The sequence below is a fragment of the Ascaphus truei genome, unplaced genomic scaffold (genome assembly GCF_040206685.1).
Source record: "Ascaphus truei isolate aAscTru1 unplaced genomic scaffold, aAscTru1.hap1 HAP1_SCAFFOLD_682, whole genome shotgun sequence".
NCBI lineage: Eukaryota > Metazoa > Chordata > Amphibia > Anura > Ascaphidae > Ascaphus > Ascaphus truei.
The window spans coordinates 879-72,967 of NW_027457015.1; the positions used below are offsets into that span (position 1 = coordinate 879).

The following is a 72,089-nucleotide window of genomic DNA, read 5'->3' on the forward strand; positions in this document are numbered from 1 at the left end:
GAGAGAGAGAGGAGAGAGAAGGCGAGAGAGGAGAGAGGAGAGAGAAGGGCGAGAGAGAGAGAGGAGAGAGAAGGGCGAGAGAGAGAGAGAGGAGAGAGAAGGGCGAGAGAGAGAGAGGAGAGAGAAGGGCGAGAGAGAGAGAGAGAGAGGAGAGAGAAGGGCGAGAGAGAGAGAGAGAGAGAGGAGAGAGAGAGAGAGGGCGAGAGAGAGAGAGAGAGAGGAGAGAGAAGGGCGAGAGAGAGAGAGAGAGGAGAGAGAAGGGCGAGAGAGAGAGAGAAGAGAAGAGTGAGAGAGAAGGAAGATGGAGAGAGAAGGAAGATGGAGAGAGAAGGAAGATGGAGAGAGAAGGAAGAGGGGAGAGAGAAGGAAGAGGGAGAGAGAAGGAAGAGGGAGAGAGAAGGAAGAGGGAGAGAGAATGGAGAGACAAGGGAGAGGTAGAAACAAGGGAGAGGGAGTGACAAGGATAGGGAGAGAGAGGAAGAGGGAGAGAGAGAAGGGAGAGAGATAGAGAAGTTAGAGAAAGAGAGTGATGAGGGAGTGACAAGGAAAAGGGAGAGAGGAGGGAGAGGGAGAGAGAAGGAAGAGGGAGAGAGGAGAGAGAGAAGGGAGAGAGAGAGAGAAGGGAGAGGGATAGACAGAGAGAAGGAAGAGGGTGAGAGAGAAGGGAAAGGGAGAGAGAGGAGGGAGAGGGAGAGAGAGTAGAGGGAATGATTGAGGGAGTTATAAGGAGAGGGAGAGAGAAGGGAGGGGGAGAGAGAGAGAGAGAGGGGAGTAGAGAGAGAGAGAAGGGAGAGGGAGAGCGAAGGAAAGGGGAGGGGAAAGGAAAAGGGAGAGAATGGAGAGACAAGGAAAAGGGAGAGAGATTGGAAAGGGAGAGAGATTGGAAAGGGAGAGAGAAGGAAGAGGAGAGAGAAGGGATAGGGAGAGAGAAGGGAGAGAGAAGACAGAGGGATAGAGAAGGGAGTGAGAAAAGGGAGAGAGAAGGGAGAGAGAAAGAAAAGGGAGAGAGAAGGGAAAGGGAGAGAGAAGGAAAAGGGAGAGAGAAGGAAAGGGAGAGAGAATGGAGAGACAAGGGAGAGGGAGAGACAAGGAAAGGGAGAGAGAAGGGATAGGGAGAGAGAAGGGAGAGGGAGAGAGAAGGGGCTGACAAGGGAGAGAGGAGGGAGAGAGAAGGGCGAGAGAGAGAGAGGAGAGAGAAGGGCGAGAGAGAGAGAGGAGAGAGAAGGGCGAGAGAGAGAGAGGAGAGAGAAGGGCGAGAGAGAGAGAGGAGAGAGAAGGGCGAGAGAGAGAGAGGAGAGAGAAGGGCGAGAGAGAGAGAGGAGAGAGAAGGGCGAGAGAGAGAGAGGAGAGAGAAGGGCGAGAGAGAGAGAGGAGAGAGAAGGGCGAGAGAGAGAGAGGAGAGAGAAGGCGAGAGAGAGAGAGGAGAGAGAAGGGCGAGAGAGAGAGAGGAGAGAGAAGGGCGAGAGAGAGAGAGGAGAGAGAAGGGCGAGAGAGAGAGAGGAGAGAGAAGGGCGAGAGAGAGAGAGGAGAGAGAAGGGCGAGAGAGAGAGGAGAGAGAAGGGCGAGAGAGAGAGAGGAGGAGAGAAGGGCGAGAGAGAGAGAGGAGAGAGAAGGGCGAGAGAGAGAGAGGAGAGAGAGAAGGGCGAGAGAGAGAGGAGAGAGAGAAGGGCGAGGAGAGAGGAGAGAGAAGGGCGAGAGAGAGAGAGGAGAGAGAAGGGCGAGAGAGAGAGAGAGAGAGAAGGGCGAGAGAGAGAGAGAGAGAGAAGGGCGAGAGAGAGAGAGGAGAGAGAAGGGCGAGAGAGAGAGAGGAGAGAGAAGGGCGAGAGAGAGAGAGAGAGGAGAGAGAAGGGCGAGAGAGAGAGAGAGAGGAGAGAGAAGGGCGAGAGAGAGAGAGAGAGAGGAGAGAGAAGGGCGAGAGAGAGAGGAGAGAGAAGGGCGAGAGAGAGAGAGAGGAGAGAGAAGGGCGAGAGAGAGAGAGAGAGGAGAGAGAAGGGCGAGAGAGAGAGAGAGAGGAGAGAGAAGGGCGAGAGAGAGAGAGAGGAGAGAGAAGGGCGAGAGAGAGAGAGAGGAGAGAGAAGGGCGAGAGAGAGAGAGAGAGGAGAGAGAAGGGCGAGAGAGAGAGAGAGAGAGAGAGGAGAGAGAAGGGCGAGAGAGAGAGAGAGAGAGAGAGGAGAGAGAAGGGCGAGAGAGAGAGAGGAGAGAGAAGGGCGAGAGAGAGAGAGGAGAGAGAAGGCGAGAGAGAGAGAGGAGAGAGAAGGGCGAGAGAGAGAGAGGAGAGAGAAGGGCGAGAGAGAGAGAGGAGAGAGAAGGGCGAGAGAGAGGAGAGAGAAGGGCGAGAGAGAGGAGAGAGAAGGGCGAGAGAGAGAGAGGAGAGAGAAGGGCGAGAGAGAGAGAGGAGAGAGAAGGGCGAGAGAGAGAGAGGAGAGAGAAGGGCGAGAGAGAGAGAGGAGAGAGAAGGGCGAGAGAGAGAGAGGAGAGAGAAGGGCGAGAGAGAGAGAGGAGAGAGAAGGGCGAGAGAGAGAGAGGAGAGAGAAGGGCGAGAGAGAGAGAGGAGAGAGAAGGGCGAGAGAGAGAGAGGAGAGAGAAGGGCGAGAGAGAGAGAGAGGAGAGAGAAGGGCGAGAGAGAGAGAGAGGAGAGAGAAGGGCGAGAGAGAGAGAGAGAGGAGAGAGAAGGGCGAGAGAGAGAGAGGAGAGAGAAGGGCGAGAGAGAGAGAGAGAGAGAGAGAGAGAGAGGAGAGAGAAGGGCGAGAGAGAGAGAGAGAGGAGAGAGAAGGGCGAGAGAGAGAGGAGAGAGAAGGGCGAGAGAGAGAGAGAGAGGAGAGAGAAGGGCGAGAGAGAGAGAGGAGAGAGAAGGGCGAGAGAGAGAGAGGAGAGAGAAGGGCGAGAGAGAGAGAGGAGAGAGAAGGGCGAGAGAGAGAGAGGAGAGAGAAGGCGAGAGAGAGAGAGAGGAGAGAGAAGGGCGAGAGAGAGAGAGGAGAGAGAAGGGCGAGAGAGAGAGAGGAGAGAGAAGGGCGAGAGAGAGAGAGGAGAGAGAAGGGCGAGAGAGAGAGAGGAGAGAGAAGGGCGAGAGAGAGAGAGGAGAGAGAAGGGCGAGAGAGAGAGAGGAGAGAGAAGGGCGAGAGAGAGAGGAGAGAGAAGGGCGAGAGAGAGAGAGAGAGGAGAGAGAAGGGCGAGAGAGAGAGAGGAGAGAGAAGGGCGAGAGAGAGAGAGAGAGGAGAGAGAAGGGCGAGAGAGAGAGAGAGAGAGGAGAGAGAAGGGCGAGAGAGAGAGAGAGAGGAGAGAGAAGGGCGAGAGAGAGAGAGAGAGGAGAGAGAAGGGCGAGAGAGAGAGAGAAGGAAGATGGAGAGAGAAGGAAGATGGAGAGAGAAGGAAGATGGAGAGAGAAGGAAGATGGAGAGAGAAGGAAGAGGGAGAGAGAAGGAAGAGGGAGAGAGAAGGAAGAGGGAGAGAGAAGGAAGAGGGAGAGAGAATGGAGAGACAAGGGAGAGGTAGAAACAAGGGAGAGGGAGTGACAAGGGATAGGGAGAGAGAAGGAAGAGGGAGAGAGAGAAGGGAGAGAGATAGAGAAGTTAGAGAAAGAGAGTGATGAGGGAGTGACAAGGAAAGGGAGAGAGGAGGGAGAGGGAGAGAGAAGGAAGAGGGAGAGAGGAGAGAGAGAAGGGAGAGAGAGAGAGAAGGGAGAGGGATAGACAGAGAGAAGGAAGAGGGTGAGAGAGAAGGGAAAGGGAGAGAGAGGAGGGAGAGGGAGAGAGAGTAGAGGGAATGATGAGGGAGTTATAAGGGAGAGGGAGAGAGAAGGGAGGGGGAGAGAGAGAGAGAGAGGGGAGTAGAGAGAGAGAGAAGGGAGAGGGAGAGCGAAGGAAAGGGGAGGGGAAAGGAAAAGGGAGAGAATGGAGAGACAAGGAAAAGGGAGAGAGATTGGAAAGGGAGAGAGATTGGAAAGGGAGAGAGAAGGAAGAGGGAGAGAGAAGGGATAGGGAGAGAGAAGGGAGAGAGAAGACAGAGGGATAGAGAAGGGAGTGAGAAAAGGGAGAGAGAAGGGAGAGAGAAAGAAAAGGGAGAGAGAAGGGAAAGGGAGAGAGAAGGAAAAGGGAGAGAGAAGGAAAGGGAGAGAGAATGGAGAGACAAGGGAGAGGGAGAGACAAGGAAAGGGAGAGAGAAGGGATAGGGAGAGAGAAGGGAGAGGGAGAGAGAAGGGGCTGACAAGGGAGAGAGGAGGGAGAGAGAAGGGCGAGAGAGAGAGAGGAGAGAGAAGGGCGAGAGAGAGAGAGGAGAGAGAAGGGCGAGAGAGAGAGAGGAGAGAGAAGGGCGAGAGAGAGAGAGGAGAGAGAAGGGCGAGAGAGAGAGAGGAGAGAGAAGGGCGAGAGAGAGAGAGGAGAGAGAAGGGCGAGAGAGAGAGAGGAGAGAGAAGGGCGAGAGAGAGAGAGGAGAGAGAAGGGCGAGAGAGAGAGAGGAGAGAGAAGGGCGAGAGAGAGAGAGGAGAGAGAAGGGCGAGAGAGAGAGAGGAGAGAGAAGGGCGAGAGAGAGAGAGGAGAGAGAAGGGCGAGAGAGAGAGAGGAGAGAGAAGGGCGAGAGAGAGAGAGGAGAGAGAAGGGCGAGAGAGAGAGGAGAGAGAAGGGCGAGAGAGAGAGAGGAGAGAGAAGGGCGAGAGAGAGAGAGGAGAGAGAAGGGCGAGAGAGAGAGAGGAGAGAGAGAAGGGCGAGAGAGAGAGGAGAGAGAGAAGGGCGAGAGAGAGAGGAGAGAGAAGGGCGAGAGAGAGAGAGGAGAGAGAAGGGCGAGAGAGAGAGAGGAGAGAGAAGGGCGAGAGAGAGAGAGGAGAGAGAAGGGCGAGAGAGAGAGAGGAGAGAGAAGGGCGAGAGAGAGAGAGGAGAGAGAAGGGCGAGAGAGAGAGAGAGAGGAGAGAGAAGGGCGAGAGAGAGAGAGAGAGGAGAGAGAAGGGCGAGAGAGAGAGAGAGAGAGGAGAGAGAAGGGCGAGAGAGAGAGGAGAGAGAAGGGCGAGAGAGAGAGAGAGGAGAGAGAAGGGCGAGAGAGAGAGAGAGAGGAGAGAGAAGGGCGAGAGAGAGAGAGAGAGGAGAGAGAAGGGCGAGAGAGAGAGAGAGGAGAGAGAAGGGCGAGAGAGAGAGAGAGGAGAGAGAAGGGCGAGAGAGAGAGAGAGAGGAGAGAGAAGGGCGAGAGAGAGAGAGAGAGGAGAGAGAAGGGCGAGAGAGAGAGAGAGAGAGAGAGGAGAGAGAAGGGCGAGAGAGAGAGAGGAGAGAGAAGGGCGAGAGAGAGAGAGGAGAGAGAAGGGCGAGAGAGAGAGAGGAGAGAGAAGGGCGAGAGAGAGAGAGGAGAGAGAAGGGCGAGAGAGAGAGAGGAGAGAGAAGGGCGAGAGAGAGAGAGGAGAGAGAAGGGCGAGAGAGAGAGAGGAGAGAGAAGGGCGAGAGAGAGAGAGGAGAGAGAAGGGCGAGAGAGAGAGAGGAGAGAGAAGGGCGAGAGAGAGAGAGGAGAGAGAAGGGCGAGAGAGAGAGAGGAGAGAGAAGGGCGAGAGAGAGAGAGGAGAGAGAAGGGCGAGAGAGAGAGAGGAGAGAGAAGGGCGAGAGAGAGAGAGGAGAGAGAAGGGCGAGAGAGAGAGAGGAGAGAGAAGGGCGAGAGAGAGAGAGGAGAGAGAAGGGCGAGAGAGAGAGAGGAGAGAGAAGGGCGAGAGAGAGAGAGAGGAGAGAGAAGGGCGAGAGAGAGAGAGAGGAGAGAGAAGGGCGAGAGAGAGAGAGAGAGGAGAGAGAAGGGCGAGAGAGAGAGAGAGGAGAGAGAAGGGCGAGAGAGAGAGAGAGAGAGAGAGAGAGAGAGAGGAGAGAGAAGGGCGAGAGAGAGAGAGAGAGGAGAGAGAAGGGCGAGAGAGAGAGGAGAGAGAAGGGCGAGAGAGAGAGAGAGAGAGGAGAGAGAAGGGCGAGAGAGAGAGAGGAGAGAGAAGGGCGAGAGAGAGAGAGGAGAGAGAAGGGCGAGAGAGAGAGAGGAGAGAGAAGGGCGAGAGAGAGAGAGGAGAGAGAAGGGCGAGAGAGAGAGAGAGGAGAGAGAAGGGCGAGAGAGAGAGAGGAGAGAGAAGGGCGAGAGAGAGAGAGGAGAGAGAAGGGCGAGAGAGAGAGAGGAGAGAGAAGGGCGAGAGAGAGAGAGGAGAGAGAAGCGCGAGAGAGAGAGAGGAGAGAGAAGGGCGAGAGAGAGAGAGGAGAGAGAAGGGCGAGAGAGAGAGAGGAGAGAGAAGGGCGAGAGAGAGAGAGAGGAGAGAGAAGGGCGAGAGGAGAGAGAAGGGAGAGGGAGAGAGGAGAGAGAAGGGAGAGGGAGAGAGGAGAGAGAAGGGAGAGGTTGAGAATGGAAAGAGAGAGAAGGGAAAGGGAGAGAGAGAAGGGAGGTCAGGTGTTCAGGATATCCAAGCTTCAACACAGATGCTTTAATCAGTCCCTGCTTCAGCACAGGTGGCTCAATCAGGGTCTCTGTCTTCAAACAAGCCTCTGTTTGAGCCACTTGTGCTGAAGCTGGAAAATCCTGAAATTCAGACATGTTTCGTGGCTTAAGGACTTGAGTTGAGCAGCCATGTGTTCAAATTCTATTATACTTTTTATTTACATTTGCATCTAGAGTACTCTTTAGAAGCGGTTTGTCTCACTTCAGAGTGGCTAGGATAGGCCGCAAAAGCCATTGAGATTTACAGGGAAAAAAAGAGGCATAACAAACTAAGGCTGCCATCTCTTTATATCACAAGGTTACTCAGCAAACTTAACAGAAAAAACACAGAGAATACACAGAACTATGCAAAGAGCCTCCCACAAACAGGGCTGGTTGATGATAAACCAATGAATACCATATTTCAAACCAAAGAAAAATTAACATGTACAGTATTTAAAGTACGTGAATGTGACCGCAATCACCGTTATGAATAGGTATATAGGATCAAACGACAGGTGCTCAAGGGGTATAGATATAATGTTTATCAGAGTTGATCAAAAAAGATTTGATCAGAAGAGTTCCCCTTATATACAGCACTCTATTGTCATTCGTATGGTAAAGGTAGACAACAATTGGTCTTGCAGTATATTACTGCAGATCTGTCAGGTTGGCCAGAATCACTGCGGATATCAGAAAATAATAAAATTTTATTAATTCTACATAGATAATTAAAAACACATATACATGATTAAAAATCCCTTTTTGTGGCTGATATGTAAATAGGATGAGGATTATTTGGATCTATTGCCATATATCATCATATCATGACTCTCAGAGTAATAACAGCAGGTCTGTAATTGATTTGTACAGCACCGACATTGTTTATTGCACTAAATCACGACGGCACGCCGAGATCTACCCCAGCTGCCGCCAGTAACAACCGCGCGCCGCCGCGTTTCCCCCACGCACCCCCCCTCCACTTCGCGCGCAATTTACCTCCCTTCCCGACACCGTACCCGGCTCCTGCTCTGCCTCTCTGCTTCCCCGCACCCCCGCTTACCTTCATTTGATCTCCAGGGGTGTCGGGGAAGCCTGGGGAAGCCGGGGAAGACGGGGAAGACGGGCGCGCATGTTACTGTGACGTCACAGTGCGCCGCCACGCGCCGCGGCTACCCGCTTCCCAGCCGCATGGAGCCGGCGGCTTTTGCTTCAATAAGCAATGTCGCTACTGTATGTGGCTAGCTAGCAAACAAATTGGTCTTGCAGTATATTACTGCAGATCTGTCAGGTTGGCCAGAATCACTGCGGATATCAGAAAATAATAAAATTTTATTAATTCTACATAGATAATTAAAAACACATATACATGATTAAAAATCCCTTTTTGTGGCTGATATGTAAATAGGATGAGGATTATTTGGATCTATTGCCATATATCATCATATCATGACTCTCAGAGTAATAACAGCAGGTCTGTAATTGATTTGTATGTGGCTAGCTAGCAAACAAATTGGTCTTGCAGTATATTACTGCAGATCTGTCAGGTTGGCCAGAATCACTGCGGATATCAGAAAATAATAAAATTTTATTAATTCTACATAGATAATTAAAAACACATATACATGATTAAAAATCCCTTTTTGTGGTTGATATGTAAATAGGATGAGGATTATTTGGATCTATTGCCATATATCATCATATCATGACTCTCAGAGTAATAACAGCAGGTCTGTAATTGATTTGTATGTGGCTAGCTAGCAAACAAATTGGTCTTGCAGTATATTACTGCAGATCTGTCAGGTTGGCCAGAATCACTGCGGATATCAGAAAATAATAAAATGTTATTAATTCTACATAGATAATTAAAAACACATATACATGATTAAAAATCCCTTTTTGTGGCTGATATGTAAATAGGATGAGGATTATTTGGATCTATTGCCATATATCATCATATCATGACTCTCAGAGTAATAACAGCAGGTCTGTAATTGATTTGTATGTGGCTAGCTAGCAAACAAATTGGTCTTGCAGTATATTACTGCAGATCTGTCAGGTTGGCCAGAATCACTGCGGATATCAGAAAATAATAAAATTTTATTAATTCTACATAGATAATTAAAAACACATATACATTATTAAAAATCCCTTTTTGTGGCTGATATGTAAATAGGATGAGGATTATTTGAATCTATTGCCATATATCATCATATCATGACTCTCAGAGTAATAACAGCAGGTCTGTAATTGATTTGCATGTGGCTAGCTAGCAAACAAATTGGTCTTGCAGTATATTACTGCAGATCTGTCAGGTTGGCCAGAATCACTGCGGATATCAGAAAATAATAACATTTTATTAATTCTACATAGATAATTAAAAACACATATACATTATTAAAAATCCCTTTTTGTGGCTGATATGTAAATAGGATGAGGATTATTTGGATCTCTTGCCATATATCATCATATCATGACTCTCAGAGTAATAACAGCAGGTCTGTAATTGATTTGTATGTGGCTAGCTAGCAAACAAATGTTGGCAAAAATCACAGTTTGAGATCATATCATAACTCACAGAGTAATAACAGCAGGTCTGTAAATGTTTTGTATGTTATTAACTCGCAGATAGATACTTGCAAAATTCACCATTCAAACCACAATCACTGTCTAACATATATACTGGTATTGCTGCTCTGAATAGATAATTTACAGGGCAACTCTTCTGATCAAATCTTTTTTGATCAACTGATAAACATTTACAGTATTTACAATCTTTATCAGAACTCTTATAGAGACAATAAAAAGTGGATATATATACACACACACACACACACACACACACACACACACACACACACACACACACACACACACACACACACACACACATTACAGTATGTGGGTGTGTATGTGTGTATATTATCTCTAGGGGTAGTTGCTCTGGGCTATTTCATACACAAGAGCCCCACAAACAGGGGTGGTTGAGCCTTTCAGGTACAGACACATCTCAAATAAACACTGATACCTTATGAATATTTCTCTATTAAACAGAAAGTAATCAGCAGCTTTGTGCTTTTTCAGTAACAGACCCTCTTTAATCACAGAAGATTCCCAGAGATAAAAAAATAAAGCAACTTACTGTATTTGAGACACACACCACTCGGTTAAACACTTTGAATTAAAGCCCAGGCCCATCTGACATCACATGATCAGTGACCAATTAGAGAATTTGTAGCAGACAAAAAAACTACAGTGCCCATGAAGCTTTGCTGCAAACTCATCCTGGAGTTCAAGAGTTTACAATGATTGATGTCTTACAACTGGGAGTGAGACAAATTGTAACAAAAACTAAATGTATCTATTCTGCTTATTGTAATGTCAGTGTGTGTGTCTGAGGTCCAGGGATATGTCATTTAATTGTGTGTGTGTGTGTGTGTGTGTGTATGTGTGTGTGTCATCTTAAATCAATCTATTCTTAACAAATAAAAATATTTTACATGTACTAATTCTCTAATTTCTTTTAATTCACTATGAATTGACTGAATTATTTTAGTATTTTTCTCTCCGCTCTTAATTATTGCTTAATTATATATTTTTTCATGTTTGTGGTTCTGAATCCACACATTAGGAAGTATAGACAGTTGCTTTCTTTCTTTCTTGCTTTCTTGCTCTCTTGCACTCTTGCACTCTTGCACTCTTGCACTCTTGTGGAGAGGGAGTGGCTCAGTGAGTAAAAGACACTGAGTGGCACTGAGAGTTTGAAGCCTGGGGCCTGGTTCAATTCCTGGTGTCAGATCCTTGTGACCTTGGGCAAGTCACTTTATCTCCCTGTGCCTCAGGCACCAAAAACATAGATTGTAAGCTCCATGGGGCAGGGACCTATATTATATTATTATAAATTATATTATTATATTATTGAGCATTTCCCATTTTAAATGCAAAATTACTAACTAATATGTTTTTCTCCTTGTGCTATGAAATGCCTTATTTGAATCCAAAACTCATTGTATGAGGATAGACGCCATTGATTTTTCTTTCATTATTGCACATATGAATGTACAGCTGCAGCAGCAGCGGCCTTTATTCGAACACTTCACGCTGTGTATACTTCAGAATACCCATGTAGTGGCACGTGATCTCTTCCAACCTTCCCGCCTTATCACCCACTATCACTGCTTACTGAATAGCAGTAGGCATTAAGTGCTTGATAAGTGGCTTATGAACGCTTACTGCATAGGCGTGTGTGTGTGTCTGTGTCTATCTGAGGTACTGAGATACAGTAGGTCATTTAATTGTGTGTGTGTGCATGTACAAACTAAAAAAAAGTAACAGTGTTATTATAGCAATTACCAGTGTTACAAATATAGAAGTGCAAATAGCTAAAATGTAAGGAATCTACCGTTTTTTTTAAAAAAGGGGGGGACTATTCCATTGTGCATTTCACTTAATGTGACTTATTACCTTGCAATTAGATTTCTAGATATCTCTTGTATTTTCTAGGGTTACTCTTTGGGAGTATGTGTGAGAGCAAGAGACGGGTTGAGTGAAAGAAATAGAGTGGGAGTCAGGGTGAAAAAATGGAGAGAAGGGAAAGTGAGAGAGAAGGGAATGTGAGATAGAAGGGAAAATGAGAGAGAAGGGAGAGGGAGAGAGAAGGGAGAGGGAGAGAGAGCAGAGGTAAAGAGTGGTGTTTAAAGCGGGGGCAGTTTTAGTCGGGGAAGTAAGGCAAGGGTCATATCGAGAGAGATAAAGGGGGAGTGAGTGATAAAGGGAGAGAGAAAGGGGGAGAGAATGAGCTCTTAAAACAGGACTGCTTTAATGTTTTTAAAGCCTAAGAAATCAGATCAACATACACTGAAAATGAAGGATTTTTTAAAACCGATCGAATTGGCAGAACCAGACTGAAACAGCTTCGTACAAAGCCTTTTTAGATACAGATTGGACATGCGAGAAGGGCTTGCAGCATAGCAAACCATGCCAATTCGCATCTACTGTAGAGTGCTCTTTCGAAGTGATTTGTCTCACTTCAGAGTTTCTAGACTAGGCCGCAAAATCCTTTACGGTGTACAGGAAAAAAGAGACATAAAATACCAAGTCTATTTCAAAACAATGAATGCAACTTAAAGACTCAACATATCTGGCTGATGAATGCAAGGGTTAAACCTGGGAATACTATATTTTCAGTGTGACATGACCCTATTAAGATGCATTTCTCAAGGTTTACAAGTTACTGTATGGTTATTTTGCTGTTTAAAGTTTTTCTACCTTTTTTTGTTTAATTTCTTGAAATTACCTATGTACTGGTAGGAAGATAAATGTTTGAACAGGGGTTCTCAACTCCAGTACTCAAGCCTGTCCAACAGGTCAGGTTTTCAGGATATCCCACCTTAAGCACATGTGGTTCCATCAGGGGCTCAGTTTTCAACCAAGCCTCTGATTGAGCCAAGATATATGACACATATTACTAATGCAGGAATAAGTCATCAGAAATAGGCCCCTTGTTCAAAACAATATAACCATTTTCTCCTGGGATGTTGGAAGCATTAATATGCCTGATGACGCCATATGCTGGGCACAATGACCGAGATAGCAGCTGAGAGAAAGAGCAGAGAATGTAATAGTGTTTAAAATTGTTTCCCAATAGCTCAGATATAGCGATCAGTGAAAGAACAGTGTCCCATCAGCCGTGGCTGGACTGGATGTCTTGCTCACAAGTGCTATGTAATGTGGAAAAATGTTGCACACCAAAAATCAAAATAAATCTGAGATACTAATACCAGTGGGAGTCCGAGTGAAAAAATGGAGAGAAGGGAGAGTGAGAGAGAAGGGAGCGAGAAGGGAGTGGGAGAGGGAGAAGAGGTAGAGAGAGGTGATTAAAGATTGATTAGTTTGAGTCAGGGGAAGTGAGGCAAGGGTCATATAGAAGGAGATAAAGGGGGAGTGAGTGATAAAGGGAGAGAGAAAAGTTGAGAGATAAAGGGGGAGAGAATGAGCACTAAAAACAGGACTGCTATAACGTCTTGAAAGCCTAAGAAATCAGATCAACATACATAGACCTGAAAATGGAGGATTTTTTAAACCGATCGAATTGGCAGAACCAGACTGAAACAGCTTCTTATCAGCCGTCTACCACTGAGATGTATATTCTTTCAGTGGTAGAGAATGTATCATACCCTCCATTAGCAGTGTCTGATTACAATGGCTGCAGTGAAAGAAGTTAGGGTTAGGGTATCCTGAAAACCTGGCCTGTTTGCGGCTCTCGAGGACTGGAACTGTGCAGGCCTGGCTTACAGCATAGCAAAGTAGGCCAATTCACATAAAGAGAGCTATTTAGAAGTGGTTTGCCTCACTTCAGAGTTACTAGAATAGGCCACAAAATCCTTTGCGGTGTACAGGAAAAAAGAGGCATAACATACCAAGGCTGCCATCTTTTAATATTACAAGGTTACTAGATGCTCTGCAGAATTTTATAAATGCAGTAATTAATTGAAGCCAACTAAAGTGTCACTAATTTTAAATATCTTGGCATTTGGTTTCACTCCCATTTAAAATTTGAGTTGCATATTGATAATCTGACATCCAAAATCATTGCCAAACTGGGTGTACTTTATAGGAACAAATCCTCCCTAGGCCAAGGTGCATGATGGGTTAACTTTTGTATCTTACAGACATGCTTAAATGTAGTTAGTACTGCATTGCTGTGAACAGGACACATAGTGGAAAGTTACCTTAATTAAGAGAAACTCTCCAGAGTTGTATGGGAGTCTCCTGGGCCCTCCCCTAGGTCATGCTTATAGTGCCAGCAACGCGACTGGCGAAGTGACGGGTGACGTCACCTGCGAAAGTTATAATTTAACTTTCGGGGATGTCGCTGGCGACATGGGCATTGATTGGTTCAGAGGCTGTCACATGTGGCGACAGCCTCTGAAAAATCTGATTTCCCCAGCTCCAAATTTTGAGTCGCCAGCGTTACTCCCGTCGCGTCGCACTTACTATAAGCGCTGCCTAACTGGGATGTATACTGAATGCCTGGATGTGTTCTCTGACACATTTGTACAGCAGAGAAATGTGCCAGACTCTCAACTGTGGCAAAGCTGATAGTATACTCAGGACTGCGTGCAGTAAAAATTGATCACATAATAGCAACTATTGGGAGTCCCCTGGTTGTTGATGACATCATGAGCGCTATCCTGAGTGTCATAGAATGCTGAAATATATCCAAAGCTATGTATCCAATAAATTGAGCAGAAAGAGATAGGGGAAACTGTCCAAGCATTGCTGGAGTCAGAGGTAATATGGACCGCAGCCAGTTTGTTCAACTATCTGGGCTGTGGAAATACCAGATGGGTAGTGTAGGGTGGCTGTGCACTGTAGAACCCTAAACACAGTAGTGCCACTGTTGGTCGCTGTCATCGCTGACGTAGTTACTTTGGTGGAACATATGCTGTGAAGTATGTATATACAATTATACCAAGGTACAAAAATAGGAGAATGAGAAAAGGAACATAGAGTAGTACGTCTTTGGCTAAGAGAAGAAGAAACCACTTGATTGTCTCTCTCTCTCTCTCTCTCTTTTTATATATATATAAAAATATAAAAAAGTGTAAAATGGGGGGGTTTGCGAGGTGTGAAATAGGCCTTGCAACACTACCATTTGAGTAAAAGTTGTGCCCTAAAAAAAATGTCATGGTAGGTGTGCTATGGGGTAGGGAGGGGGGCCTGATCCTTGCATTTGTCCTGGGCCCCAAGATTTCTGCTGGCGGCCCTACTGACAAGGGATTCCTCAAATTGGGCCCAGCAGAAGCTACTTCCCAAGCAAGCAATTGCCTTTTTATATTATTTGTTCTGCTTTTTACTATTATCAGTATATATATGTAACATCGCCAAAAGAAGGGTCGTGCGGTCACTGCTGTATTTCATCTCCTGTCTGCACCGCTGATAAGAGGCATAGAGGAATTTGTGAGGGCGGACCCTCGCTCTCGCAGAGGGGAGGGGTTTGATGTCTGTCTGTCTGTGTGTGTGTGTGTGTGAGAGGGAGAGAGAGAGTGTGTGTGTAAGAGGGAGAGTGTGTGTGTGTGTGTGTGTGTGTGTGTGTGTGTGTGTGTGTGTGTGTGTGTGTGTGTGTGTGTGTGTGTGTGTGTGTGTGTGTGTGTGTCACCCACCCTGTTTCCCTCTGTCTCACTTTCTGTCGCCCTCTGTCTCACTTTCTGTCACCCTCTGTCTCACTTTCTGTCACCCTCTGTTTCCCCCTGTCACCCTCTGTCTCACCCTGTCACCCTCTGTCTCACCCTGTCACCCTGTGTCACACCATGTCACCCATTTTCTCCCTGTCAACCTCTGTATCTCTCGGTATCACCCTGTCATTCTCTGTCTCACCCTGTCACCCTCTGCCTCACCCTGTCACCCTCTGCCTCACCCTATCTCACACACTCTCTGTGTCTCACACACTCTCTGTGTCTCACACACTCTCTGTGTCTCACACACTCTCTGTGTCACACACACACGCACACTCTCTCTGTGTCACACACACACTCTTAACAAGGACTAATTGTAGTATAATGTAATACAATAAATAAACATGTCAAAAACGAATGTTGTTCTTACTAGGAATTTATTCAATTTTTTTTAAAGCGGGCCTGGGGCGGGGCTAGGTGATGAGTAGATTTTTTTGTTCAGCGAGTAGATTTTTGGGTGATTTGTCAACCACAATATATATATATATATATGTAAGGGGGCCACTCCCGGCTTCCCTGATGTTCCTTTGCCCCTTGCCTTACCCCTGTGGCAGTGGGGGAAGGGGATGGCGACTTTTCCCAGTTGGCGCTGCTATCTGTGCCGGCGCCGTCGGGGGCCCTGATGCTCGAGCATGCGCAGATAGCCACAGCGGCCATGTTGTGTTTGGTGCGAGGTTCGCGCAATACGCAGAGGTTGGCAAGGGTAGTGGTGGCCATTACAAGTGTACAGGAGATCTGGTAGGTTGCGCAGGTGCAGTTATGTGTAGCGGTGGCCACTACAGCTTTGCACAGGTGCAGTAGAGACCGCGCACACAGTCCCCATAGGAAAGAGGTTCTGAGTGGACTACATCCCCCAGCAGCCTCTGGTGAATGCCCTATGTTCCCTGTCACCTGCAACCAACCAGCCACTGAGACTTGCAGATTCTCTGCAGCAGGGAATTTGATACATTGTTTTGTGCAGTCAGGAAGCAGACTGGGAAGCACGTGAGTGAGTGAGACTTAGGGGACAAAGAGGGAAAGAAGGTGGGCAGAGAGCTGCGAGATTCTGCCCTAGGCCAGAAATCCCCAGGCTAGAGTTGAGGCCCTGACTTCCCACTAGTGAGGGTGGGTGGTCACAGGGACAGGCCCTAGTACAGGAACCTGTCACTTTAGAGAGAGAGAGAAGTGAAGGAAGCAGAGACTGTCGCAGCACCATTACAGAGGTTTAGGATCAGACCTCTTCAAGCACAGCAGCAACCAACCGGGTGGGATCGCCCTGGAAGGTAACCCTGACGTATCTTCACCGTCGGATCCTTTGCGAAGTCTGTTTGCAGGTCCTAGCGCTGGAGCGCTCGGCAGGTAACATCCATAAGTGCACCAACTATAAATCAGTACATAGTGGCTGTGCAGTCACACACACACATACCTTATTTTGGGGGTGGGGTTGTGGTGTGGGGAGTTGGACATGGTGTGGGTACACGGTGAGGGGTTGCATCCTGCGAGACACGTGAGTTACTGTGTCTCCTAGAAGAGAGACACTTAATGTATGACATGCATAGTTATGTTACTGTTAGAAAAGTCACTGTTCTTTTATATGCTGTGTGCGTGATATTATATTATTGTCCTGTGAGGAACAACTCCCGCTCTGCTTGGAGCCATCACAGGTGGAGGCGCTGCACCATATAGTATTGTTCAGGAGGATACACCCCAGGCTCTCATTGGCGGAGGCTCAGGCCTCCTGTGAGCCTCACAGGTAAAGCACCACACTGGTAATACATATAGCTCCCCTCACATGCACCCTATCTGCGATTGGGTGGGGGAATATGGGTTACATATATATATTATATATATATAGTACCGACACACTTTATTCGAGTGTGGCCGGTACCGCAAGCCGGGAGATTTCCCGGCTTGCTAGTGGCCGCCCCTCGGCGTGCCGCGCGTCATAGACGCGCGGTCACGCGTCTTCGGGAGCGTGCGCCCCCTGCACGCGCGTCCAGGGGCTCCCCGAGGGAGCCCTGGTGTCCCGCGATCGCGGGACAGCGGCAGGGGGTTCCGGGGGACCCGGCGGACCCGGCAGCGGTAGGGAGAGCGCCCCGATCGGAGGGCGCTCTTCCGCTGCTTCGGCGCGCGCCCGTCACTCTCGGGCGCGCGCCAGGCTACTGCTGCGGCCAAGAACGGGCAAATGCTCGAATAAACTTGGCCGCAGCAGTATATATATATATATATATATATATATATATACTTATTATTAGGCTATAACTGCAGCACTGATTATTGTGCTACCTAGTTCTTGTTGGTTCTTAATAGATTGCTATGAGGGATATTGTTATATGCACTTATGATATAATACACCTCATTTAGCAATCAGGACGCCACACTCCATATATTTTAGCACCCTCCCCATCAGTTACATATGTTGCTGGTACCATGGTTTTTTACCTCACTACTTCTTATTGGGACTCACACTGGTACTGTCATTTAGCGCATGAATATTTATTTTGTTCTAACAAAATTAACACAGTATAGGAAAATATGCATTTGTCAGAGGGAAAGGCCAATAATCTGGAGTCAGGTCACCCTAATGTATATTAAAAATAAACACAGGCCTGTCTGATACTCCCTGATATTATAAAGTAAAGAGGCCACTCTATAATAAATATTTACACAGGCCTTTTTAAGTCTGTCCCTAATAATCTGTAATCAGGAGGTCATTATAAGTGTTAAAACAGTAGTGGTACTGTGATATTAAAGTGACAATCCCATACAAGTTTAATTCAGCCTAAATCCACACAATAATGTTAATAAATGCATTATAAATATCACATGACCATATGTATACTGACTTAGTTCATGGCTGTGTTATTACATCATTACATGTGTAATTAAATCCGTGACATTCTCAGGCTCCCCCCTTCTGTGACAATCATACAGCCGGGCCGTTACATTGCAACACACTAATCCCGCCCCTAGTGACATCACCTGATCAGTAACCAGTCAGAGAAGCTAGCAGGCAAAGAACTACATTTCCCACAATGCACCTCGTGGAGTGTGGCTAGCAGCTACACCTTCTCTCACTAGTTTGTCTCCTGCGAGTTTCCGTACACAGCGTCTTGTTAGAGTGGGGCGTGGACATGTGTAAACTTCAATGGTGGGAAAATGAGACAGTTTTAGCTGCTAGCTGAGCAGTGGTACAGCGCTCTGTAGAAGGCGCTCTCAGTCGGGTGAGTGATTTTTCAATGTGTGTGTTTATTTCATTTCTCATTTTACTTTCACTTTAAGTACTGCATGCTTATTTTTTTCTTTGGGCATTTAGAGATTTAAGTGCTCCGTGAGCCGAGTCCTCCATTGAAGGAGGAGCTATGAGGCCAACCTATCACAGCTACTGTACCATCTTCAGTTGCTTTCAGTATACTGATTAATCCACGGCACAGAATATGCAACTTCAAATACATCTATCAACTGTCTATATGTTAAGCCCCCGGACAAGCATTTGCTTGTTAGTTATACACTAGTTTCATACAAGCACTTCACACAGGGGGCTTCAACTTAGGTAGTACTTGACCGGCCGGTCTGAGTGTTCTCATTTCCATATATTTCTTGCCTCTACACTTTATTTACATACTTTGTACTTATTACTGCAGTGTAGCATTTTTCCCCACACCTTAAGGTTCAGTTTATAACAGCTTTGTAGGTCACCACTGCTCCTCATTTTAACCATTTATGTGTATGTGATTAATAAACCTTTATTGATACAATTTGTGTATGTTAGAGTGCTATTCAGGGGATTCTTTTTTTCTGTGTTAGTTTTCATGTGTGTGTGTGTGTGTGTGTGTGTGTGTGTGTGTGTGTGTGTGTGTGTGTATATATATATGTATATATTTATGTATATATATTTGTGTGTGTGTGACCTTGGGCAAGTCACTTCATATCCTCTGTGCCTCAGGCACCAATGTCATAGATTATAGCTCTATGGGGCAGGGACTTGTGTCTGCAAAATGTCTCTGTATAGCGCTACGTAAAACTAGCAGCGCTTTAAAAGAACATGCTGTTATTATTATTATATATAAATGTGTATGTATTTATTTATATAGCACTATTAATGTATATAGCGTTTCACAGTAGTAATACATGTGAAAATCCTATAAATAACAAATACAAATATCAGGTCATGGGAATAAGTGATTTGGACATAAAAGTAACATTTCGGAAGTGTGGACAACTAATACATCTTGTAGATTGCCTTTACAGTGTGATGTCATTGATTCAGTAGATTGTGTGCAGACCAGGACTGCAGTACAGTGTCACTCACATGGATGACTTGCGTGGTAGAAGCTCAAGAACAAGGATGTCAAACTCCAGTCCTCGAGGGCAGCAAACAGGCCAGGTTTTCAGGATATCCCTACTGAAAACCTGGCCTGTTTGGGACCCTCGAGGACTGGAGTTTGACATGCATGCTCTAGACGGAGCACAGCTGTGGGTGGGAGGTGGATTTGCTTTGCATCAAATGGTTTGGAGCAAGGTTTATTGTATGTATTATCATAATAACAATGCAATGCTTAACTTTTATTTCAGGAGGGATGACTGCAGAACAGAAGTGAATATTGAAGCCATGTGTTCCTTTTCTTGCAAAAGAGAAAATTTGAAGGACAGTTGAAGAGAAGGAAAATTACTACACAGAGACAGATAAGCAATGTGTATATTTCTCATTTACCATTTAGTATTTGTCGTTTTATTGACTCCACACAATCCGGCTGCTACGGGTTTCACATTGAATATTTTCATCTCTACTCTACCCCTTCCTGTGATCTGAACCATGCAAGTTTTCGTTGATTCAATACATCATGAGTAGAGGGTGGCTACAGTATGAAGTAAAGACCCAAGGACCACATCTACTACCATTCATAACAAGAACATGTGCAGTAGCGCACAGCTGCAGTTCTATGTGATTGTTATGAAAGGTTGAGGTGGTTCAATTCTATGAATCTGGAGTGGGATGGATCCTGTTTGCATCATATGGTTTCATCTAGGCCAGTAGATTATATAACTCTCAGTACAGGTTACACATGGCATCAGTATTAGTGATTTAAAGAGGAGGAAAGCTTCAATGTGGAGAACAAAGCCAAGTAATGTTGAAGTTACTCCTTTTACCATTTACTTGGTCAGTCTGTACTGTCTACTCTCCACACAGCTGCTAAGGATCTTCCATTTTAAATACTTTCACCTCCTATTCTGCACTGCTTTGCTGCCCATTATTCAGAGATGCGTTCCAGTCATGTTTAGCACTCTGAATCTCTCTGCAGTCATTGGTTCAGCACATCATGGGTAGAGCATGGCTACAGATACAGCAAGCTATTATTATTTTACCGGCTGATCACCCATAATATTGCATTAAAACATAGAATATCACTTAATTTCCAAAAGATTCAGTGATGCTGATAATGCAGAATCTCACAACATTTCCCATCATAATGCCATAATGCACAAGTGGGAGAAATAATCCTTGCTATATCTGTACATTGTGTGACATATTACCTCAATGACCAATGAGAGCAAGTACATCTTCTGTATAGAGCGGCTGTGTTATGATGCAGTTATTGATCATCATTGACATAATCACAAGAATCTTATGCAAAGGGAAATTGTCCGCAGCGAAGTGAGATTTCAGCCCCCAAACGTCTGTAATATTAATGCAATGTCTTACTTTTGTTGCAGTGAACACTGAAGAGACGGATCTACTACAACACTGTACAGGATGAGCATACGCTACAAGCAGCAAAATGATCTTGCAGTTGACAGTATGTTGTTCTGGTAATGTGCACAATTATTATTTATGGGCTACACACCACAGTGCTGGACATATTCTGTTAACTTCAACTCTACTCCTAACATGGAGATGTCTTCCTGGTGTTACTGATTCAGTACATCATATGCACAGTGTGGTTATGATATGATGGATTGATTTAATGAACCCACCAACCAATGATGACATCTGCATCATCTTCTGTAAAGTGCAGCTACAGCATGATATTATCAGCATTTGGTGCGGTATAATCAGAGGTATCTATGTGCTTTTGTGCCTGTTTTAAGTCCTCCAGCTTAACGCCCCTACACCTCCCACTACACAGGCATACTTACTTATGCATACACTGACATCTGGCATACCTACACACACCCCAGGGCCACTTCCTTCCCCTGATGTCAGGGAGAGGATGGGCATGCAGAGTGCAGTAAGTCTCCACGTTACTCTGGCCAACAGTCTTGGCCTACCTCCAGCATCTGTCACCCACAACATCTGTTCCCTCCTTGTAAAGTGCTGAACTATCTCACCTGGGTCAGTGCTATAGCTGATCACAGTGCCCGATCAGGATGTCACTGTGACAGGCAGCAGTGCAGATTGACCGGTCAATCAATGCAGTGCCGCAACATATGCACTAAATGAGATTTCCGTGCCCCCAGTCAGGTTACTCCCTGGGCAGTGACCCTGCTCACACCCTCCCCTAGTTCCACCTCTGATCACAATTATCTCTCTTGGAGAGTGTAGCAAATTGGAGTTGGGGGAATCTCACCTCTGCCATGCATGGTCACAATCTGGGCACAGGACCCAAATAGTGGGCAATGTGGCACTTCTTACAGTAGAGAATAAGTAACTTTATTCTTTACTTGTGTATTAAGGACCTTATTTGCATTAAATTCAGTCCACATGGGACCAAGACTTTCTGGCTTACTGAACAAAGTGGAATTGTTTCGTAGAGGGTGGAGAATTGTATTTTATCTGAAATTACCCCCTCTGCACAAAATACAAACAATTATACCCATACAAGTACCTTGTGGAAGTTGTTGCCCTCTATCTTCCTGTGGTCTCTCCCTGTTTCTCACCGTGCCTCCTCCCATTTCCTTGCACCTGTGCGTCTCCGCATATATCCCTATACTCAGAGCCGGCTCCGGTCAGTGACATGGGATGCCCAAATATGAGCATACCCATATATGGGCATCCATGCCACTGACCGGAGCCCGCTCTGTTGCGGATATGGAGAGAGACTGGGAGATTTACATCCCCTTATAATTCATATGGTGCATAGTACCGGCACGTATTGTTTTACCGGTACTGTGTACCTTCCTACTTTCACACTGGTACAGTATATGCTGCAGTGGGACTGAGAGGGATATATTGGTAACACATAGTCATTGTTGGGGGAATTCAATCCATTTTGAAAATAGTAATGAAATGTTTTTTACTTTTCTTTTTTTTCAGTAATGAAGAATGAAACATTTCTGTTAAAATTGAATTGGAGGTGAACTGGATTCATCATCAACTCTGCACCAGTGTGAATTGATGTTCTTTAATGTTCTGATAAGGTACATGCAACATCTCTTCCTCAACCCCTGCACCACTCTCTGCCTCTTGCCTCTCTCTCTCCACCTCCCTGCTAAGCGTATTAACCCATCTAATGTAATCCACATTCCATGTCTCACTTTACTCTTCACTTCTCACGTGCCCTCTGGAATGACTGCTCTCTGACTAACAAGGTCTATTTGTACATGACCTCTTCTGCTCTCATCATCCACCACCTCTCATTCCCCTCACCCCTGTCCTACTCGATACCTCAGCTTAATTGAACTCTCTCCTCTGACATCTACCCTTATCTCTAACCTCTCCTCACTTTCTGCTTAAACTAACTATCTTGTTAACTTTTACAATGCTATCATCTCCTCCTCCTCCCTCCTCCTCCTCCCTCCTCCTCCTCCCTCCTCCATCATATATATGCCCCTTCTAGGCTCTGACACACTCATCCCTCTAAGGCCATGATTATCATGGGCACATGCTTGGTCATCCACAGTGTGTGCGAGCGATGCAGAGCCGCCTCGGACCTCAGTGCAGGGATTGCTGCATACCCCCAGCATCTGTCACCCACAAACAATACACACACTAATACTCCCCACAATACACACTATAATACCTCCTCAATACTAATCTCCCCAATAATATTATAGCTCCAAACACAATATACACAACACCCTTACACAAGATACACAATCTAGTACTCTCCTCTGCACCTCTACACACAATATAATACTCCCACACACACAATATACACACTACCCTCCTACCCCCATAAAATACAACCAATAATACACACACACTTTGTGGATGTTGGGACCAGCTCCCGGCATGCACCAGTGAAAGAGAGAGGCCCGCAGAAGCTCGGAAGAACTCCCTCCATCCGTGCCTTCCTCCGTTTCACATCTTCTCCCTGTCTCTCTCCCTCCCTTTCCTTGCATCTCCCTGCGTCTTTACGTATACCCAGTCAGTGACGGCTCTGGTCACGTGATGCCTTAATATGGGCTTATCCATATATGTTCATCCACGTCACTAATGTGATGCCTGCACTGTTGCGGAGCTGGTACTTACGACGGGCACTTATTGTTTTATCAGTACTGCGTACCTGACTCTACCGGCCTACTTTCAACACTAGTACAATATGTGCTTCACTACGAGTGAGTGGGGAATATTGGCATCACACAGTCACTGTTGAATATGCCATTCAATCCATTTTGAAAATAGTAATGCAATGTGGTTTGGTTTTGTTTGCTTTTTGCAGTAATGAAGAATGGAAAAGTTATATTAAAATTAAATTGGAGGGGGACTAGATTCAGCATTTCATCATGAACTCTGCACTTGTGAGAATTTAACTTCTTGAATACCCTGACAGGTACACGCAACATTAAGACTATAATCTGCTGTGCAAGCTTTCGTGCTATACCTCCCCCTCAGGTTTTGATTTATACATTTGCTCCCTCAATTCATGTCCTCTAATATTTGAAAGCTCTCTCCTAGCATTTTCTCTTTACCACAGAACGTCATCCCAATGTAACCTCTCTCTTGTTCTTTCTGCTTGCTGTTTCCTCACTCCTCTGTTAAACTTTTCTAATTTCTCTAACTTCCACACTCCTGCTTTTATCCACATGTTCTCCTCTTTCCTTCCCCTACCTTTGCATGTGTCTACACACTGCACCATTTGTACAGACCTCTATTGCAGCTATTTCTGCACTGCTCAATGAAAAGCACTCTTTAATATCCTATTCTCTGGGCCCCCTCTCTCTGCGCCCCCTCTTTTGGCGCCTCCTCTCTCTGCGCCCCCTCTCTCTGCGCCTATCTGTCTCATTCTCTCTACGTCCCTCTCTCTCTACATAGAGCTATCTCTGTCTCTCTCTACACCTATCTCTGTGTCTCCTTCTATGTTTGCTGATGTGTGGGATATCTCTTATAATCTTGAACCTGCTCATATACACATCGGGCCTCCCTGCTAAGAGTGTTAACCTATCTAATGTAATCCACATTCCTTTCCTTACTTTTCTCTTCCCTTCTCCTATGCCATCTGGAATGTCCGTTCTCTGACTAACAAGGCTCTAGTTGTACATGACCTCTTCTGCTCTCATCATTCACAATCAGTCATTCCCCTCACCCCATCTTACCTGTCCCACTGATTTGCCTCTGCTTAATTAAACTCTCCTCTGACATCTACTCTAACCTCTCTGCTCTCTCTCTCTTTCCGCTTAAACTAACAATCTTATTAACTCTTACAATGCTATCCTCCTATCTATATGCCCCCTCTAGGCTCTGACACACTTGTCCCTCTAGCCCACACCCTTGGCTAAATTCCCAAACATGTTCATCACACTTCCACTCGCTGTTCTTAATGCCTATGAAGGAAATCACACAATTGATATTTGATTTTTCTACAGTAAAAATGTCTCCAGTCCTGTATAAAGCTGCTCTCTGGGGCCAAACCACACTACTTTTTTTTCACATTCATCAACACTCAAATTTAATTTACGCTGTCTTTTTTTCCCTGTATTTGACTCCCTCCACTAACCTTCTCCTCACACTTGCCATCCTTCCTTCACTTCTCCTCAAGCATTTGACTACTTCAGAGGCAAGGTGGATGCCACCCACAAGGAGATTCCTTCTGTCCCTTCCCCCTTCTCTCCTTCTACCTAATTCTCCTTCTGCATTTGACTCCTTTTCTTCTCTTACAGAGCTGGAAGCTAATCATCTTCTCTTCTCCCTCTACCACATGCCCTCTAGATCGTATCCCCTCACACCTTACTGCATCTCTTAGTCCCCACTCTCACCCACATCTTCAATTCCTCCCTATTCTCTGGCTCTTTACCCTCTTACTTTAAGCCTGTAGTGGTCACCCTTTTCTCAGAAACAACCTACACCCTATGTGCCTTACTAACTACCGCCCTGTATCCCTCCTGCTGTTTGTCTCCTAATTGCTAGAATGTCAACATTCTTAAATCACATTCCCTCCTGGATCCTTTACAACCTGCCTTTCGTACAGCTCGTTCTACAGACTGTGCTTAAAGCAAATTCCCAAGGTCACTTTTCCCTACTAATCCTACTTGATCTATCTGCTGCGTTTGATGCTCTCAATCACTCTCCTCCTTCATATTCTAAACTCTCTCTTGGTATCCGTAACACAGTTCTATCCTGGTTTTCATCATAACTTTCCTGTCACACATTCTCCATCTCTGTTGCTAACATGTCTTCGTCTTCTATTGATCTGTCTGTGGGTATACATCAGGGCTCTGTTCTGAGATCTCTCTTTCTCTCTACATACTATCATTTGGTGACCTCATCAACTCTTTGTGACAATCCTATAAATAACAAATACAAATATCAGGTCATGGGAATAAGTGATTTGGACATAAAAGTAACATTTCGGAAGTGTGGACAACTAATACATCTTGTAGATTGCCTTTACAGTGTGATGTCATTGATTCAGTAGATTGTGTGCAGACCAGGACTGCAGTACAGTGTCACTCACATGGATGACTTGCGTGGTAGAAGCTCAAGAACAAGGATGTCAAACTCCAGTCCTCGAGGGCAGCAAACAGGCCAGGTTTTCAGGATATCCCTACTGAAAACCTGGCCTGTTTGGGACCCTCGAGGACTGGAGTTTGACATGCATGCTCTAGAAGGAGCACAGCTGTGGGTGGGAGGTGGATTTGCTTTGCATCAAATGGTTTGGAGCAAGGTTTATTGTATGTATTATCATAATAACAATGCAATGCTTAACTTTTATTTCAGGAGGGATGACTGCAGAACAGAAGTGAATATTGAAGCCATGTGTTCCTTTTCTTGCAAAAGAGAAAATTTGAAGGACAGTTGAAGAGAAGGAAAATTACTACACAGAGACAGATAAGCAATGTGTATATTTCTCATTTACCATTTAGTATTTGTCGTTTTATTGACTCCACACAATCCGGCTGCTACGGGTTTCACATTGAATATTTTCATCTCTACTCTACCCCTTCCTGTGATCTGAACCATGCAAGTTTTCGTTGATTCAATACATCATGAGTAGAGTGTGGCTACAGTATGAAGTAAAGACCCAAGGACCACATCTACTACCATTCATAACAAGAACATGTGCAGTAGCGCACAGCTGCAGTTCTATGTGATTGTTATGAAAGGTTGAGGTGGTTCAATTCTATGAATCTGGAGTGGGATGGATCCTGTTTGCATCATATGGTTTCATCTAGGCCAGTAGATTATATAACTCTCAGTACAGGTTACACATGGCATCAGTATTAGTGATTTAAAGAGGAGGAAAGCTTCAATGTGGAGAACAAAGCCAAGTAATGTTGAAGTTACTCCTTTTACCATTTACTTGGTCAGTCTGTACTGTCTACTCTCCACACAGCTGCTAAGGATCTTCCATTTTAAATACTTTCACCTCCTATTCTGCACTGCTTTGCTGCCCATTATTCAGAGATGCGTTCCAGTCATGTTTAGCACTCTGAATCTCTCTGCAGTCATTGGTTCAGCACATCATGGGTAGAGCATGGCTACAGATACAGCAAGCTATTATTATTTTACCGGCTGATCACCCATAATATTGCATTAAAACATAGAATATCACTTAATTTCCAAAAGATTCAGTGATGCTGATAATGCAGAATCTCACAACATTTCCCATCATAATGCCATAATGCACAAGTGGGAGAAATAATCCTTGCTATATCTGTACATTGTGTGACGTATTACCTCAATGACCAATGAGAGCAAGTACATCTTCTGTATAGAGCGGCTGTGTTATGATGCAGTTATTGATCATCATTGACATAATCACAAGAATCTTATGCAAAGGGAAATTGTCCGCAGCGAAGTGAGATTTCAGCCCCCAAACGTCTGTAATATTAATGCAATGTCTTACTTTTGTTGCAGTGAACACTGAAGAGACGGATCTACTACAACACTGTACAGGATGAGCATACGCTACAAGCAGCAAAATGATCTTGCAGTTGACAGTATGTTGTTCTGGTAATGTGCACAATTATTATTTATGGGCTACACACCACAGTGCTGGACATATTCTGTTAACTTCAACTCTACTCCTAACATGGAGATGTCTTCCTGGTGTTACTGATTCAGTACATCATATGCACAGTGTGGTTATGATATGATGGATTGATTTAATGAACCCACCAACCAATGATGACATCTGCATCATCTTCTGTAAAGTGCAGCTACAGCATGATATTATCAGCATTTGGTGCGGTATAATCAGAGGTATCTATGTGCTTTTGTGCCTGTTTTAAGTCCTCCAGCTTAACGCCCCTACACCTCCCACTACACAGGCATACTTACTTATGCATACACTGACATCTGGCATACCTACACACACCCCAGGGCCACTTCCTTCCCCTGATGTCAGGGAGAGGATGGGCATGCAGAGTGCAGTAAGTCTCCACGTTACTCTGGCCAACAGTCTTGGCCTACCTCCAGCATCTGTCACCCACAACATCTGTTCCCTCCTTGTAAAGTGCTGAACTATCTCACCTGGGTCAGTGCTATAGCTGATCACAGTGCCCGATCAGGATGTCACTGTGACAGGCAGCAGTGCAGATTGACCGGTCAATCAATGCAGTGCCGCAACATATGCACTAAATGAGATTTCCGTGCCCCCAGTCAGGTTACTCCCTGGGCAGTGACCCTGCTCACACCCTCCCCTAGTTCCACCTCTGATCACAATTATCTCTCTTGGAGAGTGTAGCAAATTGGAGTTGGGGGAATCTCACCTCTGCCATGCATGGTCACAATCTGGGCACAGGACCCAAATAGTGGGCAATGTGGCACTTCTTACAGTAGAGAATAAGTAACTTTATTCTTTACTTGTGTATTAAGGACCTTATTTGCATTAAATTCAGTCCACATGGGACCAAGACTTTCTGGCTTACTGAACAAAGTGGAATTGTTTCGTAGAGGGTGGAGAATTGTATTTTATCTGAAATTACCCCCTCTGCACAAAATACAAACAATTATACCCATACAAGTACCTTGTGGAAGTTGTTGCCCTCTATCTTCCTGTGGTCTCTCCCTGTTTCTCACCGTGCCTCCTCCCATTTCCTTGCACCTCTGCGTCTCCGCATATATCCCTATACTCAGAGCCGGCTCCGGTCAGTGACATGGGATGCCCAAATATGAGCATACCCATATATGGGCATCCATGCCACTGACCGGAGCCCGCTCTGTTGCGGATATGGAGAGAGACTGGGAGATTTACATCCCCTTATAATTCATATGGTGCATAGTACCGGCACGTATTGTTTTACCGGTACTGTGTACCTTCCTACTTTCACACTGGTACAGTATATGCTGCAGTGGGACTGAGAGGGATATATTGGTAACACATAGTCATTGTTGGGGGAATTCAATCCATTTTGAAAATAGTAATGAAATGTTTTTTACTTTTCTTTTTTTTCAGTAATGAAGAATGAAACATTTCTGTTAAAATTGAATTGGAGGTGAACTGGATTCATCATCAACTCTGCACCAGTGTGAATTGATGTTCTTTAATGTTCTGATAAGGTACATGCAACATCTCTTCCTCAACCCCTGCACCACTCTCTGCCTCTTGCCTCTCTCTCTCCACCTCCCTGCTAAGCGTATTAACCCATCTAATGTAATCCACATTCCATGTCTCACTTTACTCTTCACTTCTCACGTGCCCTCTGGAATGACTGCTCTCTGACTAACAAGGTCTATTTGTACATGACCTCTTCTGCTCTCATCATCCACCACCTCTCATTCCCCTCACCCCTGTCCTACTCGATACCTCAGCTTAATTGAACTCTCTCCTCTGACATCTACCCTTATCTCTAACCTCTCCTCACTTTCTGCTTAAACTAACTATCTTGTTAACTTTTACAATGCTATCATCTCCTCCTCCTCCCTCCTCCTCCTCCCTCCTCCATCATATATATGCCCCTTCTAGGCTCTGACACACTCATCCCTCTAAGGCCATGATTATCATGGGCACATGCTTGGTCATCCACAGTGCGTGCGAGCGATGCAGAGCCGCCTCGGACCTCAGTGCAGGGATTGCTGCATACCCCCAGCATTTGTCACCCACAAACAATACACACACTAATACTCCCCACAATACACACTATAATACCTCCTCAATACTAATCTCCCCAATAATATTATAGCTCCAAACACAATATACACAACACCCTTACACAAGATACACAATCTAGTACTCTCCTCTGCACCTCTACACACAATATAATACTCCCACACACACAATATACACACTACCCTCCTACCCCCATAAAATACAACCAATAATACACACACACTTTGTGGATGTTGGGACCAGCTCCCGGCATGCACCAGTGAAAGAGAGAGGCCCGCAGAAGCTCGGAAGAACTCCCTCCATCCGTGCCTTCCTCCGTTTCACATCTTCTCCCTGTCTCTCTCCCTCCCTTTCCTTGCATCTCCCTGCGTCTTTACGTATACCCAGTCAGTGACGGCTCTGGTCACGTGATGCCTTAATATGGGCTTATCCATATATGTTCATCCACGTCACTAATGTGATGCCCGCACTGTTGCGGAGCTGGTACTTACGACGGGCACTTATTGTTTTATCAGTACTGCGTACCTGACTCTACCGGCCTACTTTCAACACTAGTACAATATGTGCTTCACTACGAGTGAGTGGGGAATATTGGCATCACACAGTCACTGTTGAATATGCCATTCAATCCATTTTGAAAATAGTAATGCAATGTGGTTTTGTTTTGTTTGCTTTTTGCAGTAATGAAGAATGGAAAAGTTATATTAAAATTAAATTGGAGGGGGACTAGATTCAGCATTTCATCATGAACTCTGCACTTGTGAGAATTTAACTTCTTGAATACCCTGACAGGTACACGCAACATTAAGACTATAATCTGCTGTGCAAGCTTTCGTGCTATACCTCCCCCTCAGGTTTTGATTTATACATTTGCTCCCTCAATTCATGTCCTCTAATATTTGAAAGCTCTCTCCTAGCATTTTCTCTTTACCACAGAACGTCATCCCAATGTAACCTCTCTCTTGTTCTTTCTGCTTGCTGTTTCCTCACTCCTCTGTTAAACTTTTCTAATTTCTCTAACTTCCACACTCCTGCTTTTATCCACATGTTCTCCTCTTTCCTTCCCCTACCTTTGCATGTGTCTACACACTGCACCATTTGTACAGACCTCTATTGCAGCTATTTCTGCACTGCTCAATGAAAAGCACTCTTTAATATCCTATTCTCTGGGCCCCCTCTCTCTGCGCCCCCTCTTTTGGCGCCTCCTCTCTCTGCGCCCCCTCTCTCTGCGCCTATCTGTCTCATTCTCTCTACGTCCCTCTCTCTCTACATAGAGCTATCTCTGTCTCTCTCTACACCTATCTCTGTGTCTCCTTCTATGTTTGCTGATGTGTGGGATATCTCTTATAATCTTGAACCTGCTCATATACACATCGGGCCTCCCTGCTAAGAGTGTTAACCTATCTAATGTAATCCACATTCCTTTCCTTACTTTTCTCTTCCCTTCTCCTATGCCATCTGGAATGTCCGTTCTCTGACTAACAAGGCTCTAGTTGTACATGACCTCTTCTGCTCTCATCATTCACAATCAGTCATTCCCCTCACCCCATCTTACCTGTCCCACTGATTTGCCTCTGCTTAATTAAACTCTCCTCTGACATCTACTCTAACCTCTCTGCTCTCTCTCTCTTTCCGCTTAAACTAACAATCTTATTAACTCTTACAATGCTATCCTCCTATCTATATGCCCCCTCTAGGCTCTGACACACTTGTCCCTCTAGCCCACACCCTTGGCTAAATTCCCAAACATGTTCATCACACTTCCACTCGCTGTTCTTAATGCCTATGAAGGAAATCACACAATTGATATTTGATTTTTCTACAGTAAAAATGTCTCCAGTCCTGTATAAAGCTGCTCTCTGGGGCCAAACCACACTACTTTTTTTTCACATTCATCAACACTCAAATTTAATTTACGCTGTCTTTTTTTCCCTGTATTTGACTCCCTCCACTAACCTTCTCCTCACACTTGCCATCCTTCCTTCACTTCTCCTCAAGCATTTGACTACTTCAGAGGCAAGGTGGATGCCACCCACAAGGAGATTCCTTCTGTCCCTTCCCCCTTCTCTCCTTCTACCTAATTCTCCTTCTGCATTTGACTCCTTTTCTTCTCTTACAGAGCTGGAAGCTAATCATCTTCTCTTCTCCCTCTACCACATGCCCTCTAGATCGTATCCCCTCACACCTTACTGCATCGATTAGTCCCCACTCTCACCCACATCTTCAATTCCTCCCTATTCTCTGGCTCTTTACCCTCTTACTTTAAGCCTGTAGTGGTCACCCTTTTCTCAGAAACAACCTACACCCTATGTGCCTTACTAACTACCGCCCTGTATCCCTCCTGCTGTTTGTCTCCTAATTGCTAGAATGTCAACATTCTTAAATCACATTCCCTCCTGGATCCTTTACAACCTGCCTTTCGTACAGCTCGTTCTACAGACTGTGCTTAAAGCAAATTCCCAAGGTCACTTTTTCCTACTAATCCTACTTGATCTATCTGCTGCGTTTGATGCTCTCAATCACTCTCCTCCTTCATATTCTAAACTCTCTCTTGGTATCCGTAACACAGTTCTATCCTGGTTTTCATCATAACTTTCCTGTCACACATTCTCCATCTCTGTTGCTAACATGTCTTCGTCTTCTATTGATCTGTCTGTGGGTATACATCAGGGCTCTGTTCTGAGATCTCTCTTTCTCTCTACATACTATCATTTGGTGACCTCATCAACTCTTTGTGACAATCCTATAAATAACAAATACAAATATCAGGTCATGGGAATAAGTGATTTGGACATAAAAGTAACATTTCGGAAGTGTGGACAACTAATACATCTTGTAGATTGCCTTTACAGTGTGATGTCATTGATTCAGTAGATTGTGTGCAGACCAGGACTGCAGTACAGTGTCACTCACATGGATGACTTGCGTGGTAGAAGCTCAAGAACAAGGATGTCAAACTCCAGTCCTCGAGGGCAGCAAACAGGCCAGGTTTTCAGGATATCCCTACTGAAAACCTGGCCTGTTTGGGACCCTCGAGGACTGGAGTTTGACATGCATGCTCTAGAAGGAGCACAGCTGTGGGTGGGAGGTGGATTTGCTTTGCATCAAATGGTTTGGAGCAAGGTTTATTGTATGTATTATCATAATAACAATGCAATGCTTAACTTTTATTTCAGGAGGGATGACTGCAGAACAGAAGTGAATATTGAAGCCATGTGTTCCTTTTCTTGCAAAAGAGAAAATTTGAAGGACAGTTGAAGAGAAGGAAAATTACTACACAGAGACAGATAAGCAATGTGTATATTTCTCATTTACCATTTAGTATTTGTCGTTTTATTGACTCCACACAATCCGGCTGCTACGGGTTTCACATTGAATATTTTCATCTCTACTCTACCCCTTCCTGTGATCTGAACCATGCAAGTTTTCGTTGATTCAATACATCATGAGTAGAGTGTGGCTACAGTATGAAGTAAAGACCCAAGGACCACATCTACTACCATTCATAACAAGAACATGTGCAGTAGCGCACAGCTGCAGTTCTATGTGATTGTTATGAAAGGTTGAGGTGGTTCAATTCTATGAATCTGGAGTGGGATGGATCCTGTTTGCATCATATGGTTTCATCTAGGCCAGTAGATTATATAACTCTCAGTACAGGTTACACATGGCATCAGTATTAGTGATTTAAAGAGGAGGAAAGCTTCAATGTGGAGAACAAAGCCAAGTAATGTTGAAGTTACTCCTTTTACCATTTACTTGGTCAGTCTGTACTGTCTACTCTCCACACAGCTGCTAAGGATCTTCCATTTTAAATACTTTCACCTCCTATTCTGCACTGCTTTGCTGCCCATTATTCAGAGATGCGTTCCAGTCATGTTTAGCACTCTGAATCTCTCTGCAGTCATTGGTTCAGCACATCATGGGTAGAGCATGGCTACAGATACAGCAAGCTATTATTATTTTACCGGCTGATCACCCATAATATTGCATTAAAACATAGAATATCACTTAATTTCCAAAAGATTCAGTGATGCTGATAATGCAGAATCTCACAACATTTCCCATCATAATGCCATAATGCACAAGTGGGAGAAATAATCCTTGCTATATCTGTACATTGTGTGACGTATTACCTCAATGACCAATGAGAGCAAGTACATCTTCTGTATAGAGCGGCTGTGTTATGATGCAGTTATTGATCATCATTGACATAATCACAAGAATCTTATGCAAAGGGAAATTGTCCGCAGCGAAGTGAGATTTCAGCCCCCAAACGTCTGTAATATTAATGCAATGTCTTACTTTTGTTGCAGTGAACACTGAAGAGACGGATCTACTACAACACTGTACAGGATGAGCATACGCTACAAGCAGCAAAATGATCTTGCAGTTGACAGTATGTTGTTCTGGTAATGTGCACAATTATTATTTATGGGCTACACACCACAGTGCTGGACATATTCTGTTAACTTCAACTCTACTCCTAACATGGAGATGTCTTCCTGGTGTTACTGATTCAGTACATCATATGCACAGTGTGGTTATGATATGATGGATTGATTTAATGAACCCACCAACCAATGATGACATCTGCATCATCTTCTGTAAAGTGCAGCTACAGCATGATATTATCAGCATTTGGTGCGGTATAATCAGAGGTATCTATGTGCTTTTGTGCCTGTTTTAAGTCCTCCAGCTTAACGCCCCTACACCTCCCACTACACAGGCATACTTACTTATGCATACACTGACATCTGGCATACCTACACACACTCCAGGGCCACTTCCTTCCCCTGATGTCAGGGAGAGGATGGGCATGCAGAGTGCAGTAAGTCTCCACGTTACTCTGGCCAACAGTCTTGGCCTACCTCCAGCATCTGTCACCCACAACATCTGTTCCCTCCTTGTAAAGTGCTGAACTATCTCACCTGGGTCAGTGCTATAGCTGATCACAGTGCCCGATCAGGATGTCACTGTGACAGGCAGCAGTGCAGATTGACCGGTCAATCAATGCAGTGCCGCAACATATGCACTAAATGAGATTTCCGTGCCCCCAGTCAGGTTACTCCCTGGGCAGTGACCCTGCTCACACCCTCCCCTAGTTCCACCTCTGATCACAATTATCTCTCTTGGAGAGTGTAGCAAATTGGAGTTGGGGGAATCTCACCTCTGCCATGCATGGTCACAATCTGGGCACAGGACCCAAATAGTGGGCAATGTGGCACTTCTTACAGTAGAGAATAAGTAACTTTATTCTTTACTTGTGTATTAAGGACCTTATTTGCATTAAATTCAGTCCACATGGGACCAAGACTTTCTGGCTTACTGAACAAAGTGGAATTGTTTCGTAGAGGGTGGAGAATTGTATTTTATCTGAAATTACCCCCTCTGCACAAAATACAAACAATTATACCCATACAAGTACCTTGTGGAAGTTGTTGCCCTCTATCTTCCTGTGGTCTCTCCCTGTTTCTCACCGTGCCTCCTCCCATTTCCTTGCACCTCTGCGTCTCCGCATATATCCCTATACTCAGAGCCGGCTCCGGTCAGTGACATGGGATGCCCAAATATGAGCATACCCATATATGGGCATCCATGCCACTGACCGGAGCCCGCTCTGTTGCGGATATGGAGAGAGACTGGGAGATTTACATCCCCTTATAATTCATATGGTGCATAGTACCGGCACGTATTGTTTTACCGGTACTGTGTACCTTCCTACTTTCACACTGGTACAGTATATGCTGCAGTGGGACTGAGAGGGATATATTGGTAACACATAGTCATTGTTGGGGGAATTCAATCCATTTTGAAAATAGTAATGAAATGTTTTTTACTTTTCTTTTTTTTCAGTAATGAAGAATGAAACATTTCTGTTAAAATTGAATTGGAGGTGAACTGGATTCATCATCAACTCTGCACCAGTGTGAATTGATGTTCTTTAATGTTCTGATAAGGTACATGCAACATCTCTTCCTCAACCCCTGCACCACTCTCTGCCTCTTGCCTCTCTCTCTCCACCTCCCTGCTAAGCGTATTAACCCATGCCCTCTAGATCGTATCCCCTCACACCTTACTGCATCTCTTAGTCCCCACTCTCACCCACATCTTCAATTCCTCCCTATTCTCTGGCTCTTTACCCTCTTACTTTAAGCCTGTAGTGGTCACCCTTTTCTCAGAAACAACCTACACCCTATGTGCCTTACTAACTACCGCCCTGTATCCCTCCTGCTGTTTGTCTCCTAATTGCTAGAATGTCAACATTCTTAAATCACATTCCCTCCTGGATCCTTTACAACCTGCCTTTCGTACAGCTCGTTCTACAGACTGTGCTTAAAGCAAATTCCCAAGGTCACTTTTCCCTACTAATCCTACTTGATCTATCTGCTGCGTTTGATGCTCTCAATCACTCTCCTCCTTCATATTCTAAACTCTCTCTTGGTATCCGTAACACAGTTCTATCCTGGTTTTCATCATAACTTTCCTGTCACACATTCTCCATCTCTGTTGCTAACATGTCTTCGTCTTCTATTGATCTGTCTGTGGGTATACATCAGGGCTCTGTTCTGAGATCTCTCTTTCTCTCTACATACTATCATTTGGTGACCTCATCAACTCTTTGTGACAATCCTATAAATAACAAATACAAATATCAGGTCATGGGAATAAGTGATTTGGACATAAAAGTAACATTTCGGAAGTGTGGACAACTAATACATCTTGTAGATTGCCTTTACAGTGTGATGTCATTGATTCAGTAGATTGTGTGCAGACCAGGACTGCAGTACAGTGTCACTCACATGGATGACTTGCGTGGTAGAAGCTCAAGAACAAGGATGTCAAACTCCAGTCCTCGAGGGCCGCAAACAGGCCAGGTTTTCAGGATATCCCTACTGAAAACCTGGCCTGTTTGGGACCCTCGAGGACTGGAGTTTGACATGCATGCTCTAGAAGGAGCACAGCTGTGGGTGGGAGGTGGATTTGCTTTGCATCAAATGGTTTGGAGCAAGGTTTATTGTATGTATTATCATAATAACAATGCAATGCTTAACTTTTATTTCAGGAGGGATGACTGCAGAACAGAAGTGAATATTGAAGCCATGTGTTCCTTTTCTTGCAAAAGAGAAAATTTGAAGGACAGTTGAAGAGAAGGAAAATTACTACACAGAGACAGATAAGCAATGTGTATATTTCTCATTTACCATTTAGTATTTGTCGTTTTATTGACTCCACACAATCCGGCTGCTACGGGTTTCACATTGAATATTTTCATCTCTACTCTACCCCTTCCTGTGATCTGAACCATGCAGGTTTTCGTTGATTCAATACATCATGAGTAGAGGGTGGCTACAGTATGAAGTAAAGACCCAAGGACCACATCTACTACCATTCATAACAAGAACATGTGCAGTAGCGCACAGCTGCAGTTCTATGTGATTGTTATGAAAGGTTGAGGTGGTTCAATTCTATGAATCTGGAGTGGGATGGATCCTGTTTGCATCATATGGTTTCATCTAGGCCAGTAGATTATATAACTCTCAGTACAGGTTACACATGGCATCAGTATTAGTGATTTAAAGAGGAGGAAAGCTTCAATGTGGAGAACAAAGCCAAGTAATGTTGAAGTTACTCCTTTTACCATTTACTTGGTCAGTCTGTACTGTCTACTCTCCACACAGCTGCTAAGGATCTTCCATTTTAAATACTTTCACCTCCTATTCTGCACTGCTTTGCTGCCCATTATTCAGAGATGCGTTCCAGTCATGTTTAGCACTCTGAATCTCTCTGCAGTCATTGGTTCAGCACATCATGGGTAGAGCATGGCTACAGATACAGCAAGCTATTATTATTTTACCGGCTGATCACCCATAATATTGCATTAAAACATAGAATATCACTTAATTTCCAAAAGATTCAGTGATGCTGATAATGCAGAATCTCACAACATTTCCCATCATAATGCCATAATGCACAAGTGGGAGAAATAATCCTTGCTATATCTGTACATTGTGTGACGTATTACCTCAATGACCAATGAGAGCAAGTACATCTTCTGTATAGAGCGGCTGTGTTATGATGCAGTTATTGATCATCATTGACATAATCACAAGAATCTTATGCAAAGGGAAATTGTCCGCAGCGAAGTGAGATTTCAGCCCCCAAACGTCTGTAATATTAATGCAATGTCTTACTTTTGTTGCAGTGAACACTGAAGAGACGGATCTACTACAACACTGTACAGGATGAGCATACGCTACAAGCAGCAAAATGATCTTGCAGTTGACAGTATGTTGTTCTGGTAATGTGCACAATTATTATTTATGGGCTACACACCACAGTGCTGGACATATTCTGTTAACTTCAACTCTACTCCTAACATGGAGATGTCTTCCTGGTGTTACTGATTCAGTACATCATATGCACAGTGTGGTTATGATATGATGGATTGATTTAATGAACCCACCAACCAATGATGACATCTGCATCATCTTCTGTAAAGTGCAGCTACAGCATGATATTATCAGCATTTGGTGCGGTATAATCAGAGGTATCTATGTGCTTTTGTGCCTGTTTTAAGTCCTCCAGCTTAACGCCCCTACACCTCCCACTACACAGGCATACTTACTTATGCATACACTGACATCTGGCATACCTACACACACCCCAGGGCCACTTCCTTCCCCTGATGTCAGGGAGAGGATGGGCATGCAGAGTGCAGTAAGTCTCCACGTTACTCTGGCCAACAGTCTTGGCCTACCTCCAGCATCTGTCACCCACAACATCTGTTCCCTCCTTGTAAAGTGCTGAACTATCTCACCTGGGTCAGTGCTATAGCTGATCACAGTGCCCGATCAGGATGTCACTGTGACAGGCAGCAGTGCAGATTGACCGGTCAATCAATGCAGTGCCGCAACATATGCACTAAATGAGATTTCCGTGCCCCCAGTCAGGTTACTCCCTGGGCAGTGACCCTGCTCACACCCTCCCCTAGTTCCACCTCTGATCACAATTATCTCTCTTGGAGAGTGTAGCAAATTGGAGTTGGGGGAATCTCACCTCTGCCATGCATGGTCACAATCTGGGCACAGGACCCAAATAGTGGGCAATGTGGCACTTCTTACAGTAGAGAATAAGTAACTTTATTCTTTACTTGTGTATTAAGGACCTTATTTGCATTAAATTCAGTCCACATGGGACCAAGACTTTCTGGCTTACTGAACAAAGTGGAATTGTTTCGTAGAGGGTGGAGAATTGTATTTTATCTGAAATTACCCCCTCTGCACAAAATACAAACAATTATACCCATACAAGTACCTTGTGGAAGTTGTTGCCCTCTATCTTCCTGTGGTCTCTCCCTGTTTCTCACCGTGCCTCCTCCCATTTCCTTGCACCTGTGCGTCTCCGCATATATCCCTATACTCAGAGCCGGCTCCGGTCAGTGACATGGGATGCCCAAATATGAGCATACCCATATATGGGCATCCATGCCACTGACCGGAGCCCGCTCTGTTGCGGATATGGAGAGAGACTGGGAGATTTACATCCCCTTATAATTCATATGGTGCATAGTACCGGCACGTATTGTTTTACCGGTACTGTGTACCTTCCTACTTTCACACTGGTACAGTATATGCTGCAGTGGGACTGAGAGGGATATATTGGTAACACATAGTCATTGTTGGGGGAATTCAATCCATTTTGAAAATAGTAATGAAATGTTTTTTACTTTTCTTTTTTTTCAGTAATGAAGAATGAAACATTTCTGTTAAAATTGAATTGGAGGTGAACTGGATTCATCATCAACTCTGCACCAGTGTGAATTGATGTTCTTTAATGTTCTGATAAGGTACATGCAACATCTCTTCCTCAACCCCTGCACCACTCTCTGCCTCTTGCCTCTCTCTCTCCACCTCCCTGCTAAGCGTATTAACCCATCTAATGTAATCCACATTCCATGTCTCACTTTACTCTTCACTTCTCACGTGCCCTCTGGAATGACTGCTCTCTGACTAACAAGGTCTATTTGTACATGACCTCTTCTGCTCTCATCATCCACCACCTCTCATTCCCCTCACCCCTGTCCTACTCGATACCTCAGCTTAATTGAACTCTCTCCTCTGACATCTACCCTTATCTCTAACCTCTCCTCACTTTCTGCTTAAACTAACTATCTTGTTAACTTTTACAATGCTATAATCTCCTCCTCCTCCCTCCTCCTCCTCCCTCCTCCATCATATATATGCCCCTTCTAGGCTCTGACACACTCATCCCTCTAAGGCCATGATTATCATGGGCACATGCTTGGTCATCCACAGTGCGTGCGAGCGATGCAGAGCCGCCTCGGACCTCAGTGCAGGGATTGCTGCATACCCCCAGCATCTGTCACCCACAAACAATACACACACTAATACTCCCCACAATACACACTATAATACCTCCTCAATACTAATCTCCCCAATAATATTATAGCTCCAAACACAATATACACAACACCCTTACACAAGATACACAATCTAGTACTCTCCTCTGCACCTCTACACACAATATAATACTCCCACACACACAATATACACACTACCCTCCTACCCCCATAAAATACAACCAATAATACACACACACTTTGTGGATGTTGGGACCAGCTCCCGGCATGCACCAGTGAAAGAGAGAGGCCCGCAGAAGCTCGGAAGAACTCCCTCCATCCGTGCCTTCCTCCGTTTCACATCTTCTCCCTGTCTCTCTCCCTCCCTTTCCTTGCATCTCCCTGCGTCTTTACGTATACCCAGTCAGTGACGGCTCTGGTCACGTGATGCCTTAATATGGGCTTATCCATATATGTTCATCCACGTCACTAATGTGATGCCCGCACTGTTGCGGAGCTGGTACTTACGACGGGCACTTATTGTTTTATCAGTACTGCGTACCTGACTCTACCGGCCTACTTTCAACACTAGTACAATATGTGCTTCACTACGAGTGAGTGGGGAATATTGGCATCACACAGTCACTGTTGAATATGCCATTCAATCCATTTTGAAAATAGTAATGCAATGTGGTTTTGTTTTGTTTGCTTTTTGCAGTAATGAAGAATGGAAAAGTTATATTAAAATTAAATTGGAGGGGGACTAGATTCAGCATTTCATCATGAACTCTGCACTTGTGAGAATTTAACTTCTTGAATACCCTGACAGGTACACGCAACATTAAGACTATAATCTGCTGTGCAAGCTTTCGTGCTATACCTCCCCCTCAGGTTTTGATTTATACATTTGCTCCCTCAATTCATGTCCTCTAATATTTGAAAGCTCTCTCCTAGCATTTTCTCTTTACCACAGAACGTCATCCCAATGTAACCTCTCTCTTGTTCTTTCTGCTGGCTGTTTCCTCACTCCTCTGTTAAACTTTTCTAATTTCTCTAACTTCCACACTCCTGCTTTTATCCACATGTTCTCCTCTTTCCTTCCCCTACCTTTGCATGTGTCTACACACTGCACCATTTGTACAGACCTCTATTGCAGCTATTTCTGCACTGCTCAATGAAAAGCACTCTTTAATATCCTATTCTCTGTGCCCCCTCTCTCTGCGCCCCCTCTTTTGGCGCCTCCTCTCTCTGCGCCCCCTCTCTCTGCGCCTATCTGTCTCATTCTCTCTACGTCCCTCTCTCTCTACATAGAGCTATCTCTGTCTCTCTCTACACCTATCTCTGTGTCTCCTTCTATGTTTGCTGATGTGTGGGATATCTCTTATAATCTTGAACCTGCTCATATACACATCGGGCCTCCCTGCTAAGAGTGTTAACCTATCTAATGTAATCCACATTCCTTTCCTTACTTTTCTCTTCCCTTCTCCTATGCCATCTGGAATGTCCGTTCTCTGACTAACAAGGCTCTAGTTGTACATGACCTCTTCTGCTCTCATCATTCACAATCAGTCATTCCCCTCACCCCATCTTACCTGTCCCACTGATTTGCCTCTGCTTAATTAAACTCTCCTCTGACATCTACTCTAACCTCTCTGCTCTCTCTCTCTTTCCGCTTAAACTAACAATCTTATTAACTCTTACAATGCTATCCTCCTATCTATATGCCCCCTCTAGGCTCTGACACACTTGTCCCTCTAGCCCACACCCTTGGCTAAATTCCCAAACATGTTCATCACACTTCCACTCGCTGTTCTTAATGCCTATGAAGGAAATCACACAATTGATATTTGATTTTTCTACAGTAAAAATGTCTCCAGTCCTGTATAAAGCTGCTCTCTGGGGCCAAACCACACTACTTTTTTTTCACATTCATCAACACTCAAATTTAATTTACGCTGTCTTTTTTTCCCTGTATTTGACTCCCTCCACTAACCTTCTCCTCACACTTGCCATCCTTCCTTCACTTCTCCTCAAGCATTTGACTACTTCAGAGGCAAGGTGGATGCCACCCACAAGGAGATTCCTTCTGTCCCTTCCCCCTTCTCTCCTTCTACCTAATTCTCCTTCTGCATTTGACTCTTTTTCTTCTCTTACAGAGCTGGAAGCAAATCATCTTCTCTTCTCCCTCTACCACATGCCCTCTAGATCGTATCCCCTCACACCTTACTGCATCTCTTAGTCCCCACTCTCACCCACATCTTCAATTCCTCCCTATTCTCTGGCTCTTTACCCTCTTACTTTAAGCCTGTAGTGGTCACCCTTTTCTCAGAAACAACCTACACCCTATGTGCCTTACTAACTACCGCCCTGTATCCCTCCTGCTGTTTGTCTCCTAATTGCTAGAATGTCAACATTCTTAAATCACATTCCCTCCTGGATCCTTTACAACCTGCCTTTCGTACAGCTCGTTCTACAGACTGTGCTTAAAGCAAATTCCCAAGGTCACTTTTCCCTACTAATCCTACTTGATCTATCTGCTGCGTTTGATGCTCTCAATCACTCTCCTCCTTCATATTCTAAACTCTCTCTTGGTATCCGTAACACAGTTCTATCCTGGTTTTCATCATAACTTTCCTGTCACACATTCTCCATCTCTGTTGCTAACATGTCTTCGTCTTCTATTGATCTGTCTGTGGGTATACATCAGGGCTCTGTTCTGAGATCTCTCTTTCTCTCTACATACTATCATTTGGTGACCTCATCAACTCTTTGTGACAATCCTATAAATAACAAATACAAATATCAGGTCATGGGAATAAGTGATTTGGACATAAAAGTAACATTTCGGAAGTGTGGACAACTAATACATCTTGTAGATTGCCTTTACAGTGTGATGTCATTGATTCAGTAGATTGTGTGCAGACCAGGACTGCAGTACAGTGTCACTCACATGGATGACTTGCGTGGTAGAAGCTCAAGAACAAGGATGTCAAACTCCAGTCCTCGAGGGCCGCAAACAGGCCAGGTTTTCAGGATATCCCTACTGAAAACCTGGCCTGTTTGGGACCCTCGAGGACTGGAGTTTGACATGCATGCTCTAGAAGGAGCACAGCTGTGGGTGGGAGGTGGATTTGCTTTGCATCAAATGGTTTGGAGCAAGGTTTATTGTATGTATTATCATAATAACAATGCAATGCTTAACTTTTATTTCAGGAGGGATGACTGCAGAACAGAAGTGAATATTGAAGCCATGTGTTCCTTTTCTTGCAAAAGAGAAAATTTGAAGGACAGTTGAAGAGAAGGAAAATTACTACACAGAGACAGATAAGCAATGTGTATATTTCTCATTTACCATTTAGTATTTGTCGTTTTTTTTTTTTTTTACTTAAATTTTTATTAAACATTTTTTTTCATACAAAAGAAAAATTAACAAAACATATAACATATAAAAGGGGGGATAGGGGAGGGGGGGGAAGGGATAGCATTTGTAAAAATATAGCATTGTACACAACAATTTAACTGTCACATATATCACTCTGTTCCAAGTATTCTAATCTATGTATGGGGATATACCTGCATGGCGAAACCAAGGAGCCCAAATCTCAGAGAATTGTGAGGTCGAGCCATTCAGATAGGCTGAGAGTTTTTCCATATAAACTATATGCCAAATTTTATTGTTTATTTGGTTTAAGGATGGGGGGGCAGGTTGTTTCCAATTTTTGGCAATTGTACACCGTGTAGCATTTAACATTTGGGTTAGTACTCTAGCTTTTTTTCGGGGAATATTGGCTATTGGCTTGCCTAACAATACTGCACCGACACACTTTATTCGAGCAAATACCCAGTATGTACCTGGCAGATACCTGGAATGCGCCGCTCCTCACCTCTGACAAGCCCCGTTGCGTTTGCCTTCCCAGCCTGGGTTCATGCCTGGCTGATGGGCGGCTGATCTGTTAAATGATAATGATTAGGATTTAATAGGCTGCAATGCTTCACGTGTCTACCAGATGGCATAAATTCATGAATTGTAATGCAGTATATATATATATACTGTGCAGTATTGCAGCCAGCGGGAATAAAATGCTTCAATCCTTGCTGGAATATAACCCAATGCACTCGGGCAGAAAACAGTCACAAACCTCAATACACCCGGGTATACCCGAATTCGTGGGACTAGCCGAGCTCGAATAAAGTGTGTCGCCAGTGTATATATACTGGGTCATGTGGGACAGTGATATCTAGGATCTTGTGTATTAAGGTGAACACTTCTGTCCAAGTTTGTTGGATTTTGGGACATGACCAGAATATATGCAGAATATCCCCAACTTCGCCACAACCACGCCAGCATAGTGGGGAGACCCCTGGGAGAAAAGAGTGCAGTCTGGCAGGAGTCATGTACCATCTGTATATTAACTTGTAAATATTCTCTTTTATTACAACGCACGATGAATTTTTGGAGGCAGCTTCCCAGATGTCTTTCCAAATATCGAGATCTATACAGACATTAAAATCTTTTTCCCAGGATACCATATAGTTATCGGGGGTTTGGTTGCTCTTGATAGAGGATAAACTTTGATATACTCTGGAGGTAATGCCCTTCATATGGGGCTGGTGTAGACACCAGTCTTCAAATAAAGTCAAAGCCTGGGGTTGACCTGATTTGTAGACTGATTGGATATAATGCCTAACCTGGAGAAATCTGAAAAAGTCGGCCGTGGGGATGTCATAATTCGTTTGTAAAGAAGCGAATGGGGGGACTTTCCCTTGAGTGAGAATATCCTTGACTCTCGTGAGTCCTTTTTGAACCCAGGTATGGGAGAGTGGGTTTTCTGTGTAAAAAGGAAGGGAGGGGTCCGAGAATAGGGGTTGCATGAGGGAAGGGGAACCAGTTAGTTGAAACTTGGATTTGAGGGAGTCCCAAAGATTACAGGCAAAGGATATCACCGGGTTCTTGAGACTCTCGGGTGGTCTAGACTTTTTGTTGAGCCAGAGAAGATTTTTTATTTTGCATGGGGAACAGATCAAATCCTCTATCTCGACCCACCTCCTTTCGGTTGGGTTTGAATGCCAGCTAACAAGTTGCCCTAATTGAGCTGCTCTATAGTAGTTTTGTAAGTTCGGAAGAGCTAAGCCTCCTTCTAATTTGGACTTATAAAGAATATCTTTGCGGACTCTAGGTCGCCTGTTTTGCCAGACAAATTTCAAAATTTTCTTCTGAATATTGTTTAGATCTTTCTGACAGATTTTAACCGGGAGGGTTTGGAAGAGGTAGAGGAGTCGAGGTAAAATGTTCATTTTAATAGTGGTTATTCTCCCAAACCAGGATATTATATATGGGTTCCAATTGGCTAAGTCCTTGACTATCTGCTCAAAAAAGGGTTTAAAATTTGCGTTGTATAGGGTCGAATAATGTTTTGTTAGTTGCACCCCTAGATATTTAATATGGTTCGCATTCCATTTAAAGTCAAAATTTAGTTGGAGTAATTTTACTAATTCTTTAGGGAGGTTTAAACTAAGGGCCATGGATTTGGAATGATTAATTTTATAACCTGAAAGTGAGCCGAATTCTGATAATACATGGAAAAGGTTAGGGAGGGATGTGAGGGGTTTTGAAAGTGTCAATAGAATATCGTCCGCAAAAAGAGCTATTTTGAATTCTTCCTGGCCAACAGAAATACCCGCAATATTGGGGTTCATCCTTATCTGGCATGCTAATGGTTCTATGGCTAAGGCAAACAATAAAGGTGAGAGCGGACAACCCTGCCTGGTTCCATTTAATATTGGAAAGGGGTCAGACAGAGAGCTGTTCGTCCTTACAGTGGCCGTTGGTGTGGAGTATAGTGTGTTTATACTATTTAAAATTTTGGCTGTGAATCCCATCTGCGAAAGCGTAGCTGACATAAACTGCCAATCTAATCGATCGAACGCTTTTTCAGCGTCTAAAGAAAGTAATAGAGATGGGCACTTCGTGAGATTTGCTACGTGTATTAGATTCACTGTCCTCCTTGTGTTATCAAGGGCTTGTCTGCCCAGGACAAACCCCACCTGGTCCGGATGAATCAATTTAGGGAGGATACTATTTAATCTATTGGCCAGAATCTTTGCGTATAGTTTTAAATCTGTATTTAATAGCGAAATAGGTCTGTAGCTAGAGCACAGTAGGGGATCTTTCCCCTCTTTGGGGATTACCACTATGGTAGCTTGAAGCATGTCTCTAGGAGGGGGTGCGCCTTGTGTCATCTCATTGAAGACTTTGGTAAGAAATGGGAGGAGAGTTGTGGAATATTTCTTGTAATAAAGATTAGAGAATCCATCCGGACCAGGGGCCTTCCCAATTTTCAGGGATTTTATTGCTTCCATAATTTCCAGGGGCTCTATAGTTTTTTCAAGGTTTGTGATGTCGTTTGGGTCTAGAGTAGGGAGTCGGCATTTTGCTAGATAATTTCGAATTTTTATTGCTCTTTTCTCTTTAGCCGAGTCTCCCACTGGGCCTGGTAGATTGTAAAGGGATGTGTAGTAGTCCCTAAATGCATCGCTTATGATTTTGGGGTTGTGAGATACTGAGCCATTTTTAGTGTAGATGTTGTGAATTTTAGCCTTAGCTTGTTTTTGCTTTAATTTGCGTGCCAACATTCTATCTGCTTTATTACTTTTTTCATAGTACTTCTGTTGGCTCCATCTTATAGCTCTTTCTGCGTTTGACACTAACAAAAGGTTTAGTTCGCCCCTCACTGAGATTATCTGCCTATAATTTTTCCGAGATGGATTTGACTTGTGGGTAGATTCTAGTTCTGATAATTTTTGTGTTAGTGTTTCAATTTGTTTTGTTTTTTCTTTTTTTTTCTGAGAAGCCAGGGCAATCAGTTTGCCTCTTATCACTGATTTGTGGGCCTCCCAAAGGGTAAAAGAGGAAACCTCTGGGGTATTGTTTAATTCAAAGTATTGGGCCAGTTCTTTTTCTATTAGTTGGAGATTTTGTGGGTTCAGTAGTAGGGATTCATTCAGGGACCACGACCTTGTTTTATTTTTGGACGTGAGGCCAGCCAATTTGGTTATAAGCGTAGAGTGGTCTGACCAAGCAGAGGGGGCAATTACTGCTGAGGAAATATTATTGCTAATTTGTTGGTCTATTAGGATATAGTCAATTCGAGAATAGCTATTATGGGGGTGAGAGAAAAAGGAGAAATCCTTTACATTGCTATTGACTAATCTCCAGGAGTCTACCAACAATAGATCCTTGGTCATAGATACAAGTCCCCGAGTGGGGGGGGCTATTTTTTGTGGCGGGGGGGGACTGGGAGATTTATCTAGATTTGGGTCCATAATTGCGTTTAGATCTCCTGCTAAAATTAAAAGACCTTTCTGGACAGAGAGAATTAAATTTGTTAGTTCCTGGAAAAAGGACTCTTGATTTTCATTGGGGGCATAGGTGTTGACTATTGTTATATCAGTGGAGTCCAGTGACCCTGTAATAATTAGAATTCTCCCAGCGTGATCATTTTTAATTTTGTCTACTTTGAAGTTTAAATTTTTATGGAAAAGTGTTGCTACGCCATTTTTTTTCGAGGGAGCTGATGAGTGGTAGATTAGGGGGTAGTCATTGCTGAACAGCAGCGACTGATCCTCTTTTTTCAAATGAGTTTCTTGTAGCAAGATTATATCTCCTGCCAGTCTTTTGGCTTCCGAGAGAGCAATACGTCTCTTTCGGGGGGTATTTAAGCCCTTGGTGTTTTGGGATATTATATTAATCGGCATGGTAGTGGTTCAAGGTTCTATAATACAAATGAACAGAGTGATAACTTACATACAGCTGAAGAGTCGGTACATCCGTCTTTGGAAACAATCTGGTATGGGAACATATACAACGAGAGATATACATATTATTACATGGTAGTGGCAAATGCTTGCAAAACTTGGAGGAGGGGAGGGATAGAGAGGGAGGGGAGGGGTAAACCGAGGACCCCGGCTTCCAAACATTGTTTGGGGGGACCAGCCATGGTAGGACCTGTGGTGCAAGTCTCTCGCACTCACAGGTTAAATGAACGTGAGGGGGGCGGGCAGTGGCCCAGCGGCTTGACGTCGCAGTGCTCCGTTGTTTAGGAGCTAAACTTTCGAAGAGGGAAAACAAAATCACCCCATAGAGTACGGGGTGGGTTGTGTGTGTGATCTTACACATCAGGGAAGTAAAAGCAAGAATGGGGGGCATTAAACGTTATAACTGTTTACAGCAACATGTCTTTTCTCAATTTTAAAGGCATTGAGTAGGGTTGACTGGCAACTATAGTTTGGCAGACTCTGCATTCGTATTTTACAGGGGGAGAGGGATAAATAACATGGAAAAATTACCTAAAACGTAACCTTTAATATTTTAACCTGTAATAGAGAATTGGTAGCTGAACTTTTGGAGACCAATTCTATTATAGACAACATATAAACTTATATTACAAATATAATTTTGTCTAGAAAACAGTTCCAAACAAACATTGTATGTCAGTCCTTTTAAGTGTTCGGGTTAGTTCAAACTGATTGTCCAACTTTGAATGATTCGAACTTGTGGGTAACTTGGGAGAATAGTTTCACTATGAACAAGGAAATAACCTAGATTTTGGGACTTGTCGTGGTCATTGTGGCTTGACCGAGTTGGTCGATGTGTTCCAGGTACCTCAAATGTTGGTTAGATTTTAGGTGGGTTACTGGAGTGGGCCACGTCTCGGTGAGTACCTTAAGTCCAGACCACGTTGTGGCTTGTCTGCCATCTTAAATGGGTGTTAAATAAGTATCCAGCTCTAGTTCTTCAAGTGGGTTGGGTCTTTGCTCGCCCAGAGGTTGGTGTTTTCACCCATGCCTGGCGTTGTGCCTTAGGTGAATGACGAGGCTTTTGAGAGGCCTCCGGATCCTCTGGTTCGAGTAAGCCCAATGATCGTAGTTTTTCCACTCCTTCTTCAGGTGAGAGTAGGATGTACATCGTCTCTTGATGAGTGAACAAAATTTTGCACGGGAAACCCCAGCGATAGCGGATTTTATTGTTCCGCAGTGAGTTGGTGATCTGCGTGAACATTCTCCGTTTATTCAGCGTGGTTTGAGCCAAGTCCGGGAAGATGAGGAGTGGAACATTATCCTGCTCTATCTTTGGGGTGGTTCTAGCGGCTCTCAGTATTTCTTCTTTAATACGGAAATAGTGTAGGCGAGTGATCACATCTCGTGGCTTTGCTGGGTCTAGGCCTTTCGGCCTAGGAAGCCTATGGGCTCTGTCCATCTGAAGTTTTTCATCCGATGTTTCGGGTAGCAGGGACATGAAAAGCCGAGTGAGATAAGCATCCAATTGGGCATTGTCCACTTCTTCCGGGATACCTCTGATCCGCAGGTTATTGCGTCTTGACCGGTTCTCCGTATCTTCCAGTTTTTCGAAGATAGTTTTGACTTGAGTTTTTAATTCCTCGATGTCTCGCATTTGGGTCTCCTGTGCAAGGGCGGTGTTATCCACTTTCTCCTCCAAGTCCACAATGCGGTCACCTATGGACGCAATCTCCTCTCTGATGCTGCGGCGGAAGCTCTGCATCTCAGAGTGGAAAGAGCTTTTTAGTTCTTGTACAAACCCCATCATTTCTTTGCGGGTAAGTGGAGCGTCCGTCTCTTCTCCAGAGTCTAGATCTGAATCTGCGTCTCCGCCTGCGGTAGACGCTTCTTGATCTTTGGTATTTTGTTTTTTGAAGAAAAGGGATGCCTCACGTCTGGCCACCGGTTTTTTTTGTTTAGTGGATGGCATGTTTGTTGTTTTTTCTTGGTAAGTTTTTTGACTTTGAATAGAGCTGAATATATTAAGGTGATGTAGCACAAAAAAAAAAAAAAAAAAAAAGAGAAAAGTTAAATTGGAATAAGCCCCCTCATTCCTATGGAGACCTGATCACACAAACATTGGAAGCGGTTCCATGGTTGCTTTTAATTGAGCCTTTGTTCCATGTGATTTTGCTCTCCCCCTTCTCATCTGGGCCGATTTTAGAGACTGTACTGGGCCCAGTGGAAAGTTAATGGAGGATGTTGGGACTCCCAGTGAAAATGGTTTGTAGGGGAGGGAGAGTGGGTGAATTTTCATTAACACTTTCTTCCAGCTCTTTATTTTCAGTGTCACTTTATCTTTTATTTACTTAAATGCAGTTTGTGCTGTTTGGGAGGAGCAAGGTGGCCGCCAACCATCTCTTAACAGTGTCTGTGTTGGTTGGGTGGACCAAGATGGCCGCCGGCTACTCCCAGCACTGATGTGCCAGATGGGTGAACCAAGATGGCCGCCGGCTACTCCCAGCAGTGATGTGCCAGATGGGTGAACCAAGATGGCCGCCGGCCACCACTCAAACAGGGCCGCGCTGAGTGGTAAGTCTTCCCCCCTCTGGGTGGATCGTCCCCCCCTTCCTCCCACGGAGCTCACAGGGCCCTGGAGCCACAAGGGAAGGCACCCACTCCGGTTCCGCCGCGCCTCCGATCGGCAGCTGTCGGCGCCTCACACTTTAGCCGGCGCCATCTTGCTACTCCGGCAGGGCACGGGCGTGTGGGGATAAGTTTATTAGAGAGGGTTATGTGAGGGGGGGCGAGCGGCGACCCCCCGACTGCAACGGCGCACCTCCGCCTAGATCGGTGAAGCGCAGGGACACCCCTTACCTCCTTCCGTGAGTCCGGAATCGGCTGTTTCTAATGCAGCCTCCCGGTCCCGGCGGCCATCTTGGGATCAGCTTGGAGGCAGAGGGGGAACCTGCGATCGATTTGGCAGCCGCGGGGCCAGTTCCAATTACGCTGGGGAGAGCCCAAAGGTGTTGTAACTTGTGCCACACCGTGGCAAGTGTGTTTTGGGGTGTCTTGCCTCCCGATCTTCGGGTTTGATCGGATATAGGTGTCGGTTTCCTTAGGAGCAGAGCAAGCTGCGACTAGCACGCTCAGACCCCTGGCCACGCCCCCCAGTATTTGTCGTTTTATTGACTCCACACAATCCGGCTGCTACGGGTTTCACATTGAATATTTTCATCTCTACTCTACCCCTTCCTGTGATCTGAACCATGCAAGTTTTCGTTGATTCAATACATCATGAGTAGAGTGTGGCTACAGTATGAAGTAAAGACCCAAGGACCACATCTACTACCATTCATAACAAGAACATGTGCAGTAGCGCACAGCTGCAGTTCTATGTGATTGTTATGAAAGGTTGAGGTGGTTCAATTCTATGAATCTGGAGTGGGATGGATCCTGTTTGCATCATATGGTTTCATCTAGGCCAGTAGATTATATAACTCTCAGTACAGGTTACACATGGCATCAGTATTAGTGATTTAAAGAGGAGGAAAGCTTCAATGTGGAGAACAAAGCCAAGTAATGTTGAAGTTACTCCTTTTACCATTTACTTGGTCAGTCTGTACTGTCTACTCTCCACACAGCTGCTAAGGATCTTCCATTTTAAATACTTTCACCTCCTATTCTGCACTGCTTTGCTGCCCATTATTCAGAGATGCGTTCCAGTCATGTTTAGCACTCTGAATCTCTCTGCAGTCATTGGTTCAGCACATCATGGGTAGAGCATGGCTACAGATACAGCAAGCTATTATTATTTTACCGGCTGATCACCCATAATATTGCATTAAAACATAGAATATCACTTAATTTCCAAAAGATTCAGTGATGCTGATAATGCAGAATCTCACAACATTTCCCATCATAATGCCATAATGCACAAGTGGGAGAAATAATCCTTGCTATATCTGTACATTGTGTGACGTATTACCTCAATGACCAATGAGAGCAAGTACATCTTCTGTATAGAGCGGCTGTGTTATGATGCAGTTATTGATCATCATTGACATAATCACAAGAATCTTATGCAAAGGGAAATTGTCCGCAGCGAAGTGAGATTTCAGCCCCCAAACGTCTGTAATATTAATGCAATGTCTTACTTTTGTTGCAGTGAACACTGAAGAGACGGATCTACTACAACACTGTACAGGATGAGCATACGCTACAAGCAGCAAAATGATCTTGCAGTTGACAGTATGTTGTTCTGGTAATGTGCACAATTATTATTTATGGGCTACACACCACAGTGCTGGACATATTCTGTTAACTTCAACTCTACTCCTAACATGGAGATGTCTTCCTGGTGTTACTGATTCAGTACATCATATGCACAGTGTGGTTATGATATGATGGATTGATTTAATGAACCCACCAACCAATGATGACATCTGCATCATCTTCTGTAAAGTGCAGCTACAGCATGATATTATCAGCATTTGGTGCGGTATAATCAGAGGTATCTATGTGCTTTTGTGCCTGTTTTAAGTCCTCCAGCTTAACGCCCCTACACCTCCCACTACACAGGCATACTTACTTATGCATACACTGACATCTGGCATACCTACACACACCCCAGGGCCACTTCCTTCCCCTGATGTCAGGGAGAGGATGGGCATGCAGAGTGCAGTAAATCTCCACGTTACTCTGGCCAACAGTCTTGGCCTACCTCCAGCATCTGTCACCCACAACATCTGTTCCCTCCTTGTAAAGTGCTGAACTATCTCACCTGGGTCAGTGCTATAGCTGATCACAGTGCCCGATCAGGATGTCACTGTGACAGGCAGCAGTGCAGATTGACCGGTCAATCAATGCAGTGCCGCAACATATGCACTAAATGAGATTTCCGTGCCCCCAGTCAGGTTACTCCCTGGGCAGTGACCCTGCTCACACCCTCCCCTAGTTCCACCTCTGATCACAATTATCTCTCTTGGAGAGTGTAGCAAATTGGAGTTGGGGGAATCTCACCTCTGCCATGCATGGTCACAATCTGGGCACAGGACCCAAATAGTGGGCAATGTGGCACTTCTTACAGTAGAGAATAAGTAACTTTATTCTTTACTTGTGTATTAAGGACCTTATTTGCATTAAATTCAGTCCACATGGGACCAAGACTTTCTGGCTTACTGAACAAAGTGGAATTGTTTCGTAGAGGGTGGAGAATTGTATTTTATCTGAAATTACCCCCTCTGCACAAAATACAAACAATTATACCCATACAAGTACCTTGTGGAAGTTGTTGCCCTCTATCTTCCTGTGGTCTCTCCCTGTTTCTCACCGTGCCTCCTCCCATTTCCTTGCACCTGTGCGTCTCCGCATATATCCCTATACTCAGAGCCGGCTCCGGTCAGTGACATGGGATGCCCAAATATGAGCATACCCATATATGGGCATCCATGCCACTGACCGGAGCCCGCTCTGTTGCGGATATGGAGAGAGACTGGGAGATTTACATCCCCTTATAATTCATATGGTGCATAGTACCGGCACGTATTGTTTTACCGGTACTGTGTACCTTCTTACTTTCACACTGGTACAGTATGTGCTGCAGTGGGACTGAGAGGGATATATTGGTAACACATAGTCATTGGTGGGGGAATTCAATCCATTTTGAAAATAGTAATGCATTGTTTTTTAATTTTTTTTTGCAGTAATGAAGAATGAAAAAGTTCTGTTAAAATTGAATTGGACGTGAACTGGATTCAGCATTTCATCATCAACTCTGCACCAGTGTGAATTGACGTTCTTTAATGTTCTGACAAGGTACATGCAACATCTCTTCCTCTACCCCTACACCACCCTCTGCCTCTTGCCTCTCTCTCCACCTCCCTGCTAAGCGTATTAACCCATCTAATGTAATCCACATTCCTTGTCTCACTTTACTCTTCCCTTCTCACGTGCCCTCTGGAATGTCTGCTCTACGACTAACATGGTCTATTTGTACATGACCTCTTCTGCTCTCATCATCCACCACTTCTCATTCCCCTCACCCCTGTCCTACTCGATACCTCAGCTTAATTGAACTCTCTCCTCTGACATCTACCCTTATCTCTAACCTCTCCTCACTTTCTTCTTAAACTAGCTATCTTGTTAACTCTTACAATGCTATCATCTCCTCCTCCCTCCTCCTCCATCATCTATATGCCCCTTCTAGGCTCTGACACACTCATCCCTCTAAGGCCGTGATTATCATGGGCACACGCTTGGTTGTCCACAGTGCGTGCGAGCGATGCAGGGCCTCCCCGTCGCCTCGGACCTCAGTGCAGGGATTGCTGGAGCGACAGGCATGCGCTAACTTTGCCATCTGTTGCGTGCTTACTATAGACGCAGCCTAACCCATGCATTGGTTTAATTCACAAGCACGCTCTCATCACACTTCATCACATCACACTGCTGCTCTTAACACCTATGGAGGAAATCTCACAGTCTGATTTTCTACACTAAACCTTTGTCCTGTTCTGTAAAACTCTGCTCCTTTTTTTAAGGTCAAACACTACTTTTTCCTCACTCATCAACACTCCAATTTCATTCACACTGTCTTCTATGTATTTGAGTCCCACCACTGACTTTCTCCTCCCACTTAACATCCATCCTTTATTTCTCCTCAAGCCTTTGCTCACTTGAGGCAAGGTGGATGCCATCCACAAGTAGATTCGTTCTCTCCCTTCCCCCTCTCTCTTTTTCTATCTAGATCTCATTGCACTCTTGACTCCTTTTCTCCTGTCACAAAGCTGGAACCTGATCTTCTCTTCTCCCTCTACCACATGCCCTCTCAATCCTATATTCTCACTCTCACCCACATCTTCAATTCCTCCATATCCTTTGGCTCTTTCAACTCTTCCTTTTAAGCATGCAGTGGTCACCCCTATTCTCAAAAATAACCTTGACCTTGTGTGAATTTCTAACTATCGCCCTGTATCCGTCCTACCATTTGCCTCCTAATTGCTAGAACGTCTTGTGATCTCCCGTTTGATCAACATTCTTAAATCACATGCTCCTCTGGGCCCTTCACAATCTGCCTTTCCCAATGTAACCAATTATGTACATAAAGAAAATTCCCAAGGTCCATTTTACTTACTAATCCTGCTTGATCTCTCTTCTGCTTTTGATACTGTCAATCACTCTTCTCATTCATATTCTAAACTCTTTCTTCGTATCCGCAGCAAACTTATATCCTGGTTTTCATCATACTTCTCCATCACACATTCTCCATCTCTGTTGCTAACGTGTCTTTGTCTCCTGTTGTTTTGTCTGTTGGTATACCTCAGGACTCTGTTCTGGGACCTCTCTCACTACATACTATCACTAGTTGACCTTATCAACTATTTTGGCCCTTGATATCATCTCTATGCAGATGATACACACACCTATCCACCCTACCGTCACTCCTGCAATTTAGTTCCTAGTTTCGGGTCGCCTCCTGGCTATATCCTCCATGGATGACACTCTTCTGCCTTAAACCTAATGTCTAAAACTGAGCTCCTCATATTTCCCCCTAAATCTGGCCTAATATCACCTTTCTCCATCGCAGTAAACAGTACTACCATCATCCTGTCATGAAAGCACATTGCCTAGGAGTAACATTTGACTCTTCCCTTTCCATCTTCATTCACGACACTGGCTAAAGTTTGTCGATTCTTTCTCTGTAATATTTCCAAGATTTGCCCTTTTCTCTGTCAATCTACTGCTAAAACGCCAATGCATGCCCTTATCGTATGGGTTAACATACTGCTAACAGGGCTCCCTGCTTCACAACTTTCTCATTTGCAATCTATCCAAAACTCTGCTGCTTGAATAATTTCCCTTTCTCCCACAACAGTATCTGCTCATCTCCTCCTCCTCCTTAAATCCCTCTCCTTGCTTCCCATCAAGTTTCAGATCACCTACAAAGTTCTCCTCCTTACCTTTTTGTTAAGGTTCTCTATTAGTGGTGTACCGAGTACCCGGCGTTACCCGACACATTTCCAGCTACCCGGACATTACTCGAAACCGGCCACTGAGAAGTGGACTTGGCCGGGTAATACCCGGCGTCGGGTAATGTCAGGGCAGCTGGAAATAATCTTTTATACTTACCTTTCCTAAGACATCTAGGATCAGCAGCAGCAGTCCTCTGATGTTGGCAGCATCAGAGGTGTCTTCACCTGGCGGGGGGAGCTGCAGGAATCACTTCCACAGCACCGAAGCAGGTAAGCTGTGTCTGTGAGCCTGCAGCTCCCCCGCCGGCTGAAGACACCACAGATGCTGCCACCGTCACAGGACTGCTGCTGATCCTAGATGTCACCGCCACCCGGAAGGTAAGTGCCAAACCGTGTACCCGACCGGGTAGAACCTTTCATTTTGGCCGGGTACCCGTTACCCATTTTTTTATAGTTGAGGACCCAGTCCAACACTATTCTCTATTCATCTGCTCCTTCCTACATATCATCTTTGGTCTCGTTATGCCCTTCCTCGTCTCCTAAGCTCTACTAATAGCTGTCTCCATTATACTTCTTACACCTCTACTGCGCACTCGCTCTCTTGCCTGAAACCCTTTCCCATCAATTTACCTGTGAAACTCACACACACTCAGTATATGCCAACATACCCTCTTCCACCCACATTTAAGATCAACCTTAAAATTCACAACTTAAATGAAGCATTTCAATAGCTTTTACTCGTTGCTACTGTCACTCATTCAGTCACTAACTATTGTTCCCAAGAAGTGCTTTATACTACAAGTACCCACCATTAAGGACAAGCATTGTCATCTACTGCACTTGTTCCCCCACCTGTTGTCTCTCTGTAAGTCTCCTTACATTTCTCTTAGATTGTAAACTACCCAGGACAGGGATTTACTTTCCTATTGTCTGTTTTTGTTTGTTGAACTTATTGTATAATAATTTCCTGTACTTTTTGGTCTCTCTTGTAAAGCGCTGAGTACACAATGGGTGGTATATAAATAGAGATATATGCAGAGTCTAGAGACAAGGCACACGTGTATAGGTAGCTACAGTTTATCCGGGACCGTATGCATCCTTGAAGTGCCTGTCCCAGTTATTTTCTATTGATTGCAATGTAGGAGTGTCTGTCCTGTCTTATTTTTTTTATTATTATTATTATTATTATTATTATATATACAAAGATATATACAAAGATTGTTTCCTGTCGTTAGCATGACATTGTGTGACACAGTGTGATGTCATTGATTCAGTAGATTGTGTGCAGACCGGGACTGCAGTACAGTTTCACTGACATGAATAACTTGTGTGGTAGAAGCTCTAGAAGGAGCACAGCTGTGGGAGGGAGGTGGATTTGCTTTGTATCACATGGTTTGGAGCAAGGTTCATTGTATGTATCGTCAATAATAATTATAATAATAATAATGCAATGCTTAACTTTTTTATTTCAAGAGGAAAGACTGCAGAACAGAAGTGAATATTGAAGCCATGTGTTCATTTTCTTGCAAAATAGAAAATTGAAGGACAGTTGAAGAGGAGGAAAATGACTACACAGAGACAGATAAGCAATGTGTATATTTCTCATTTAGTATTTGTCGTTTTATTGACTCCAAAAAATCCGGCTGCTAAGGGTTTCGCATTGGACATATTCACCTCTACTCCACCCCTTCCTGTGATCTGTACCATGCAGATTTTTGTTGATTCAATACATCATGAATAGAGTGTGGCTACAGTATGAAGTACTGACCCAAGGACCACATCTACTACCATTCATAACAAGAACATGTGCAGTAGCGCACTGCTGCAGTTCTATGTTATTGCTATGAAAGGTTGAGGTGGTGCAATCATATGAATCTTGAGTGGGAGGGATCCTGTTTGCATCATTTAATTTGATCTAGGCCAGTAGAGTATATAACTCTCAGTACAGGTTACATATGGCATCAGTATTAGTGATTTAAAGAACAGAAAAACAGGAGTGGAGAACAAAACCAAGTAATGTTGAAGTTACTACTTTTTACTATTTACTTGGTCAGTCTGTACTGTCTACTCCCCACACAGCTGCTAAGGGTTTCCATTTGAGATACATTCACCTTCTACTCTGCACTACTGTGCTACCCTCTATTCAGAGATGAGTTCAAGTCATGTTTACCACTCTAAATCGCTCTGCAGTCATTGATTCAGCACATCATGGGTAGAGCATGGCTATAGATACAGCAAGCTTTATTTTACCCTAATATTGCATTAAAAAATAGAATATCACTCAGTTTCCTACAGATTTACTGATGCTGATAATGCAGAATCTCACCCTCCCATCATAATACACCAGAGGAAGAAATAATCCTTGCTATATATGTACATTGTGTGACATATTGCCTCCATGACCATTGATGGCAAATACATATTCTGTATAGAGCAGCTGTGTTATGATGTAGTTGTTATTGATCATCATTGAGATATAATCACAAGAATCTTATGCAAAGGGAAACTGTCATTAGCATAGTGGGATTTCAGCCCCCAAACTTCTGTAATATTAATGCAATGTCTTACTTTTATTGCAGTGAACACCGAAGAGACGGATCTACTACAACACTGCACAGGACAAGAGTATACACTACAAGCAGCAAAATGATCATGCAGTTGACAATATGTTGTTCTGGTAATGTGCACAATTATTATGTATGGGCTCCACACCACAGTGCTGGACATATTTTGTTAACTTCAACACTACCCCTACCATGGAGATGTCTTCCTGTGATTGGTGTTACTGATTCAGTACATCATATGCATAGTGTGGCTATTATATGATGGATTGATTTAATGAACCCACCAAACACTGATGACATCTGTATCATCTTCTGTAAAGTGCATCTACAACAGGATATTATCAGCATTTGGGGTGATATAATCAGAGGCATCTATGTGCTTTTGTGCTGGGTAAAGTCCTCCAGCTGAACCGCCCCCCGCCCCCCACCCCCCTACACCTCCTGCCACACAGGCAAACTTACTTACACACACAGCACACTTACTTATGCACACTGACACTTGGCATACCTACACACACACACCCCACAGCCACTGGCATGCATGCAGAGTCCTGGGCATGCAGGATGGGCATGCAGAGTACAGAATATCTCCACCTTGCTCTGGCCCGTACTCTTGGCCTACCCCCAGCATCTGTCACCCACAACCTCTGTTCCCTCCCTGTAAATTGCTGCACTAACACACCTTGGTCAGCGCTGCAACCGATCACAGCACCGGATCATGTCACTGTGATAGGAAGCAGTGCTAATTGACCGGTCAATCAATGCCACGTGGCAACATACGCACCAAAAGAGATTTCCATGCCCCCTGACAGGCTACTCCCTGGGCAGTGACCCTGCTCATCTTCCACCTCTGATCACAATATTCTCTCTTGGAGAGTGTAGCAAATTGGAGTTGGGGGAATTTCACCTCTGCAGTGCATGTAGAGTCCTGTATGCAGAGTACAGAAAGTCTCCACCTTAGTCTGGCCCGTACTCTTGGCCTACCCACAGCATCTGTCACCCACAAATAATACATACACTAATACTCCCCACAATACACACTTTAATACCTCCTCAATAATAATCTCCCCAATAATATTATAGTCTTAAACACAATATACACAATACCCCCTAACACAAGATACCCAATCTAACACTCTCCTCTGCACCTCAACATAATATACACACTATAATACCCTACACACAATATAATACTCCCACACACACACAATATACACACTATCCTCCTACCGCCATAAAACACAACCAATAATACACACACACTTTGTGGATGTTGGGACCAGCTCCTTGCATGCACCAGTGAAAGAGAGAGGCCTGCCATCCGTGCCTCCCTCCGTTTCCCATCTTCTCCCTGTCTCTCTCCCTCCCTTTCTTTGCATCTCCCTGCATCTTTGCGTATACCCAGTCAGTGACGGCTCCGGTCACGTGATGCCTTAATATGGGCTTATCCATATATCTGTTGCAGAGATGGAGAGAGACCTGGAGATTTTACATTTCCTTATAATTCATATTGGTACTTAGTACGGGCACTTATTGTTTTATCAGTACTGGGTACCTGACCGTACTGGCCTACGAGTGAGAAGGCAATATTGGCATCACACAGTTACTGTTGAATATGTCATTCAATCCATTTTGAAAATAGTAATGCAATGTGGTTTTGTTTTGTTTGCTTTTTGCAGTAATGAAGAATGAAAAAGTTATATTAAAATTAAATTGGAGGGGAACTGGATTCAGCATTTCTTCATGAACTCTGCACTTGTGAGCATTGACCTTCTTGAGTGCCCTGACAGGTACACGCAACTTTAAGACTATAATCTTCATCAACTGCTGTGCAAGCTTTCGTGCTATACCTCCCCCTCCGGTTTTGATTTATACATTTGCTCTCTCAATTCATGTCCTCTAATATCTGGAGGCTCTCTCCTAGCATTTCTCTCTACCACAGCACGTCATCCCAATGTAACCTCTCTCTTGTTCTTTCTGTTTACTGTTTCCTCACTCCTCTGTAAAACTTTTCTAATTTCTCTAACTTCCACACTCCTGCTTTTATCCACATGTTCTATACACTTTCCTTCCCCTACCTTTGCATGTGTCTACACAAAGCACCATTTGTACAGACCTCTATTGCAGCTATTTCTGCACTGCTCAATGAAATGCACTCCTGCACATCCTATTCTCTTCCACCTTCCCTCATTCTCTACGCCCCCCTCTCAAAGCCCCCTCTCTCTATGTCTCCTCTCTCTACGCCTATCTGTCTCATTCTCTTGACGCCCTTCTCTCTCTACATATCCCTATCTCTGTCTCTCTCTACACCTATCTCTGTGTCTCCTTCTATGCTCGCTGATGTTGGGGGATATCTCTTATAATCTTGGACCGGCTCATATACACATCAGGCCTCCCTACTAAGAGTGTTAACCTATCTAATGTAATCCACATTCCTTTCCTTACTTTTCTCTTCCCTTCTCCTGTGCCCTCTGGAATGTCCACTCTTACTAACAAGGCTCTAGTTGTACATAACCTCTTCTGCTCTCATCAGTCACAATCAGTCATTCCCCTCACCGCATCTTACCTGTCCCACTGATTTGCCTCTGCTTAATTAAACTCTCCTCTGACATCTACTCTAACCTCTCTTCTCTCTTCTCTCTCTTTCTTTCTGCTTAAACTAACAATCTTATTAACTCTTACAATGCTATCCTCCTATCTATATGCCCCCTATAGGCTCTGACACACTCATCCCTCTAACCCACACCTTTGGCTAAATTCCCAAACACACTCATCACACTTCCACTCGCTGTTCTTAATACCTACGGAGGAAATCTCACACTTTGTTTGATTTTTCTACAGTAAAAATGTCTCCTGTCCTGTATAAAGCTGCTCTCTAGGGCTAAATACACTACTTTTTTCCACACTCATCAACACTCAAATTTAATTTACGCTGTTTTTTTTCTCTGTATTTGACTCCCTCCACTGACCTTCTCCTCCCACTTGCCATCCTTCCTTCACTTCTCCTCAAGCATTTGACTACTTCAGAGGCAAGGTGGATGCCACCCAAAAGGAGATTCCTTCTGTCCCTTCCCCCTTCTCTCCTTCTTCCCAAATCTCCTTCTGCACTTGACTCCTTTTCTTCTCTTACAGAGCTGGAAGCTAATCATCTTCTATTCTCCCTCTACCACAAGCCCTCTAGATCGTATCCCCTCACACCTTACTGCATCTCTTAGTCCCCACTCTCACCCACATCTTCAATTTCTCCCTATTCTCTGGATTTTTGCCCTCTTACTTTAAGCCTGTAGCGGTCACCCTTTTGTCAGAAACAAACTACACCCTATGTGCCTTACTAACTACCGCTCTGTATCCCTCATGCTGTTTGCCTTCTAATTGCTAGTGTCAACATTCTTAAATCACATGCCCTCCTGGATCCTTTACAACCTGCCTTTCGTACAGCACGTTCTACAGACTGTGCTTAAAGCTAATTCCCAAGGTTTTTCCCTACTAATCCTACTTGATCTATCGGCTGCGTTTGATGCTCTCAATCACTCTCCTCCTTCATATTCTAAACTCTCTCTTGGTATCAGTAACAAAGTTCTATCCTGGTTTTCATCATAACTTTCCTGTCACACATTCTCCATCTCTGTTGCTAACATGTCTTCGTCTTCTATTGATCTGTCTGTGGGTATACATCAGGGCTCTGTTCTGAGATCTCTCTTTCTCTCTACATACTATCATTTGGTGACTTCATCAATGCTTTTGGCCTTAGATATAATCTCTATGCGGATGATACACACACAAATCTATCCACCCCTGTTCTCACTCCTGCAATCCAGTCCCTACTCTTGGGTTGTCTCCTGGCTATATGCTCATGGATGGCACTCCACTGCCTTAAACTTAATGTCTAACACTGGGCTCATATTATCCCCTTTCTCCATCACAGTAAACAGTACTACCATCTATCTTGTCATCAAACATGTTGCATAGGAGTAACATTTGGCTCTTCAATTCCATCTCCATTCACATGCACGGCTATGGGTAAAATGTGTTGCCTCTTTCTCTGTAATATTGCCAAGATCTTCCCTTTCCCCTCTCAACCTACTGCTAAAACTCCAATGTATACTGTTATCCTATAGGTTATTTTAACATACTACTAACAGGCCTCCATGCTTCACAACTTTCTCCTATGCAAAACTCTGCTGCTTGAATTATCTCACTTTCTCCCACAACAGTCTCTGCTCATCTCCTTAAATCCCTGTCCTGGCATCCCATCAAGTTTTTGTATCACCTACAAAGTTCTCCTCCTTACCTTTTTGTTAAGGCTCTCCATTAATCTGCTCCTTCTTGCATATCATCTTTGATCTCTCGTTATGCCCTTGCTTGTCTCTTGCACTATAACCATAACTGTCTCCTGTAAACTTCTTTCACCTCTACTGTTCTCTCACTTGCCTGAAACCATTTTCCATCACTGCACCGTACATGTGAAACTTCCTCACACTCAGTATATGCCAACATAACCTCTTCCACCCACATGTAAGACCAATCTTAAAATTCACGACTTAAATCAAGCATTTAAAAAACTTTGACTCGTGGCTACTGTCCCACACCCACAGTCACTGCTAACAACTATTGTTCCCAAGATGTGCTTTCTACTAATTGTACCCACCATTAAGGACAAGCATTGTCATCTACTGCACTTCTTCCCCCAACTGCTGCCTCTCTTTAAGTCTTCTAACATTTCTATTAGATTGTAAAGTTCCCAGGGCAAGGATTTACTTTCCTATAATCTGTTTTTATTTTTCGCACTTATTTTTTAATTATTTTTCCCCTCTCCCCTAATGATATACATATAGGTTTTCCTGTCATTTGCATGACAGAGTTATTATGGTTAACTATTGCATCATGTAGACTGCCTTTTCAGTGTGATGTAATTGATTCAGTACTTTGTGTGCAGACTGTGACTGCAGTACAGTGTCACGAACATTAATGACTTGTGTGGTAGAAGCTCTAGAAGGAACACAGCTATGGGAGGGAGGTGGATTTACTTTGGATCACATGGTTTGGCGCAAGGTTCATTGTATGTATGATCATAACCATGCAATGCTTAACTTTTATTTCAGGAGGGAAGAACAGTGAATATTGAAGCCATGTGTTTCTTTTCTGTCAGAAGAGAAATTTTGAAAGACAGTTGAATAGGAGGAAAATGACTACACAGAGACAGATAAGCAATGTGTATATTTCTCATTTAGTATTTGTCGTTTTGTTGACTCCACACAATCCAGCTGCTAAGGGTTTCGCATTGGACATATTCCCCTCTACTCTACCCTTCCTGTGATCTGTACCATGCAGGTTTTTGTTGATTCAATACATCATGAGTAGAGTGTGGCTGCTGTATGAAGTATTGACCCAAGGACCACATCTACTACCATTCATAACAAGAACATGTGCAGTAGCGCACTGCTGTAGTTCTATGTGTTTTATTAAAGGTTGAAGTGGTGCAATCATATGAATCTGGAGTGGGATGAATCCTGTTTGCATCATATGGTTTCATCTAGGCCAGTAGAGTATATCTCTCAGTACAGGTTACACATGGCATCAGTAGTAGTGATTTAAAGAACAGAAAAAACAAGAGAAACTTCAATGTTGATAACAAAGCCAAGTAATGTTGAAGATACTCCTTTAACTATTTATTTGATCAGTCTGTACTGTCTACTCCCCACACAGCTACTAAGTCTTCCATTTGAGATACATTCACCTCCTACTCTGCACTGCTGTTCTGTCCTCTATTCAGAGATGAGTTCCAGTCATGTTTACCACTCTGAATCACTCTGCAGTCATTGATTCAGCACATCATGGGTAGAGCATGGCTACAGATACAGTAAGCTTTATTTTACCGGCTGATCATCCATAATATTGCATTAAAACATAGAATATTACTCAGTTTCCAAAAGATTCAGTGATGCTAATAATGCAGAATCTTACAACACATCCCATCATAATGCACCAGAGGAAGAAATAATCCTTGCTACACTACCGACACGTTTTATTGAAGCACGGCTAGCACCGCAAGCCGGGGGATGCCCCGGCGTGCTAGCCGCACTCCCTCAGCGTGCCGCGCATCACCGATGCACGGTCACGCGTCATCGGGTGCCTGCGCCCCCTGCACGCGCGTCCAGGGCTCCCTGAGGGAGCACTGGTGTCCCGCGATGTGGGGGACAGCGGCAGGGGGTTCCGGGGGACCCGACGGACCCGGCAGCGGAAGGGAGAAAGCCCCGATCGGAGGGCGCTCCTCCGCTGCTTCGGCGTGCGCCCGGCACCCTCCGGCGCGCGCCAGGTTACTGCTGCGGCCAAGAACGGGCAAATGCTCGAATAAACTCGGCCGCAGCAGTATATCTGTACATTGTGTGACGTTTGGCCTCCATGACCATTGATAGCAAATACATATTTTGTATTGAGCGGCTGTGTTATGATGTAGTTGTTATTGATCATCATTGAGATATATAATCACAAGAATCTTATGCAAAGGGAAAATGTCTGCAGCATAGTGGGATTTCAGCTCCCAAACTTCTGTAATATTAATGCAATGTCTTACTTTTATTGCAGTGAACACTGAAGAGACGGATCTACGACAACACTGCACAGGACAAGAGCAAACACTACAAGCAGCAAAATGATCTTGCAGTTGCAAGTATGTTCTGTAATGTGCACAATTATTATTTATGGGCTACACACCACAGTGCTGGACATATTCTGTTAACTTCTACCCCTACCATGGAGATGTCTTCCTGTGATTGATTCAGTACATCATATGCACAGTGTGGCTATGATATGATGGATGGATTTAATGAACCCACCACCCACTGACATCTGCATCATCTTCTGTAAAGTGCAGCAGGATATTATCAGCATTTGGGGTGGTATAATCTGGGGCATCTATGTGCTTTTGTGCCTGGATAAGTTCCTCCAGCTGAACCACCCCCCTATACCTGCCACACAGGCATACTTACAGAGCACACTTACTTATGCACACTGACACTTGGAATACACACACACACACACACACACAGACACTGTCATGCATGCAGTGTCCTGTATGCAGAGTACAGAAAGTCTCCACCTTACTCTGGCCCGTACTCATGGCCTATCCCCAGCATCTGTCATCCACAACCTCTGTTCCCTCCCTGTAAAGTGCTGCACTAACACACCTGGGTCAGCGCTGCAGCTGATCACAGTGCCGGATCATGATGTCAATGGGATAGGCAGCAGAGCTGATTGACAAGTCAATCAATGCAGCTCCGCAATATATGCACCAAAAGAGATTTCTGTACCCCCTGTCAGGCTACTCCCTGGGCAGCGACCCTTCTCACCCCTCTCATTCCACCTCTGATCACAATAATCTCTCTTGGAGTGTGTAGCAAATTGGAGTTGGGGGAATCTCACCTCTGTAGTGCATGGTCACAATCTGGGCACTGTACCCAAATATTGGGCAATGTGGCACGTCTTACAGTAGAGAATAGAATAAGTAACTATATTCTTTACTTGTGTATTAAGGAACTTATTTGCAATAAAAATTCAGTCCACCTGGGACCAAGACTTTCTGGTTTTCTGAACAAAGTGGAATTGTTTTCCTATAATTTTATATTCTCTGAAATGTAACATCACAATAAAGTACTCCTATTTTTTTCCTTTGTGCTTTTTTATGGACTATTCCTTTATGTATTTCACTTAATGGGACTAATTACCTTACGATTAGATTTCACTTGTATTTTCTTGGGTTACTCTTTGGAATTTCTCTCTGTGTTCATTTATACTATCTTATTTAGAGCAGTCTTTGCCATTGGACCCCATTTCTTGCCAGAGAGATCTGTAACACAGAGTATTGAAGAGAGTACAGAACAGTGGTGAAGTAGATTTTTATGCTTCTAGGCAGCCTCCCTTCTCACCATGTATTCTGCCCCCGACGGTCTCTTGCACTGCTCCCTCCTACACCCACTCTCCTCACTCTTCCCTCCCCTCCCCGCTATCACTCAATGACCCCCTCTCATTCAATCCTGCTCCCTTACTCCCCCCTCACTCATTCTTCCTTCTGCACACACAATCCTCCCGAATATCACTCCCAAACAACACACACACTAATTCTCCCCACAATACACACTATAATACCTCCTTGTGACGATAGCTTCCACAGGCTTATTAATATTACACAAAAATAATTGGGTTTGAACTGAACGAGGCTTAAGATATAATAAATTGTATTTATTCCTTAGAATATAGGTGAACACAACAGATAATACAGTAACGAACAAGAAGTACACTTACTTAAGGGTTGGGGAATGAGAAGTATGATGTAGCATTTCTTTCAGCAGTGAGGAAATCATTCAGGTGATATCAGGTAACCATATCAGCAAACGAAGACAAAGGATATATGGGTGGACAGCAGTTTATAAACCATTCTCCTTCTATTCTTAACCTTAAGCACAGGGGATTGGTTTACAATTACCTCCAGCCACTCACTAACGTGGGAAAGCATTCTGACCCATGCCCCCCTGCTAGTTGGCACATGCGCAGTAGAACTCTGGGGGTCTCATTTCTGAAGCCCCACATTTACGTCAGGAATGCCAGACAGTCTACCATTTGGAGTTCTGGCAGGAAAACCTTTGTTGAAAGGTGTTAACTGGAACACTTAAGACCTGCCCTGGTTTGGGCTTCGGATAAACAGTGAGGGTGATAAAACTCTTTGAACAGCACTTAAATCCTAGACATAGCGGCGTCCCCAGGGCCATCTGCTACCTTATGGCCCAAAAGAATCTCTTCTGGGTCTTTGTCCATACCTTAAGATACACTATTAAGCATAAAACATAAACGTATTAAAATATCCGGTTCCGTTAGGTTTAGCAGGTCCAAACTTCCCAGTTCGCATTGCCAGAACTGGGACACCATATGGTCCAAAAAGCGACTTGCTACGACCTAAGAAACCGAAGTTACACCAATGCACATTAAATCATTTTAATACAAAAATCTCCATTGAAAAAGAAATCTCAGCTTTTCACTAAATCCCCATTGAAAACAACGGGCAGCTCCGCCATAGACTTTCAATGGTAAATCGCCGCCATTGAAGTCAATGGGGGTTTTCTGCCATTGAAGTTTATGGGAAAAGTCCCGAACTTCAAGGGGGTCCATACTCCGTCGGGTTGGTCCAAGCGGGTCAAGGATGGTTCTGCAGCGATGCCGGAGCAGTGGCTACAGATACCCCAAACCCTGATCCGCTGAACCCTCCGGAACCGGAGATATGGATTCCTAAAATTCAGCATTTCTCACTTAGTCATTTTTCTGAGCCGTTTCTGCCGCCGCCGGCAAAGCCTATGGCGCGACCCGCTCTATCTGGTTCGACCCTTATCGGGGGTCCAGGATTCGGGGACCCGGTGGTGGTCGAGTGGGGGGACGCTTAGGAACTAGGGGCAAAAAGAATTTTATCCCTAGGTGCCCTAAAACAGTTTATTTCCCCGCTAATTGACGTTGAACTTGACCCAGTGATTTTAGCTCTTTTGAAGGACATTGTATCCGCTTTGCGGTCTGGACGGCAGCCAACTAGGTTACCTCGAGGCATCTCCATTGAAGTCAATGAGCCCATTGACTTTCAATGGGAAACCGCCGCTCTCCCTCTCGGACGCCACCTGCTGGTCACTACAGGAAACAGGACGAAAACAGCACAAATTCCTATTGAAATGCATTGAGCCCTAATGGCGGCCAATGGGGACCTGCAAAATGGTGCCCGAAAAGGCGGGAAACTTACACAAAGAGCTATAATCATTAAAGAATTATTAACCCTTGTGCTCCCGGATGGATTCTAGTGTGTGTGTGTGATGCAAACACTGAGTAACCAGACATTACAATGGAACAGGGGAAAATACATTTACATGTCATAACAAGGGTTACATCACATTTCTGGACCTCAGCCCAGTTAACCCCTTGTCTCCCTGGTGCGGTCAGGGGTGGCCAAATGGGGTGCAACCCCTTTAATACCGGGCCACCCCCTCTCTCCCTCTACACCTCCCCTTCTTAATGCGTGTCCTGTGGCCCACTGGCCCTGACGGGGAGTGGGGCACTGCTGGCACCATTAATGAATTCAGTCTCAGAGGGATAGTCCTGGCGTGAAAGTCCATCAGCATTGCTGTTTTCACTACCCTTTTTGTGCTGAATGGTGAATTCAAATTCTTGCAAAGCCAAGCTCCATCTCAGCAGTTTGGCATTTTCCCCTGATACCCTCTGTAGCCAGCTCAGGGGATTGTGGTCGGTAATGACCGTGAAAGCGCTCCCATAGACATAGGGCTGGAGCTTTTTGAGTGCCCACACAATGGCCAAGCACTCCTTTTCAATGGTGGCATATGCCACCTCCCTGGGGAGCAGTTTGCGACTGAGATACACCACAGGGTGCTCTTTGCCGTCGTCCCCCACCTGGCTCAACACAGCCCCCACACCAAAGTCTGAGGCATCAGTCTGAATAAGAAAATGCTTGGTATAATCTGGGGCAGCCAGGATGGGGGCCTCAGCAAGCGCAGCTTTCAGTGCCTGGAAAGCAGTTTCACAGCAGGAGACCAGGTAATAAGCACAGGCAGTTGCTTCTTAGTCAGATCAGTCAGGGGTTTGGCCACGGCGCTGTACTGTGGGACAAATTTCCTGTAGTACCCTGCGGTGCCCAAAAAGGCCATGACCTGTTTCTTGGTTTTTGGAACAGGCCACTGAACTATGGCTTCTACCTTGGCTGGCTCTGGCTTGAAATGCCCTCCACCCACCCTGTGCCCTAAGTACAGGACTTCTGCCATACCTACCATACACTTAGTGGGTTTTAAGGTAAGCCCAGCCTCCCTGATTCTATCCAGCACCGCAGCTACATGTCCTATGTGGGATTCCCAGGAATTACTAAAGACAGCAATGTCATCTAAGTAAGCCCTGGCATAGCTCTGCATCCCTTCCAGTAACCTATTGACCAGGCGTTGGAAGGTAGCCGGGGCATTCTTCATCCCAAATGGCATCACCAAAAACTCATAGAGGCCACTTGGAGTGAAGAATGCTGACTTCTCCCTAGCCTCCAGGGTCAGGGGAATCTGCCAGTAGCCTTTGCTCAGATCCATGGTGGTCAGATACTTTGCCCCCGCGAGTTCATCTAGTAACTCATCCATGCGGGGCATGGGGTAAGCATCTGACACCGTCCCAGCGTTGAGCAACCGGTAGTCCACACAAAACCGGGTGGTTTTGTCCTTCTTAGGCACTAGGACTACTGGACTTGCCCAAGGGCTCTGGGACGGAGTAATTACCCCTAGGGTCAGCATCTCCTCAATCTCTCTCTCCATACTTGTCTTGACCTCTGCTGACACTCTATAAGCGTGCTTATGCAGAGGCTGCAGGTCCCCTGTGTGTACTGGGTGTTTGGTGAGATGTGTGGTCCCTGGCATGTCAGTGAAGAGGGCGCTATACTGAGCTAGCATGTCCCTGGCTTCTCCCTTCTGCCTAGCACTCAACTGTGCCCCGATCTCTACCTGCTCAACAGTGTTTCCTTGCTTTGCCTCCCCTAGGAGATCAGGCAGAGCATTGCTCGCCGGATCCTCCAGCAGTGGGCTACAAATGGCCATTACTGCTCCCATACTCGGTGCTCTGTATTCCTTTAACATATTAATGTGATATGTCTTGTGCCTCTCAGGCGCTACCTGTACAACATAGTTGCACTCATTCACCTTTCGGATAACCGGGTACGGTCCCGACCAGGCAGCCATCAGCTTGTTCTCCCGAGTGGGTTTGAGAACAAGCACCTGCTGTCCTGGGATGAATTCTCTGCTACGGCCTGCTGGTCATACCATTGCTTCTGCTTGGTCTGAGCAGCCCTGAGGTGGTCCTGGGCCACCCCCATAAGCATCTCTAACCGGTCTCTGAGATCTACTACATACTGGATCACTGAAGCATCAGTAGCAGTAGTCTCCCCCTCCCATCCCTCACGGAAGAGGTCCAGAGGTCCACGTACCCTGCGGCCATATAGTAGCTCGAAGGGGGAGAAGCCTGTAGATTCTTGCGGTACCTCTCGGTATGCAAACAGCAAGTGCTGCAGGTGAATCTCCCAGTCTTTCCCCTCCACCTCTATAAAGGTCCGAAGCATCTGCTTCAGGGTACCATTAAACCTCTCACATAATCCGTTTGTTTGGGGATGGTAAGGGGAAGTGCGCTGGTGCTGTACACCGCAGGCATCCCAGAGACAATGTAACAGTTCACTCATGAACTGCGACCCCTGATCAGTTAGGATCTCACTAGGGAAACCTACCCTAGCAAAAATGTTCAGCAAAGCTGCTGCCACTGTCTTGGCACTTATGGTGCCCAGCGCTACCGCCTCAGGGTACCGGGTGGCAAAATCCACCACCGTGAGGATGTAGCACTTCCCTGACCTGCTAGGAATCATGAGGGGTCCTATCAGGTCCATCGCTACCTTCTGGAAGGGTTCCCCTATTATCGGTAGGGGTCTCAGGGGTGCCTTCACACGGTCGCCCGCCTTACCTACTCGCTGGCAGGCATCACAGGAGCGGCAGAAATCAGCCGCATCCCTGGATGCCCCCGGCCAGAAATAACGCTGCAATAACCGGGCTCGCGTTCTGGTGACCCCCTGATGTCCCGCTAACGGAATAGAGTGAGCTACCCGTAACAATTGCTGTCGGTACCCCTGGGGTACTACTAGCTGTCGCTTACCGGTCAATCCCTTCTCTATTCTCGGGTTCCCTTCTTCTCTGTATAGGAGTCCCTTATGCCATAGGCAGCGCTCAGTGCCCTCCCCTGCCTGAGATTCGGACGCCCGAAGTCTCACGCCGGCCAGGGTAGGGTCTGCCTTCACTGCCTCCCTAAACTGGGCTCCTAAATCTACCCCCCCCCCCAGTCATGTCATTGTCAGGGGAAGGGGACACGGTAAGGGGGAACAGTAAGTCAGCCTGTGGTTGCAACTGATCCTGGCTTACCTCCCTGGGCTCCTCTGTGCCCTCCGCTAACGTTGGTCCCAAAGGCTGGGGGACTGGGGTGGCCACCGCCGACATTGCTGCGGTCTGGCTCCGGGTAACCGCCGCCACTGCAGCGGGCTGGGGCACACGGTCGTAGGTGCAGGTCATCGGTCCCAGGTCATTGCCCAAAAGAATTTCAGCATCCAAACCTGGTAAAACCCCCACCTCCCGCACACCCTTGCCCACCCCCCAATCCAAAAAAATGCGGGCCACCTGCAGGAAACGTGGCTCTCCGTCAGCCACAGTGATCTGTATCCCAGGGCCTGGGATCAATTCCTCTGGCCGGATCATATCAGGTCGGACCAGGGTCACTGCAGCTCCTGAATCAAGTAAGCCAACTGCTTGCCGGTCACCGACTGTGACCGGGGTGAGATGCTTGCTCCTGCCGTCCGTCTGCTGCAGGTCTGCGCTGTGATGTCCTCCGCTCCTGGCTGTAGGCACTGAAGAAACCGGGGTAGGGGTGACATGGGACGTCTCGCTGGGAGTTGTTTCCATGACCGGTCCTGGTTCTTTGGTGGAAGCCACCCGCACGCGGGCTACCGGCTTTGCAGCTGGGGTGCGTTGCCCTCGATAGGGTCCGTTGGAACGCAGGGGTTCCGGGCAATCTGGTCTGATGTGACCAGTGCTGTTGCAATTGTAGCACCGGCGCTCATGCCGGAGCTCTCCCGCCTTCTGTGACCCGCTGCCCGCAGGCGGCTTTTGGGTCCACTGGGGGGTACTCACAGCTTTCTTGGCCGGCGCCGGTGGGGTTACCGCTTTGGCTGGTACCTTGGCGGTCATCTGGGACCGGCTGACCACATAGTCATCTGCCATCCTCGCCGCCTCGGTGTAGGTCTTGGGCTTTTTATCATACACAAAAGCCCTCACCGCCGGCGGGCACTGCTGCATGAGCTGCTCCTGAAAGATGAGGTCCAGCAGGCGTTGGTAAGTCTTGGCCTCAGAGCCCTCCACCCAGTGTAACCCATACAAAGCCATGCGGGTCACATAAGTGACATAGGGTTAGGGTTAGGGTTAGGGTTAGGGTTATACGAAAATTTAGGTATGTGACTCATTTGGGTACAAACCAATCAGAGAAGAGTTAGGGTTGAAAGTAAGGGTTGAAAGTTAGGGTTGAAAGTTAGGGTTGAAAGTTAGGGTTGAAAGTTAGGGTTGACACTTAGGATTATTTTTCTATTTTTGTTTGGCCCAGGGTTATAGGGGAATACGAAAATTTAGGTATGTGACTCATTTGGGTACTAACCAATCAGAGAAGAGTTAGGGTTGAAAGTTAGGGTTGAAAGTTAGGGTTGAAAGTTAGGGTTGAAAGTTAGGGTTAGGGTTAGGGTTAGGGTTAGGGTTAGG

At 45.0% G+C, this 72,089-nt stretch overlaps 3 long non-coding RNA genes across 3 annotated transcripts; all 3 read left to right on the forward strand.

Annotated features, from left to right (window-relative positions):
- Positions 1-20,368: 20,368 nt before the first annotated feature.
- Positions 20,369-25,881, forward strand: LOC142485956 (uncharacterized). Its single transcript, XR_012798746.1, has 4 exons — positions 20,369-20,441; positions 21,886-21,989; positions 23,234-23,344; positions 25,729-25,881. It is a non-coding gene; the product is annotated as an uncharacterized LOC142485956 (long non-coding RNA).
- A 1,010-nt stretch (positions 25,882-26,891) lies between these two features.
- On the forward strand, positions 26,892-32,391 carry LOC142485955 (uncharacterized). The gene is made up of 4 exons (XR_012798745.1): positions 26,892-26,964; positions 28,409-28,512; positions 29,744-29,854; positions 32,239-32,391. It is a non-coding gene; the product is annotated as an uncharacterized LOC142485955 (long non-coding RNA).
- Positions 32,392-37,291: 4,900 nt separating this feature from the next.
- LOC142485957 (uncharacterized) lies at positions 37,292-42,792 on the forward strand. The gene is made up of 4 exons (XR_012798747.1): positions 37,292-37,364; positions 38,809-38,912; positions 40,144-40,254; positions 42,639-42,792. It is a non-coding gene; the product is annotated as an uncharacterized LOC142485957 (long non-coding RNA).
- Positions 42,793-72,089: the final 29,297 nt, after the last annotated feature.